The following is a 72,089-nucleotide window of genomic DNA, read 5'->3' as shown; positions in this document are numbered from 1 at the left end:
TATTTCAGTGCATCAATATAAGTCTGGGCGTTAAATACAAAACAAACATCAATCAGGTTAAGTCATTCAGCTTAGTTAAACACTAACTGATTATAATTAACTTGACTTGACTAATCAAGTGAAAGTTGATGTCCTCTAACAGTTAGTAAATAACTAATTGGTTAGATAGTTTTTGTGATGTCAGGTTCAGGGGGAGGATTAATTATTTTTCACACTTATTTTAAATTATTTTTGAATTAGCTTTTGAAAAATAATTTCTTAATTTGATTTTAAACTAACTTTTATAAAATTAAGTTTTTATTGGATCCAATTTTTTTTAATTTGATTTTGAAAATATAATTTGAAAATTAATTTTGAAAATTGAATGTTACAAACTTGGATATGAAAACAAAATTTACTTAGTTTTAAAAGTTGGTTTTGAAAGTTGGATTTTCCAAACATAGTTTTGAAAATTGATTTAATGTAACGACCCAAATTTCCTCATTTTGAGCCCCAAAAATAATTCAAAAATATTTAGAAATGCTATATAAAAATTCTAGAGATTTTTAGAAATTTTTAGAGTATTTTTATGTACTTTTTGGAGTTCGTTTGGTATTTTTACCAAGGAGAATAAGTTTTAAAAAATAAACTAAAATAAAAAAAAAGGGTTGTAGAAGCTGGGTTTCGAACCCAGCACCCCGGACCCAAGCAAAACCAGCCTAACCAACCGAGCTGCGCTCGATTTGTTAATCATATATGGAGCGATATATATTTAAGTAGTAGTTAGGAATAGTAAAATAAATTGGAAATAAAAGTACACGGCTGAGGAATTGAAGCCGTGATCTCTGGCTTCGGTTAAAACCGGCTAACCAGCTATTCCGTGGCTGTTTTGTGAACAAATAGAGAACAAAATAAATTTAAGTAGTAGTTATAGATAATAGAAATAAAAGGGTGCAGAAAAAAAAAGGGCCGAGCCGAGGCTCGACCCGAAGACCTCCGACCACAGCAAAGTTTTAAGCGGAACACAGCCAACCAACTCTGCTAGCGATCATATGTTATTAAAGAAGGAGAAAAATTCCATTTAAGCTATAGTTGGAAACGAAAATAACTTGAGTATAAGTTTTAAATCCTTTTCCCTAAACCTAAAATTTCTCCCGAAATTCCCTTTCTTCTCTCACGCTCACGACGCCGCGCGATGGCTCTCTCTCGGGTGGAAACGAAGATGACTTAGGGCACGTCTCCGGCGGCCGACGAGCATCGTTTTCCGACCGGTCTTCATCCGCGCGTGACCACCTCGACGAGAGGAGCTCGGAAACGCAAAGAAGCCGCCGGGATTCTCATCTATCCGAAACCCTAGATCTCCCTTTTCGGCTGTGACTTCAAGGATACAAGGAGTGAGTTGCTTCTCACCTGCAGTAGGAGTAGTTCTGCGAGCTTTGAAGTTCCCTTCGATTGGTTTTCGATTGGTTTGGTTTCTTGCCACGATTATGGGTTTTCCGTGTAGCCTTGCCATGTTGTTCCCTTTTTGGTTAGGGTTCTATTTTGTTGAAGTTTCAGAAGCATGCGTTTTTGTTTTCCTTGCTTTTAAATTCTATAGTAGCAAGAATTAGTTTCCTGTTGTAGTATACTTAAGGAGGAATTCGATTGTTTCTGTGTAGTCCCATTGTAGCAAGCTTAAGGAAGATCTGATTACTCCTTTGTAGTTCTGTTAAAGTGTGTCGCCATGAAATCTATTTCAGAACAGTTTTGTTTCGTAAAGCTTTGATTGTTAGGGATTTTTAGAATAGCCCCAAGATTTGTTGTTTCCTTTGCAACTCTATTGAAGCATGGTTAAAAGATTTCAGTTTTGATTTGGATTTGAGGTTTTAGTGGTGATGGGTGTTTGATTTCTGAGTTGGTTTCAGTTTGCTGGACAATTGGAATTGATGTGTGAATTATAAGATGGTTAATGAAGAAACTAGAATTAACTAATACCTGGGATTGCTTTATGCATCTAGATCAATATACACCCGAAGAAAGCATAAAATTCTAGTTTATCATCAGCTGATTCAAAGGCATTCCAACCAGTAATGTATTTTAAGTTTCAATTCAGCAAGTTGACTTCTTGAGGATTCTATTGCTTTATATAAGTATGAGATTTCAGTTTCAGATTTAGTTTCTTATGCTTCCTTAATTCGTTAGAACAACCCATTCCTCTTGTGCTATATGATGAACAAGAACAACTCATTAATCCTATACTAGTTTTAGAGCTTGCATGCAGATTTGATGCAGTTTAAGGATATGCTGCTTTGTGTTCCTTGCATTGTTTAAATAACAGAGATTTAGAACTGAAAAAGAAAAAGGTTGTAAGTATAACAAGTTTTTTAAGCATATAGTGATTTCTATAATAAGCTTGAAACCATGAATTGAGATAGATATCATATTGATTGATTTATGGGAAGAAAATGCATAGATTTAAGGGATTGTTGGATTTTGAAAAGATGATGATCAAATGTTGATGATGTAAATTAAGGATGGAAACTTTACCTTCAGATTTAGCCATAAAGAATTTTGGAAGTGCTAGAGTTTCAAGTTCTAACAAGTTTAGACCTTTTTAGTGTTATTTAATGGGCAAGGACAGCTCTTTGTTAAGGTATAAGTAATAGCTCTAGCTATGAAATGGGCACAAACAACCCCACTTTGGAGTTTCTGTTTAGATAATCTGCTTATGTTAAATCTGAGCATGAGGTTTAGATAATTTGCTTACATTAAATCTGAGCATGAGGTTTAGATAAATTGTTTATGTTGAATCTGAGTTTGAGGTTTAGTTATGCTACTTCCATTCAAGTATATGGATAACATCTGTGCTTGGCTGATTCTGGAATTTTAAGTGGAATACGAGTTATAATATCTTTATTGAGTGAATTCCAGATAAGTTGTGTATTAGTCATATTATGGAGAGGAAGTTTGAGAGACGATGAAAATCTGTACTAGCCAGAATATGTTTCTTTTGTGAAGTTGCTTTGCAGAATTTCTATTAAGCAAGTGCAGATTTTGTTAAGCTAGTATGCAGATTTCTGTTAAGCTATTATGCAGATTTTTATCAAGCTAGTATGCAGATTTTTGTTAAGCATTAGTGCAGATTTTTGATAAGTATTGTATGTGCAGATTTCTTTTGTATTCTATGCATGATTATGTGTTACATAGTTAGTTTCATTCATAGATGCATAAGAAAGATAAAGAAAAGTATAAGAAAGATAAAGAAAAGAAAGAAAAGGCTGAGGCCTTAAGTAGATCCCAAAGTCAAGACTTTAGGGATTTTTGGCACACAAGGTGTCTATTAAAATGCCAAGGCATTTAAAGAAGTAGTAAATAAGATAATAAGTATTTTACTTTTAAAGGGCATGTACCGGACACAAGGTCCAAGGGATGGGCTCCAAGTTGCCCCTAGGCACAAGGCCTAGAAGTATCTTAGTAGTTTCGGGATTAGCTACCTCGATTCTTATTAAGAATGCGCGCAAAGTGGTACAATGTCGGGCCCAAGAGAAGTTGATTATTATTTTCAAGTATTAAAGTATAAATTTTAAACAAGTGAAATAAAAGAATAAATTTAGAGTAAATGAAGTAAGTTTCACTTTGTTTTAAAGATCAGCAAGTTTAGCTTTCTTTTATGCTAGCAGCTTTTACATGTTTAGTTTCTTACATGTTATTTATTTGCTAGTTGATGAGCATGTTTAGCTTTATATGTAGCATTTCAGTTGGTTTGCTTTCTTTATTAGTTTATGAGCATGATTAGCTACACATGTTTAGTATATCAGTTAGTATGCTGTCTTTGCTATTTATGAGCATGAGTAGCTATACATATTAGCTTTTCTGTTAGTTGATTTCTTTACTATTTATGAGCATGAGTAGCTTTACATGTTAGCATTCAGTTTTAGCATGTTTTTTTTTGTATACATGCATATCGAGTTTTTGTGAGTAGATAGCGCTCACTAAGCTTTATGCTTATAGACTGCATTTCCTCCTACTGCAGATAAAGGAAAAGCTAAGGTATGAAAGGAAGGCGACAAGGTGGTGGTGATGAAGGTGTGTGATGGCTGGACTATGGAGAGATCAAGAGTTTGCTATGGAGTTGTTAAAACTTACCTGATTAGAGTTTCCTTTTCTTTTCTCCTTAATGCTATGATGAAGTTGAGATTGTAATTGAGTCTATTCCGCACTTTGTTATGTTTTATTGTTGGAGTGTTATCTGTTTACTATTGCTAGAGTAGTTTCATTCTTCTTATTGAGTTATTATACTGCGTGGTTGAGTGATTATATGTTCCAGCCGCCTGTGGCTGAGTATATTATGCTTGTATTATGGGAAATGGTCACCGGTACAGGGGAGACTCTGCCGAAATTTTTCGGTAGGGTTTTCCTAGAGATTTTTTAATAAACCGGTTAAGTAGAGTAGTAGATAAGTAACGGTCACTCTTAGAGAGTAGTAGTAGTAGTAAGAAGGGTGATCGTTACATTTAAAAAGTTGGATTTTACAAACTTAGTCTTGAAAAATAAAATTTTACTTAGTTTTGAAAATTTAATTTGAAAATTGGACTTAGCCTTAATAATCTCCCTTTTATAAAAAAAATGCTATATTTGAAAATTGTATTTGTGCAAAGCTTATTTCAAAAAATTAGGTTGAAATTACAAATTTTATCTTTAAAAAATTACTTAAAATTTTTTAAAAAAGTTATCCTTCAAAAGGTATCTATCTAAAGTTTAAAACTTAGTTTTTTTTTAAAGCAAAAAGCTAAGGTTTTAAGTGAAATATTATATGTTTTCTACTTTAGACTCTCCCAAGTCAATCTGACTTTAATTCTTTGAATTTCTATTACTTCCCTAAATCATTTATTTTTCTGTATTTTTTTTTTTTTGATGAATGTCAAAAGGAGAGGGTTAGGTGGCTTAAGTTAGTTAAAACAAATCAACTAAATATCAAATAAAGACTAACTTAAAAAATTTAATAATTGCATGTTTTACTTGTATATTTCTCACTAACTTAACCCAGGTTGTCATTGCATCAAAAAGGGGGAGATTGTTGGTGCGGTTAGTGTTAGTTAGAGCCCTGGAGTCAATCATGTGATGATTGTTGTATGGACTTGAAGTATCATATTCCTATATGTTTATAAAGGTATTTTCTTTATGGTTATTATACTTACTTGTATTGGTGCCAAGTAACTAAGTATAATGGTGTCCTTGAGTAGAAGGTTCTTATCTATATCAATCGATTGGTTGAATCTGTAATGACCCAATTTTCCTGATTTTGAGTTCCAAATGTCCATAAAAATATTTAGAAATGCTTTTAAAATATTCTAGAGATTTTTAGAAATTTTTAGAGTATTTTTACGCAATTTTTGGAGGTCGTTTAGTATGTTTACAAAAAGAAAGAAGTTTTGACCAAAAATTTGTGGAAGGTGCAACTCGAACCCAAGACCTCCTGTCACGCCCCAGGTAGTCCCTGTCCGAAGAAAGTTCGGCAGCATCTCCCCTGTACGGGTGACAATATGAATCTCAATATACATATATCTATACCTCAGCCACACTCGGCCGGAACAATACACACAAATAGTAAACAATCTACGCAGTTATATTCAACATTTCTACACAGATATAATATGAACAATCCACGCAGTTGTGTAAAGAAAAGATGATATAGAAATCAACAAAGATATACGTACACATCCTACTCCACTACAACGAAGAAACGAAATCCACGAAGTAATGAAATATTCGCAGCGGAAAACAAAAGTAGTAAACTCAATGTGCGTCATAAAGTCCACAATACAAACCCACATCACAAGTATACGTATAAAAGAGAATACAGAAAACGATATCTAGAAATCCTCGCGATAAGGGGCTAGCGACTGGAATCTCTCCTGACGACCTCAACCTGAAAAATAGTAACAACGGGGTGAGTTCAAAGAACTCAGCAGGTAATCCAATAGATATGTACAGCAACATATAACCACCAGTAACATCCTATGGTACAGTACACTAAACCATAGAGCCTACAGTACAGTTTCCTAACAGTACAACCTATGGTGTAGTCTCCTAACAGTATAACAGATATGCATAGCTGAAATAAACTGTAATAACCAGCAATAGGCATAAAGTACAGTCTATAGCAAGAATAATAAGAAAATGCATAACTGAAATAAACTGTACTCACCTGTGAACATACACAGATAAAAATAGTCAGAGCAAAAGCATATAACCTGTATGCATGTCAAACATATGCAATCACCAAAATGCATCACTCATAAATAATGCAATCCGTGCATATGATGCAATATGACATGGTCACCCCTACTGCCATGCTCAGCCGTCTCACACGCGATGGCGAGACCGAGTGGGTAGGGCTATGACAACCGTGCACTCTGCCGTCACTACCCCTGATGAGTGACCGAGTGGACGGGATGCTGTCGGAGTACACCTATCCTCCTGCCTCAAACATAGTGAGGGAGCGCAATGCTCTCATCTCCCGGTACGCGATGACGGGGAGGGACTCCGGCGTGCTACCACGCTCCTGTCACGCTACCCATGAGCGTCCTAGAGGAGCACTACCGGGCAACCTACCATACACACCCTGAGTGCTGTGCCACTACCCATGCAGTGGTCACGTTGTGTGCAGGCCCATGTAGCCGGCCGACGAGCTCAACAATAATGGAGTCGTCAATCGCCCAGCATGCAATCATGTAATATGGTGCATGCGGCTACAGAATGTCATACCTGAACATGTCCTCCTCCATATGCGTAGGTGCCAAAATAATGAACGCATATATATATATAACAGAGATATAAACAACATGAATCCAACAATATATGACAAGTATCTCCAGCAACTAATCATGGGTAGATAAGCACTATAAGCAACCATAACCACGAACACATATCCACATGGCAAAAGATACAAGTAAACCAGACTAATGTAAAACATCTAGCAGTAGAAGCATGTGATAGGTATCAACTCAGCTAAGACCAGGGAAGAAATAAATCTACCATCTATCACTAGTAACTATATATAAACTATACATATCCTAAGACAGTATCAAAAGATAAGTCAAAGGGTACCCGCCTCAAGTAGAAGGTACAATCCAGCAAATCCAAGTCGAGACGCCTGTCTCGAATCAGAGTCCTGTGCCAAACAATATATATATTTCATTAAGCTAAATCAAAAGAATAACTAAATAAAATCTCTAAATTCAAATTAGGGCAAAACCCTAATCAACAATCTCAACCTATCTAATTAAACCTAACGGTCAATTAGGGTTAGTTACCTAAACCCTAATCACCAATTAGATCAGATATATAAACTTAAATTAAATCCAATAGTTGACTAGGGTTAATTGTCTTAACCCTAATCATTCCATTAGATTAAATCTAAGCAAATATATCTATCATAACATGTATCATCATCTAAATTAAATCTAACAGTTGACTAGGGTTAATTATCTTAACCCTAATCATTCCATTATATTTATCTAGGCAAATAAATCTAATTACAATTTAGCAACTAATACAACATGTATCAACTATCCCTCCACATAAACAACTAAGTAAACCCTAATTCCAATTTTAATACATGATCTACAACAAGACCAATTATCCTATTCCTTACCTCGAATCCAAGGTGATCACCAATAGATCACAACCAAAGGGGTTGCTGCCGGTTAGGGAAAGCTGCTGGATACACCTCCAAGATCACAATCCCAGACACACAGCAACAGAACTCACCTCACTGATCAAACCAGAACCTCACTGTTGGATTCACCTCTCGATCAGAACAAGCAGAACAAACCTCCCTCCTTCTCTTCAATCCCGTAGCCCTAATCAACAGCAAGGCAGGGGAGATCCAAGATCAACCAAGAAGGATTAACCAGAACAAAGCCCCAATCCGTGAACCAACAAGAATCTAACAAATGAATCAAGATGAAAGAAGTGATAAGGTCCGGATTGCTTACCCATCGAAACCCTAGGGCATCTTCAAGCCGGCGATTGGATGGCAAAGGATCGACCTAGGGCATCGAATCGGGGAAGAAAGGATCGGTAGAACCGGGAGGAAAGCTCGAGGAAAACTTGAGAATAGTATATCAGGATGATCCGAGCCTCCTGGTTCGGTCTCCGGCAAGCTCCGGCAACGATCTCCTCCGGCGATATCGACAATCGCCACAGATCCGGCCGCGAGAGAGACAAAGAGAATCGGTCGCTGGGGCAGAGAGAATCGACCGCTAGTAGCTATGGAACCTGACATTCGTGAGGCTCCGGAGAAGAAGACCCCTGCCGGCGCTAACCTTGTGGCGATCGGCGACGACAGCGAGAGGAACCGAGGGAGGTCGGGGTCGCGTCGGGGCAGAGAGGGGAGAAGAAGGTTCGGGTGAGGAGAGGCTCGGGGTCGCCGTTTGGGGAAAGAAAAAGGAAAAGGTTTTATAAATAAAACATTTTCTCAATTAAACGGGTATCCCAAACAGGCCTTATCCGCGTCCGAAATTAATCCCCTCAAACCCATCGTACGAGCTCCGAAAAATTCCCAGAAAATTTCTAAAAATTCCGGAAAAATCCTATAAGGCTATTTTCTAAATAACCCTATTAATTAAATTTTCCGAGATCTCACATCCTCCCCTACTAATAAAAATTTGGTCCCCAAATTTCGCTATAACCAACAGCAAACACTAAGATATAACCAAACAGTATAAATGCTGAAAGGAACTCTAACCCACATACCTCAAGTAATAAGATGAGGGTATCAAGCTCGGATCGTATCCTCCAGCTCCCACGTAGCCTCCTCGTCAGAATGATGCTGCCATCCGACTTTAACCAGCCGGACAATCTTGTTCCGCAACTGACGCTCTCTATGGTCCAGAATCCGCACCGGAACCTCCTCGTAAGTAACATCAGGCTGAATAGGAACAGATATATCTGACAGAACATGTGCCGGATCGGATACGTATCTCCTCAGCATAGATACATGGAATACATCGTGAATGCCAGCTAGAGATGGTGGTAGCGCCAGACGGTAAGCTACTGCTCCAATCCTCTCCAAGATCTGGAATGGCCCAATATATCGAGGAGCTAGCTTACCTCGGAGACCAAATCTCTTCACCCCTTTCGTGGGTGAAACTCTAAGAAATACATGATCACCAATGGAGAATTCCAGGGGTCTCAGTCTCTGATCAGCATAACTCTTCTGACGGTCCTGAGCCTCTGACATCCTCCGTCTAATAGTACGAACTAACTCTGCATCCTGCTGAGCTCTCTGAGGTCCTACCAACTAGGCCTCCCCAACCTCTTCCCAGAGGATGGGGGTCCGACAAGGCCTACCATACAACGCCTCAAACGATGCCATCTGGATAGCAGAATGATAGCTGTTGTTGTAGGCGAACTCCACTAATGGAAGGTGGTCCTCCCAACTGCCTCCGAAGTCCATGACGCAAGACCTCAACAAGTCCTCCAAAGTCTGAATGGTCCGCTCTGACTGCCCATCTGTCTGCGGATGGAATGTCGTACTGAAACAAAGCTGTGTGCCCAAGGCCTGCTGCAGACTCTGCCAGAATCGGGACGTGAACCGTGGGTCTCTATCTGATATGATGCTCAACGGAACTCCATGCAATCTGATAATCTCTCGACCGTACAACTCAGCTAATCGCTCCAGAGAATTAGTCTTCCGGATCGCTAAAAAGTGTGCGGATTTGGTTAATCGGTCAACGATTACCCAAATCGCATCATGACCTCGTCGAGTCCTAGGCAATCCTACCACAAAATCCATAGTGATATGCTCCCACTTCCACTCTGGAATAGGGATCCTCTGAAGTAAACCAGCAGGTCTCTGGTGCTCAGCCTTCACCTGCTGACAAACAAGACATCTAGCTACAAAATCTGCGATGTCTTTCTTCATGCCGTTCCACCAATAGGAACGTCTCAAATCGCGATACATACGAGTCCCACCTGGGTGGATAGCAAATCTAGAACGATGAGCCTCCTGAAGTAACTCCTCCATGACCGGGTGAGACTGAGGTACACATAATCTGCCTCGGAAATAAATAATACTCTCATCGTCTCGTGTAAACTCGGTCTGGTGTCCGGAAGCTATCTGGCTGCCAATGAACTGTAAATGCTGATCTCCGGCCTGGGCCTCTCGAATCCTCATCCTGATTGACGACTGAGCAACCATGGTAACCAGAATACCCTGCTCTGTCCGTCCCTGCTCCTCAAGGCCCAACTCGGAGAATCCCTGAATCAAGTCCGTGACTAAAACTCGGTGACAAGCTAAAGTCCCTCTGAACTTCCTGCTAAGTGCATCAGCAACCACATTAGCTTTACCCGGATGGTAGCTAATAATACAATCATAGTCCTTCAGGAACTCCATCCATCTCCTCTGTCGGAGATTGAGTTCCTTCTGTGTGAAAATATATTTGAGACTCTTATGATCAGTAAGAATCTCAAAAGTAATACCATAAAGATGATGTCGCCAAATCTTCAAAGCAAAGATAATAGCGGCTAGCTCTAAATCATGTACTGGGTAGTTCTTCTCATGCTCCTTTAACTGACGAGAAGCATAGGAGACCACCCTACCGTGTTGCATCAAAACAGCGCCCAAGCCCTGAAGAGATGCATCTGTGTAAAGTACGAATCCGTCATCACCAGAAGGTAAAACCAAAACTGGTGCCGATACTAATCTCCGCTTCAGCTCCTGGAAGCTGGTCTCGCAAGCCTCTGACCACATGAACTTCACGCCTTCCCGGGTCAGACATGTCAACGACATAGCAATGCTGGAGAAACCCTCAACGAATCGTCGATAATATCCAACCAAGCCCAAGAAACTGCGGATCTCCTGGACTGACTAAACTGTCCTCTCGGAACAGAAACTCCGGACGCTACATGCTGAGCCTTCAGCGAATAGTTTCGGCTCAAGTGCCCAGGCAGTTTGCAATAATAGCAAACTGACTGTCCTAGGGTGCATGCAGAGGTGATGTGATCGGGGATCCATATCAAGTGCATTAAGAGTCACCAGTAGACTGTTTCTGGTTCTGCTGAGAAGACCGGGAATGGGGTCGGCCAGATGACCTAGAAGTACTCTGACCCATTTGAGGGTGATTTCTCTGCTGCTGCCCAGTAGTCTGTGGCTGCTGGATCCGTCCGGAAGTCCGATCAGTCTTCTTTCTTTTCTTATCTGTATTTGCTATCTACTGAGCTGCCTAAATCATAAGAGCTCTATCCAGAGCCTCTGTATATGATGAATGACCAAAATCAGCAATCTACACCTGCAGATGCTCGTCCAGTCCCTGGACAAACTGAAGCATACGAGATCTGTCATCGGCAACCAACCAGGACAGAATCCGGCCAACCGGTTAAATTCGGCATTATACTCCATCACTGAGCGGTTATTCTGTCGAAGACTCAGGAAATCCCGCCGACGTGTCATCTGATACGCCCGGGGAAAACACTGACTCTCGAATGTCTCTCTAAATCTCGTATATATAACATGCTGCTCGCCTATACTCGAGCGCTGTGTGTCCCACCAGATCTCTGCCCCGTCTCGTAAGTGGTAAGCAGCCAGCTCAGCCTTCTCCCACTCGGAGCAGGCCATGTAAAAGAATGTCCGCTCCATAGACTCTATCCAAGATTGAGCCACGCTCGGATCAGTCTCCCCGCGAAATAGCGTGAATTGGCTTTTCACCAACTCCGCCAACGCTGGGATCCATGCTTGTGCCACAACCATATCCGTAGATATCGCTGCGGTACTGGGCAGAATCACTGGAGTTGATCTTATGGGTGGTACTGATGGATAGGTTGGAAGAGGTACCACTGGTGCTGCCACATAAACAGGGTAGGAACCACTAGTGGAACTACAAAGTAGGCATAAGTAGGGACGACTAAAGGTACGATGGGCGGTACCGGGTAAGATGTAACCGGTACTGCTGGTGCAGGTACCGAGTATGTATTAACCAGCACAGATGTCTGTGGTGGTACCGAGTACGCAGTAGGCACGGCTAGAGAAGGTGCCGAGTACCCTGTAGGTACTACTGGCGGTACAGGCGAGGTAGGTACCTCTGAAGTCGGAACCGTCAGGATCTGACAGTCTAACGTGGTCACAATACCATGAGGAGTCTATCCCTGACGGACAGGCTCAACCCAAACAGAACTCTCTGGAGACTCTGTCTCTAGAGAATTGATCGCCCTCATACATGTGTGACCACGTTTAAGTACTAGAACACGTATCATATATGTAAAAAAATGTTATCCAGATATCACTACAGGTATGAAAACTATAAAATTACCTGATTTACCTATTGCCGTTTGGAGATGTCCTGTCGCTGCATAGCCCTCAAATAGATCCAATAAAACCTCATCAAAATGCCTCGGAATTCCGAAACGAGAAAATCGACGGAAATCCGTACAATCCGAAAATATCCAGATACGCTCACAAACTCCGGAACACAAAAATCCGAATCGGAGCCTAGCTCTGATACCAAATAAATTGGTATCAGATAAACCTCGAAAATCCAAAACGAAGAGCAAGTATCGGTTGCCTAGCTCTGATACCAAATAAATCGTCACGCCCCAGGTAGTCCCTGTCCGAAGAAATTTCGGCAGCATCTCCCCTGTACGGGTGACAATATGAATCTCAGTATACATATATCTATACCTCAGCCACACTCGGCCGGAACAATACACACAAATAGTAAACAATCTACGCAGTTATATTCAACATTTCTACACAGATATAATATGAACAATCCACGCAGTTGTGTAAAGAAAAGATGATATAGAAATCAACAAAGATATACGTACACATCCTACTCCACTACAACGAAGAAACGAAATCCACGAAGTAATGAAATATTCGCAGCGGAAAACAAAAGTAGTAAACCCAATGTGCGTCATAAAGTCCACAATACAAACCCACATCACAAGTATACGTATAAAAGAGAATACAGAAAACGATATCTAGAAATCCTCGCGATAAGGGGCTAGCGACTGGAATCTCTCCTGACGACCTCAACCTGAAAAATAGTAACAACGGGGTGAGTTCAAAGAACTCAATAGATATGTACAGCAACATATAACCACCAGTAACATCCTATGGTACAGTACACTAAACCATAGAGCCTACAGTACAGTTTCCTAACAGTACAACCTATGGTGTAGTCTCCTAACAGTATAACAGATATGCATAGCTGAAATAAACTGTAATAACCAGCAATAGGCATAAAGTACAGTCTATAGCAAGAATAATAAGAAAATGCATAACTGAAATAAACTGTACTCACCTGCGAGGCTTGTGCAACTGACTGTGAACATACACAGATAAAAATAGTCAGAGCAAAAGCATATAACCTGTATGCATGTCAAACATATGCAATCACCAAAATGCATCACTCATAAATAATGCAATCCATGCATATGATGCAATATGACATGGTCACCCCTACTGCCATGCTCAGCCGTCTCACACGCGATGGCGAGACCGAGTGGGTAGGGCTATGACAACCGTGCACTCTGCCGTCACTACCCCTGATGAGTGACCGAGTGGACGGGATGCTGTCGGAGTACACCTATCCTCCTGCCTCAAACATAGTGAGGGAGCGCAATGCTCTCATCTCCCGGTACGCGATGACGGGGAGGGACTCCGGCGTGCTACCACGCTCCTGTCACGCTACCCATGAGCGTCCTAGCGGAGCACTACCGGGCAACCTACCATACACACCCTGAGTGCTGTGCCACTACCCATGCAGTGGTCACGTTGTGTGCAGGCCCATGTAGCCGGCCGACGAGCTCAACAATAATGGAGTCGTCAATCGCCCAGCATGCAATCATGCAATATGGTGCATGCGGCTACAGAATGTCATACCTGAACATGTCCTCCTCCATATGCGTAGGTGCCAAAATAATGAACGCATATATATATATAACAGAGATATAAACAACATGAATCCAACAATATATGACAAGTATCTCCAGCAACTAATCATGGGTAGATAAGCACTATAAGCAACCATAACCACGAACATATATACACATGGCAAAAGATACAAGCAAACCAGACTAATGTAAAACATCTAGCAGTAGAAGCATGTGATAGGTATCAACTCAGCTAAGACCAGGGAAGAAATAAATCTACCATCTATCACTAGTAACTATATATAAACTATACATATCCTAAGACAGTATCAAAAGATAAGTCAAAGGGTACCCGCCTCAAGTAGAAGGTACAATCCAGCAAATCCAAGTCGAGACGCCTGTCTCGAATCAGAGTCCTGTGCCAAACAATATATATATTTCATTAAGCTAAATCAAAAGAATAACTAAATAAAATCTCTAAATTCAAATTAGGGCAAAACCCTAATCAACAATCTCAACCTATCTAATTAAACCTAACGGTCAATTAGGGTTAGTTACCTAAACCCTAATCACCAATTAGATCAGATATATAAACTTAAATTAAATCCAATAGTTGACTAGGGTTAATTGTCTTAACCCTAATCATTCCATTAGATTAAATCTAAGCAAATATATCTATCATAACATGTATCATCATCTAAATTAAATCTAACAGTTGACTAGGGTTAATTATCTTAACCCTAATCATTCCATTAGATTTATCTAGGCAAATAAATCTAATTACAATTTAGCAACTAATACAACATGTATCAACTATCCCTCCACATAAACAACTAAGTAAACCCTAATTCCAATTTTAATACATGATCTACAACAAGACCAATTATCCTATTCCTTACCTCGAATCCAAGGTGATCACCAATAGATCACAACCAAAGGGGTTGCTGCCGGTTAGGGAAAGCTGCTGGATACACCTCCAAGATCACAATCCCAGACACACAGCAACAGAACTCACCTCACTGATCAAACCAGAACCTCACTGTTGGATTCACCTCTCGATCAGAACAAGCAGAACAAACCTCCCTCCTTCTCTTCAATCCCGTAGCCCTAATCAACAGCAAGGCAGGGGAGATCCAAGATCAACCAAGAAGGATTAACCAGAACAAAGCCCCAATCCGTGAACCAACAAGAATCTAACAAATGAATCAAGATGAAAGAAGTGATAAGGTCCGGATTGCTTACCCATCGAAACCCTAGGGCATCTTCAAGCCGGCGATTGGATGGCAAAGGATCGACCTAGGGCATCGAATCGGGGAAGAAAGGATCGGTAGAACCGGGAGGAAAGCTCGAGGAAAACTTGAGAATAGTATATCAGGATGATCCGAGCCTCCTGGTTCGGTCTCCGGCAAGCTCCGGCAACAATCTCCTCCGGCGATATCGACAATCGCCACAGATCCGGCCGCGAGAGAGACAAAGAGAATCGGTCGCTGGGGCAGAGAGAATCGACCGCTAGTAGCTATGGAACCTGACATTCGTGAGGCTCCAGAGAAGAAGACCCCTGCCGGTGCTGACCTTGTGGCGATCGGCGACGACAGCGAGAGGAACCGAGGGAGGTCGGGGTCGCGTCGGGGCAGAGAGGGGAGAAGAAGGTTCGGGTGAGGAGAGGCTCGGGGTCGCCGTTTGGGGAAAGAAAAAGGAAAAGGTTTTATAAATAAAACATTTTCTCAATTAAACGGGTATCCCAAACAGGCCTTATCCGCGTCCGAAATTAATCCCCTCAAACCCATCGTACGAGCTCCGAAAAATTCCCAGAAATTTTCTAAAAATTCTGGAAAAATCCTATAAGGCTATTTTCTAAATAACCCTATTAATTAAATTTTCCGAGATCTCACACCTCCGGCCGAACCGGACTTACCGAACATAGCCAACCAACTGGGATTATATTGCTAAGGATTTAATTGGTTATGGGTTCTTTCCTTGCTCTGTTTTTAAGCCGAATAACCCTACCTATTGGCATGAAATCTTGTTAAGAATTTAGTTAGGTTTCTTATTTAAAGTGTTAATGGAACATAGAGATTTTGTTTATAGCACTGCTGGTATTGCTTTTGTTTTGCTGGGAATACCCTCAGCAGAATTTGGCTTCCTCTAGTGATTTCTGGAATTGTTTAAATTGCATGCTAAAATATGTGCAGTAAAGTCATTAGTGCAGGATGTCACTTACCGAACAGCCCCTAACTCTAACACGTAGTTATGTTTTAAGCATGCCTTTAGCTTTCAGTGTTGTATCCTTGTGCATTTACCTACTGCCCATAAATTCCAGCAAGGTTGCTTCCTTTTGGGCCAATTGGATGGGCATAAACAACCCTTGATCTTTTAGCATTCCAAGTTTAGATAATCCTGGCGAAATCTCCCTTTTTACTGCCGTGAGTTTGATATAGAAGAGGAGCAGGAACTTTAAGGGTTTTAGCATGTGTTTAAGTATTCCATCTTATGTTAACTTTACAGATTTTAGTGCAAATAACCGGACATGAACAACATGTTTAGAAAGCTCAAAGTTGCATTCTTTTGCCCTATTTTACAGCATGTTTAGAAAGCTTAAAGTTACTTTCTTTTGCTCTATTTTATAGCATGGTCAGTAAGCTTAAAGTTGCTTTCTTAGCCCTATTTTATAGCCTGATTAGTAAGCTCATAGTTGCTTCCTTTTGCTCTATTTTGTAGCATGATTAGTAAGATCAGATTAGCTTACTTTTACTCTTATCACAGCATGTTTAGAAAGTCCAAGTTAGCTCTCTTTTTGCTTTATTTATAGCATGATTAGAATCATTCCATACTTGATTTTACAGCATGTTTAGAAGCACTAAAATAGCATCCTTTGCCATGTTTTCACCGTATGATTCAAAGGCTTTAAATTGCTTTCTTTAGTTTAGCTTATAGCATGATCAGTAAGCTTTAAGTTACTTGTTTTATTCTGTTGTATAGCATGGTTAGTTGATTATACACCCATACTTGTTAAGTATATTTAAAGGACTCCCACAATCTTTAATAAAAGATAATAAGGAAGATAAAAGAATAAGAAAGATAACAAGTAAGTCAAGCAAGAGGCTAGTACCCGACATCCAAGAGCTTGTCGTTAAACAAATCCAGGTGACCATTTCCGAGGTCTTGGCCCCGGTAGACCGAGGTCTGCTCTTTTAGGATTGGTGGCTCGCAACCCCAACCTATTAGGGCAATGAGATGATGTAAAGCAAGAAAGAAAAGAAAAGAAAGAAAGAAAAGAAAGAAAGAAGAAGAAAGTAAAGGATAGAAATTCAAAGATTAATTTCTATTACAAGGATATAAGAAAATATAATAAGTTTTATGCTTAGAATAAATAAAAAGTTAGTTTCTTTAATTCTAAGCTTACAGTGTTCATTTCTTATTATCCTGTTAGATAGTGAGCATGTTTAGTATTCAGTTTCATTTTCTGTATACCCTGAGCACATGCAGATTGGCTTTAGCATTTCAGTTTCAGTATTATTGCATTACATTTATGCATTTCGAGTTTTGTGAGATAGATTAGTACTTACTAAGCGTTTTCGCTTATAGATCTTTTCTTTTTCCTCCTACCGCAGATAAAGGAAAAGCTAAGATATGAAGGGAGACGACAGGATGGTGGTGGTGATGAAGGCGTGTGATGACTGCGACTATGGAGAGATCCAGAGAGTATTATCAAACTTGCAGGACCTATTTGATTAGAGTTTATGTTTTAGTTCTTTCCTTTAACACTATTATGAAGTTTGTGAGATTGTAGTTGAGTCTATTTCCGCATATGCATTTAGTCACTTTAATTATTTGTGGAGTGAAATAGTTGGTTGTCTTTACTGTTGTTTTATAACTGCGTGGTTGTGAAAAATGAGTTCCAGCCGCCTGTGGCTGCGTATATATATCTTGTGTATTATGGATTTAGTCACCGGTACAGGGGAGATTCTGTCGAAATTTTTTGGTAGGAATTCCTCTGAACCGTGATAAATCTAACTGACTCTAATAATAGCGTCAGTGACACTAGATAGAGAGTTGTAGTTAGGTGACATTCGCCCTTAGAGAGTAGAAGTAAGAAGGGTGGGTTGTTACAGAATCGATAGTGAGATGATATAGAGAACACTACTCTTAATCATTCCTAGTCAAGTATTAACATTCAGGGACAATGTTAATACGATGAGACTAGCATGTAGGTAAACTCGATGACTTGATCTCACGAGTCATGGATATAGAGATATCAAGTTGACACATGAGTATGCATTGGAGAATGTATACTGAATGATCCGCCATGAGAAAGTATCATGGATCGTTATATGAGTTTCATATACTTTCTCATGTGACTATTAGTATGACTATTAGTCCTTGGACCTGAAGTCACCATAGTTCTCTACATAAGGAGTTACATACTTTGGCTTCGTCAAACGTCATCCGTAACTGGGTGGACTATAAAGGCGATTACTGGGTATGTAACAAATTATGCGGAGGGGTGTGAGTGATATAGATGGGATCTATCCCTCCTATATGACGGGAGTGACATCATCATTCTTGATAGAGTGAGACCACTAAGTGCATGACCATGCTCAAATGAGTCAATATGAGATATTGAGCTCATTTGCTTAGAGTGAGTCTACTTGGAGTTCAAGATATAGATTGATTAGAGGATGACACGGTCTATGCCTCAATTTAATCAATATAGATGTCAAGGATAGAAGGAGATTTTCATATATTGTGAGGGTCACAATTAGTAGTCACAAGGTGATGTTGGATTTTAATATTCTTGTAACTTGGGTAGTAATGATATGTTGCTAGATACCGCTCATTACTTATGCTTCTAAATGGGTTTAGGAGCATTGCCAACGTTACAAGAACCTATAGGGTCACACACAAAGGGCAATTAGATGGAGATTAGGTTCATATGATGAACCAAGAGGATTAGGTTCATGTGATGAACCAAATTGGATCAAGAGTAATCCAAATTAAACTAATTGAGTTGGACTCAATTTGATTCATGTGTCCAATGAGTCTAATTTAGATTATAACTCATTAAATCAATTTAGTTTAATGAATAGAGATTCATTAAATCAAATTGGCTTGAATCAATGGTTAGATTTGATCAATGGTTAGATTAGATCAGAGCAGGTACGCCTTTCATTTTATCCCTCCAAAATAGTTTTTGAAAAATACATCATCATCTCTTCACCATTGCTTAGTATTGAAAAAATATTATATTTTCAAAAATTTGAAATAATATTTTTTATTAATATTTTAATAATTTTTTATTACTTTTTTCGAAAATAGTGAAATATTATTTTTTTTTCAGCACTGCTAATCCAAGACCAAGTCTTGGGATTTTTTGTTTGTTTCTCTGTGTGCAAGAATAATGATTCTTCTAGAAGGACGGAACCCTCACGAACCACCACCATACGATCAAGATTTCAACTACTGGAAGCGATTAATGGAATGCTTCTTAGGAAGCTTAGATTTTGATTATGTACTAATATTGAGGAAACCTTCTCAGGACTCGGAACTAAATAAAAATGTAAGTAAAATCATTTGTAATGTTTTACCTAACAATATTTTATGCAGACTAGAAAAATACAAGAATGCATATAAGCTGTGGACCCAGTTGATCAAGCTTCACGAGACGCCAATGGAGCTAGAAGATCAAGTTAAAGTCGAATCCGGACTCGAGTCAGATCCAACGGAAAAGCCTGCTGAATTAGGGGTTGCACTCAAGGTTAGTAATATTTACCAAAACACCCTTGCTAGTAGTAGTTTAAAATATGTGCATGTTAATTTGGATATGCCTGAAAGTATATGTGAAAATAGTGTACATGACAATACTTGCAAAAATACCCCTAGGATATTTTCTGATAAAACAAATATAATTAATTCAAAAAATACAGAAAACCTGAAAATAATTAATAAATCTAAAAAATTTGAATTTAAACATAAACAAATTTGAAAATTCAAACAAAAAGGATGACAAGGTCAATATTGATCCAGATAAAATTAATAAAATTTTTAATCTAGACAATATTAATCTAGAAAGTCTTATCCAAACTCAAGATAATCTAATTAACCAAAAATTAAATTTTAATCATAAGAATAATCTAATAAATTCCACTAATTATATCAACTTAAAAAATAAAGAAAATATAAGGATAAAATCAAACACTTTGATAAAATCAAAACTAAATTTAACAAAACTAAAATTAAATGTTAAAAATAACATATTAAACAAAGATAATCTAAAAAATTCAAAATTAACAATTAATAAAAAGTTAAAAGATAAACCTTTAAGGAAATATAATTCAAACACTTTAATTAATTCAAATTTAAAAATTAGTAAAAATTTAAACATTAACACTAATCTATTAAATAAAGCAATTAACTTAATAAAATTAAAAGAAAATTCAAATATTAAATACATTCTCTTAAAGAAAGATAATTTGACTAATTTAATTAATTAAAAATTAAAAACTTGAATCTAAATTAAAAATTAAACATTAAATTTTAACCAAAACTTAACTATAATAAACCCAGAACTAAAAATTAAATTAATGGCCAATAATTCAGGGGGAGGCTCCAGAATAGCTGGCACCTCCAAAAACTAACCTACTCGACAGGGTAACCCTAACCAACCTACCCGACAGGGTAACCCTAATCAACCTACCCGACAGGGTAACTATGACTAGTTAAAAGGGGATTCAAGTTTAACTTGAAAAATGGTACTGGTGAACTTTTGGATGATAGTACGTTAGGAAAGTTTAGTCTATGCATGTCTAGGAAGATATGGCTTCGACCTGGTGCATTTGGCTAAGTGGAACTAGCCGAAGCTACCCCTTACAGGATCCTAACCAGTTAGACCAAGGTTTTGTATTAAGTTTAGTGGATAGGACTATTTGGAAAACCTCGAAGGTATGGTTACTCTAATGATGTCCAGGTGACTCACCATAGCCCAGAAGTTTATCGAAAAATGCCTATTTGTTGAGTCCATAGCTAAACCTGAATCTAACACAAAGTTAAACAAAACCCTATAATTAAATCAAATTCATCTCACAAAAATATAGGATTCCCTGATTGAAAATTTAGATCGGGTGAGATGATTAAGGATCAAAATTAAATTTTGAATTAAAATTAAATTTAAATTTAAGATTAAAATTTAAATTTAAATTAAAATTAAATCCTGAAATTTAAAATTTTATTTTAAAATTAACTTTAAAATTTTATTTTAAATTAAAAAATTTATTTTAAAATTAACTTTAAAAATTATTTTAAGTTAAAAATTACATTAAGTTAAAAAAAATTCTTTTAAAAACTTTAAAAAACACATTTTAAAAATTATTTTCAAAACATTTTAAAAATTATTTTAAACATTTAAAAATCATTTTAAAAAAAAAATTCTTTTAAAAATTATTTTAAACTTTTAAAAAAAATCATTTTAAAAATTATTTTAAAAAGTACTTTAAAAATCATTTTAAAAATTCTTTTAAAAATTCTTTTCAAAACATTTAAAAATCATTTTAAAAATTATTTTTAAAGATTCTTTAAAAAAAACATTTTAAAAATTCTTTTAAAAATTATTTTCAAAACATTTAAAAATCATTTTAAAAATTATTTTAAAAATTCTTTTAAAAAACTTTTAGAAAACATTTTAAAAATTTTTTTAAAAATTCTTTTCAAAACTTTTAAAAATCATTTTAAAAATTCTTTTAAAAAATATTTTCAAAACATTTAAAAATCATTTTAAAAATTCTTTTAAAAAACTTTTAAAAAAAATTTAAAAATTCTTTTAAAAATTATTTTCAAAACATTTAAAAATCATTTTAAAAATTATTTTAAAAATTCTTTTAAAAAAATTTAAGAAAACATTTTAAAAATTCTTTTAAAAATTCTTTTCAAAACTTTTAAAAATCATTTCAAAAATTATTTTAAAAACTTTTAAAAATCATTTTAAAAATTCTTTTAAAAATTATTTCTAAAACTTTTAAAAATCATTTTAAAAATTCTTTTAAAAACTTTAAGAAAACATTTTAAAAATTATTTTAAAAATTCATTTCAAAACTTTTAAAAATCATTTTAAAAATTCTTTTGAAAATTATTTTAAAACATTTAAAAATCATTTTAAAAATTATTTTAAAAATTCTTTAAAAACTATTTTTTTTAAAAAAAATTAAAAACTATTTTAAAAATTCTTTAGAAACTATTTTAAAAATTCTTTAAAAATTATTTTAAAAAAAAATTCTTTAAAAACTCTTTTAAAAATTCTTTAAAAACTATTTTAAAAATTCTTTAAAAACTATTTTAAAAATTCTTTAAAAACTATTTTAAAAAAAAATCATTAAAAACTATTTTAAAAATTCTTTAAAAACTATTTTAAAAAATCTTTAAAAACTATTTTAAAATTCTTTAAAAAATATTTTAAAAATTCTTTAAAAACTATTTTTTAAAAAACTATTTTAAAAATTCTTTAAAAACTATTTTAAAAATTATTTTAAAAATTCTTTAAAAACTATTTTAAAATTCTTTAAAATAAAAGCTTTATATCTCCTTAGACAATAAATTGAAAAATATCGGGAGCAAAAATAAGATCTACACATGGTATTCATTAACTTAGAAAAAACTTATTATAGAGTCCCAAGAGAAATTATTTGGAGAATTTTAGAAAAGAGAGGTGTTAGCGTAACATATATTGAACTAATTAAGGATATGTATGAGGATGTAACGACCAGAGTAAAGACTTCAAGCGGAGTAACTGAAGCATTTCCAATAAAGATAGGGTTACATCAAGGATCAGCCCTAAGTCCTTATCTTTTTACACTAATTATGGACGAACTCACTGCGCAAATTCAAGACACAGTACCGTGGTGCATGTTGTTTGCAGATGATATTATTTTGGTAGATGAGACACGTGAAGGAGTAAATGCTAAGCTTGAATCTTGGAGGGAAACACTAGAAGGGAAAGGTTTTAAGCTTAGTAGATTAAAGACAGAATATATGGAATTTAAGTTTAGCAATAGTAGAAGTAATGAAACAATTGTTAAGATAGGAGAGGACGAGTTGCCCGGAATCGAGAGATTTAAATATTTAGGATCATTTTTACAAAATGATGGAGGGATTGAGAGAGATGTCTTACATAAAATACAAGCTGGATGGATGAAATGGAGGGGAGCGTTGGGTGTTTTATGTGACCGTAAAGTACCTCTTAAACTTAAAGGTAAGTTCTATAAAATCGCAGTTAGACCTGCTATGTTATATGGAGCTGAATGTTGAGCTATGACTCGAGCACATGAGCATAAGATGAGAGTTGCAGAGATGAGGATGTTAAGGTGGATGTGTGGACATACGAAGATGGACAAAATAAGGAATGAGAGCATTAGAGAGAAAGTCGGAGTTGCATCTATTGAGGACAAACTCCGAGAGATACGTTTAAGATGGTACGGACATGTACTTAGACGACCAATAAATGCTCTAGTTAGGTGATGTGAAACCATGATAAACATGCATATCAAACGAGGAAGAGGACGACCAAAAAAGACTTGGTTAGCAACAATAAAATAAGATAAAATTTATTTAAATATAGATGATAATATAATAGGAGATAGAGCTCAATGGCGTAAAAGGATTCATACAGCCGACCCCACCTAGTAGGAAAAGGCTTGGTTGTTGTTGTTGTTGTTGTTGTTGTTGTTTAAAAACTATTTTAAAAATTCTTTAAAAAATATTTTAAAATTCTTTAAAAAAAACTATTTTAAAAATCGTTTTAAAACTATTTTAAAAAATTATGTATCATTTTGAAAAATTCTTCTTATTTTTTCACTATAATAAAATTCTGTTATCTTAAAAAAAATAGTAATAATAATACATTATTTCTATAGATTATTTTCACTTTAAAAATTATTATTTTGACTTTAAACTCATTTTTAATCTTAAACATCATTTTAACCTTAAAATTATTTTTTAATTTAACTTAACTGAAAATTAAATCTTAAATTAAAACTTAATATTGAAATTACAATTAAAATTAAAAATTTTAACTTAAAATTAAACTTAAACTTAAATTAACCACTAATATTAATTTAAATCTAAAATCAAAACTGAATTAAACGTATGTTAATTGACATAAAACATATTATAAAAATTATTTTAAATTCCTTTTAAATGCTGTTTTAGAAATCCCTTTAAAAAAAATTAAATAAATAAATAAAAATAATAATAATAATTATAACTAACACTTTCATTGACCAACTCAATCAAGTAATATGAAATTTAAATTTCACTAAGTATTAAATTATTAAATCAAGTAAAAACTAATCAATAAATTATTGATAATGCTTAACTGTTATTGAATTAATAAAATCTTATCTTATTTAACCTTAAACTAAAGTTAAGCGCCTGAATCTAAAATTAATTAATTGATTAATCAAATTCAAATAAACAGTTATACCAAGGATACAGAGATAATAATATAAGTGTTACTAAATTAGACAAATGTGTTAGGGCTTTGAAATTTAACACAACCAAACCTTAGTATTAACTTAAGGGGGAGATATTAAATTAAAGGAGAGTAATAAATTAAAGGAGTATCAAATTCAGGGGGAGGTTTTTTTCTCCTTAAGTGTTATTTTTTCTCTTTAAATCTCTTTAGAAAATTCTACCCCAATTACTTTGAAAATCTTATATTCTTAGCAAATATTTTCAAAAGCTTTATTTTAGATATCAGGTTTAGGGGGAGAATTTGTAACAACCCCCCTTTCTTACCACTACTCTCTAAGGGAGATTGTTACCTAACTATAACTTCCCTCCTAGTGGCACTGACTCTATAATTAGAGTCAGGTAGATTTTATCACAGTTCAGAGGGATTCCCACCGAAAAATTCGGCAGAGTCTCCCCTGTACCGGTGACCAAATCCACAATACATAAAAAATATACACAGCCACATGCGGCTGGATCACAATATTCTTCACAACCACGCATTAATAAATCATATTCTAATCAAAAACTAAACTAGCAATAAGAATTAAACTCAAAACTCTCAGAACAAAGCATAACAAGCTACAATGTACTTCAAACTCAAGCATAAACTCATGGTTTCATAATGGAAATAAGGAAAATGAACTAGTCATAAACTCTAAATGAATAAATCTTGCTAGTCCCCTCTGGATCCCTCCATAGTTCAGCCACCACACACATCCATCATCACCACCACCCTGTCGCCTCCCTTCATATCTTAGCTTTTCCTTTATCTGCAGTAGGAGGAAAGAAAACAAGATCTATAAGCGAAAACGCTTAGTAAGTACTAATCTATCTCACAAAACTCGAAATGCATAAATGAAATGCATAAGTACTGAAACTGAAATACTAAAACTATCTGCATATGCTCATGGTATACAGAAAATGAACTAGATACAAATCATACTCAGTATCAAGCAGAATAACAAGAAACTAACTATGTAAACTTAGAATTAAAGAAACTAACCATTCTTATTTATTCTAAGCTTGGAACTTATTTCATTTCTTGTATCCTTGTGTTAGAAATTAATCTTTTAATTTCTATCTTTTACTTTCTTCTTCTTTCTTTCTTTCTTTACTTCTTTACTTCTTTACTTTTCTTTACTTTTCTTTACTTTGGGCCCAGGCTTAGTACCATCTCATGCGCGTTCCCTAATAGGTTGGGGTTGCGAGCCACCAATCCTAAAAGAGCAGACCTCGGTCTACCAGGGCCAAGACCTCGGAAATGGTCACCTGGATTTGTTTAACGACAAGCTCTTGGATGTCGGGTACTAGCCTCTTGCTTGACTTACTTTTTATCTTTCTTATTCTTTTATCTTCCTTATTATCTTTTATTAAAGATTGTGGGAGTCCTTTAAATATACTTAACAAGTATGGGTGTATAATCAACTAACCATGCTATATAATAGAATAAAACAAGTAACTTAAAGCTTACTGATCATGCTATAAGCTAAACCAAAGAAAGCAATTTAAATCCTTTGAATCATACGATGAAAACATGGCAAAGGATGCTATTTTTGTGCTTCTAAACATGCTGTAAAATCAAGTATGAAATGATTCTAATCATGCTGAAAAAAACAAGTATAGAACGATACTTTAGGGCTGCTAACCCTGCTGTAAGTACATGGCGAGGATGACTACTCTAAGGCTTTTAAACATGCTGAAAAATAGAATAAAACATGCTACTTTAATCTTCTAAACATGCTATAAACGAAGCGTAAAGGAAACTAATTTCTTGGCCTTCTAAACATGCTGTGATAAGAGCAAAGAAACTAATCTAATCTTACTAATCACACTACAAAATGGAGCAATAGAAAACTAATTTGATCTTGCTAATCATTAGCAATGGATAATGGCTCATGCTTTACTATTAGCAAACAAAACTTAAACAACAAGGGAATGATCTAACAGCATAGGAAAAATCTAAACAACATGCTAAACCCATTCAAATTTCCTTCTCCTCTTCTTTAACAAACCCATGGCAGCAAAGGTAGATTAACCAAGCTAGGGCAGCAAAAAGGAAATTAACTGTTCATGCTCATTAAGTGGCAAGGAAAACTAAACAATTTAATTTGAGTTTCATAGCAGCAAGGGAAATTACACATGCTCAACTAATTGCTAATGGGAACTACTCAAATTACTTAAAGCTTCTTCTCAGCTTCCTATAAGGACTCACGGCAGCACAAAGGGAAAGGGTTGATACCGTTCAGTCCACAGCAAAGAGCCAAATACAAACCGAGCACACATTTTAGGGCCACACGGCTTATCAATTCCAAGCTAATCATGTACAAGAAGTAATCTACTATGCCAGGTTCCAAAACAAGCAAGGAACCATATCCCTAACACAAGGAATTCGGCACAACCAAATCCGGAAGCAAGGAAGAACGCCTAACATGCATTTCTACTCGGCACTGTGAAATCCGGAAGCAAGGAAGAAAAATCGAAACCCGGAGCAACTCCTACCGCAGGTGAGTAGTACTTACTTGCTTTCTTGGACTTACAACCGAGAAGAAGGGAAGGAGGGCTTCTAGGGCTCGGGTAGCAGCTTTTCCGGCGTGTTCTCGGAGCTCTCGGGCTTCTCTCCGTCGGGAACAGCCACCGTGGATGAGGGACGGCTGGAATCAAGTCTCGCCGGCGCCGGAATCTCCAACCCTAGCTCGCTCTAGGTTTCCGCCGAGAGTACTTGCGCCGTCGCGAGGGAGAAGGCGAAGGAAATTAGGTTTTCGGGAGAAAAAGTTCGGTTTTCCTTAAAATCCCAAAACTTATTTCCTTTTATAAGTATTCGGATATAACCCAACTATACTATAACCTTATTTAATTCTATATGAGATTAACATCAATCTCTTATCCCAGCTGGTCAAGCCGGTTTGGCTTGGTTTGGTCCGACCCGAGGTCATGGGTTCGAACCTCTTCTCCAACACTTTTTGCTTAAACTTCCTTGGTTTTGTAAAAATACTAAACGACCTCCAAAAATTACGTAAAAATACTCTAAAAATTCCTAAAAATCTCTAGAATATTTTAACAGTATTTTCAAACATTTTTATGGACGTTTGAAACTCAGAATAGGGAAAATTGGGTCGTTACAATCCCCCATACCTTATAAAAAGTTCGTCCTCGAACTTAGAATAGCTCTGAATACTTCTCATACTGTCCTCCCGCTCCCAAGTGATTTCCTCGTGCTTCTGGTTCTGCCAGACGACCTTCACTAGTGGTACTTCTTTATTTCTCAATCTCTTGACTGCTCTGTCCACTATCTGTGTAGGTCTGCTCTCATAACTAAGATCCTCTTGGATCTGCACTGACTGAGGCTGAATCACTTGGCTCGGGTCATGGAGACACTTCTTTAGCATAGAGACATGAAACACATTGTGTATTGTTGACATGTCTTGTGGTAAGTCCAGCCTGTAAGCTACTTTCCCAATCCTCTCTATGATCAGGTAAGGTCCTACATAGCGAGGACTTAATTTGCCCTTCTTGCCAAATCTCATCACTCCCTTCATAGGAGCGACCTTGAGGAAAACTGAATCTCCTACTTGGAATTCCAATGGCCTACAGCGTGTGTCGGCATAACTCTTCGTCTGCTCTGGGCGGTCTCAATTCTCTGTTTTCTGGATTGCTTGAGTAGTCTCATCTATCACCTCTGTCTGAATGCCCAACTCTACTTCTATCTCCTTTCTCTCTCCTGCTTCTTGCCAGCATATGGGTGATCTGCATTTCCTGCCATATAGTGCTTCATAAGGTGCCATCTTAATGGTAGCCTGGTAGCTATTGTTGTAAGCGAATTCAGCTAAGCACAAATACTTGCACCAACTTCCTTTGAAATCTAGCGCACAAGCTCTGAGCATGTCTTCTAAAATCTGATTCACTCGCTCTGTCTGTCCATCAGTCTGCGGATGGAAAGCTGTGCTGAACTTGAGTTTGGTGCCCAGTGCACTCTGAACGCACTCCCAAAAATGTGAGGTGAAGCGCCCATCTCTATCAGAAACGATAGATTTAGGAACTCCATGAAGTCTGACTACCTCTTTAACATATAGCTGGGCCAACTGCTCTATGGAGTGGGACACCTTGATGGCTAGGAAGTGAGCAGACTTGGTCAATCGGTCTACTATTACCCATATCGCATCATATCCACTGGTGGTTCTTGGAAGACCTGTTATGAAGTCCATGGAAATGTCTTCCCATTTCCATTCTGGTATTGGAAGAGGCTGGAGAACTCCTCCTGGTCTCTGGTGTTCTGCTTTGACTCTCTGGCATGTCAAGCAGGTACTGACATACTTAGCTACATCTCTTTTGAGTCCTGACCACCAAAACCTCTGTTTCACATCTTGGTACATCTTGGAAGAACCAGGATGCATGGAATATGGTGTACTGTGAGCTTCCTCTAAGATCTTCTTTCTCAGTTCCTCATCATTGGGCACGCAAATGCGACTCCCCTGATAAAGAATTCCGCTATCTGTCACTCTAAACTCTGAGTTGTCTTCTTTCTGTATCCCTTGCTTGATCTTCTGGATGTCCGGATCTTCACTTTGCTTTCTCTGTATCTCCACAAGCAGTGTAGACTCCAAGGTCAATGTAGAGAGCTGTCCTTCGATAATTTCAAGCCCAAAATCTGCCAACTCCTTCTGCAGTGGCAGGGCTAGTGATGACAAAGACATCGGTGATGCACTAGATTTTCTGCTGAGTGCATCTGCCACTTTGTTAGCTTTGCCTGGGTGGTAGAGAATTTCACAGTCGTAATCTTTGACCAATTCCAGCCACCTACGCTGTCTCATGTTTAAGTCCTTCTGAGTGAAGAAGTACTTAAGACTCTGATGATCCGTGAAAATTCTACACTGGACTCCATACAAATAATGTCGCCAGAGTTTAAGTGCAAAAACTACAGCTGCCAGCTCGAGATCATGAGTAGGGTAGTTCTTCTCATAGTCTTTGAGTTGTCTGGAAGCATAAGCTATGACCTTTCCTTCTTGCATGAGTACAGCTCCTAAACCCATCTTGGAAGCATCGCTGTAGATGTCGAAACTCTTGTCGCTCTGTGGAACAGTCAGAATGGGAGCACTGATCAGTCTCTTCTTTAGCTCTTGGAAGCTCTGCTCACATTTATCTGACCATTTGAATCTCTTGTTCTTTCTAGTGAGGGCTGTTAGCGGAGAAGCTATCCTGGAAAAATCCTCCACGAACTTCCTGTAGTACCCTGCTAGACCAAGGAAGCTTCTGATCTCTCTGACGTTCTTGGGTCTACTCCAGTTGTTGACCGCTTCCACTTTAGCTGGATCCACTTGAATACCTTCTTTGGAAATAATGTGACCTAAAAACGCCACCTGATTTAACCAGAACTCGCACTTTGAGAATTTAGCATAAAGCTGCTTCTGCTGAAGAGTCTGCAGTACTATCCTCAAGTGCGTGTCATGCTCCTCTGGGGTCCTTGAATAGACCAGAATGTCATCGATGAATACAATGACAAATTTGTCAAGATATTCTCTGAACACTCTGTTCATTAGGTCCATGAAGACCGCAGGTGCATTGGTCACTCCAAATGGCATAACTACAAACTCGTAGTGTCCATATCTGGTTCTGAATGCCGTCCTGGGTATATCTCTTTCTTTCACCTTCAGCTGATGGTACCCAGAGCGCAAGTCTATCTTTGAGAACACCGTCGCTCCTCTTAACTGATCAAATAAGTCATCGATCCTGGGAAGGGGGTACTTGTTCTTGATTGTCACTTGATTCAAAGCTCTGTAGTCTATGCACATCCGCATTGTCCCATCTTTCTTCTTGACAAACAACACAGGAGCTCCCCAAGGTGAGTGACTAGGGCGAATGAAGCCTTTGTCCAGTAACTCCTGTAGTTGCTCTTGTAACTCCTTCAGCTCTGCTGGAGACATGCGATACGGAGCTTTCGAAATTGGACCGGTTCCAGGAACCAATTCAATCTCAAATTCCACCTCTCTGTTGGGAGGTAGTCCAGGTAGCTCTTCTGGAATACTTCTGGATACTCGCATACTACCCGGACCTCCTCCTGCTTGAGTCCCTTCTCCTCTTCTGCCTTTACTATGTATGCAAGAAAACCTGCACACCCTTTAGCTAACATCTGGTGTGCTGCTAGGGATGAGAGGAGCTTCTGGGTCTTCTTCCTTGGCACTCCTGTGAACTCAAAAGTTGGCTCACCTTCTGGACTAAAAATTACTTTCTTTCTGCGGCAGTCCACTGAGGCACTGTACTTGCTGAGGAAATCCATACCAAAAATGATATCGAAATCCTGCATGGCGAGGACTATTAGATTTACATATAGCTCTCGGTCTGCAATTCTAACCAGTACAGCTCGAAGCCACTGATTGGATTCCATGACTTCCCCAGAAGGTAGGGTTGTCAGGAACTTGGAGTTCATACTTTCTGTAGGCACCTGTAAACTACTGGCAAAAGGTATCGATACAAAAGAATGGGTCGCCCCAGTGTCAAATAGTACAGTAGCTATGTGCTGGAAAATAACTACTTGACCTGTTACGACCGTGGAGGCACTAGCAGCTTCTTCTTTGGTGAGGGAGAATACTCTGGCACCATCAAAGGCTGGAACTGGTGGGGCTTCTAACCTTCCTTGACTGATGTAGGGTCCCTCTAATGCTGCTCCCATGTGGTGCAACTGTGCAGGCTGGCCTCCATATTGCAATGGCTGTGGCTGAGGTGCTTTGAATTTATTAGGACACTCTTTAGCCATGTGTCCTTCCTGACCACAGGAGTAACATCCAGTCTTACCCAGAAGACAAGCTCCTGGATGTGTTCTCCCACATTTGGGACAGGGAGGGAACTTGGTCTGCTTGTTTGCTGGTCCTCCCTTCTGGCCACCTCCTGTGTTCCACTGCTTCCTTTTACCTTTGCCTTTCCAGTTCTGTTTACTTGACTGTGACTTCTGGCTTCCTGCTGTCTTGTCCTCTGTCTTCACTGGCTTATGTTGTGCTCGCTGTGCTTTGATGTTGTTCATGTAATGTTCAACAATTAATGCTCTACTGATCAATTCTTCGCCAGTCTGGGGCCGATGAGCTCCACTGCTCACATTCAATGCTATCTGTGGTCTCAGCATTCTGAGCATCAGCCTGACTCGCTCCTTCTCTGTACTCACTAGCTCTGGACAGAGACGAGCTAACCTGTTGAACTTCTTGGCTGCTTCCTCCACTGACAGGTCACCTTGCTTGAACTCTATAAACTCCTCGTAGTGCTTGTTGGTAATCTGCAGGTGGAAGAACTCTTCATAAAACTCTGACTGAAAATCAGCCCAGCTCATCTGATCAGCTGCTCTCTTGGTCTTTATCCTCTCCCACCACATACGAGCATCTCCAGACAGGCAGAAAGAGGCGCACTTGACCTTCTCGACTTCTGGCCAGTCAAGAAGCTCCATAGTGCTCTCTAGTGTTTTAAACCAAGCCTGGGCATACCAGGCTCGATCGTGCTGAGAAGCTCTGGTTTCGACACCCTTGTATAAGATAAGCTTCGGTCTGCGGGGTCTTTGTGGCGGTTCCCGAGTAGTGGTGGAGTCTCGATTACCACTGGGGTCTCTGCAGCGACAACTGGAGGGGGGGGAGGCTTCTGGTTGGCCATCCGATTGGCAATCACTTGTTGTTGCTCTGCTACTTGCCTCTGGAGGTGAGCAACCACTTCGAAAGGTTGGGCTCGGTTGCTCTAGGCACTTCGTTCTCTTGGGCTGTTCGAGTGGTAAGGGGGCGTCCTCTTCTTGCCATCTAATTATGAAAGGTAAAGGCTTGATATCTTACTTTAACCCTTCTAATCATACTTAAATATGAATAAATAAAAGGGAAACTAAATCTTCTATCTTACTTTAGTACTAAAAAGGAAAGTACTCTATACTGCAGTAAAAATAAGGAAAGCAGAAATAAGAAAGGAATTTAAACACTTTCTTACTTGGAGACGGCGAGGATGATGCTGATGTGTGTGTGATGCTGGAGAATGGAACACTGCTCTGATACCAATTGTAACAACCACCCTTTCTTACCACTACTCTCTAAGGGAGATTGTTACCTAACTATAACTTCCCTCCTAGTGGCACTGACTCTATAATTAGAGTCAGGTAGATTTTATCACAGTTCAGAGGGATTCCCACCGAAAAATTCGGCAGAGTCTCCCCTGTACCGGTGACCAAATCCACAATACATAAAAGATATACACAGCCACATGCGGCTGGATCACAATATTCTTCACAACCACGCATTAATAAATCATATTCTAATCAAAAACTAAACTAGCAATAAGAATTAAACTCAAAACTCTCAGAACAAAGCATAACAAGCTACAATGCACTTCAAACTCAAGCATAAACTCATGGTTTCATAATGGAAATAAGGAAAATGAACTAGTCATAAACTCTAAATGAATAAATCTTGCTAGTCCCCTCTGGATCGAAAACAAGATCTATAAGCGAAAACGCTTAGTAAGTACTAATCTATCTCACAAAACTCGAAATGCATAAATGAAATGCATAAGTACTGAAACTGAAATACTAAAACTATCTGCATATGCTCATGGTATACAGAAAATGAACTAGATACAAATCATACTCAGTATCAAGCAGAATAACAAGAAACTAACTATGTAAACTTAGAATTAAAGAAACTAACCATTCTTATTTATTCTAAGCTTGGAACTTATTTCATTTCTTGTATCCTTGTGTTAGAAATTAATCTTTTAATTTCTATCTTTTACTTTCTTCTTCTTTCTTTCTTTCTTTACTTCTTTACTTCTTTACTTTTCTTTACTTTTCTTTACTTTGGGCCCAGGCTTAGTACCATCTCATGCGCGTTCCCTAATAGGTTGGGGTTGCGAGCCACCAATCCTAAAAGAGCAGACCTCGGTCTACCAGGGCCAAGACCTCGGAAATGGTCACCTGGATTTGTTTAACGACAAGCTCTTGGATGTCGGGTACTAGCCTCTTGCTTGACTTACTTTTTATCTTTCTTATTCTTTTATCTTCCTTATTATCTTTTATTAAAGATTGTGGGAGTCCTTTAAATATACTTAACAAGTATGGGTGTATAATCAACTAACCATGCTATATAATAGAATAAAACAAGTAACTTAAAGCTTACTGATCATGCTATAAGCTAAACCAAAGAAAGCAATTTAAATCCTTTGAATCATACGATGAAAACATGGCAAAGGATGCTATTTTTGTGCTTCTAAACATGCTGTAAAATCAAGTATGAAATGATTCTAATCATGCTGAAAAAAACAAGTATAGAACGATACTTTAGGGCTGCTAACCCTGCTGTAAGTACATGGCGAGGATGACTACTCTAAGGCTTTTAAACATGCTGAAAAATAGAATAAAACATGCTACTTTAATCTTCTAAACATGCTATAAACGAAGCGTAAAGGAAACTAATTTCTTGGCCTTGTAAACATGCTGTGATAAGAGCAAAGAAACTAATCTAATCTTACTAATCACACTACAAAATGGAGCAATAGAAAACTAATTTGATCTTGCAAATCATTAGCAATGGATAATGGCTCATGCTTTACTATTAGCAAACAAAACTTAAACAACAAGGGAATGATCTAACAGCATAGGAAAAATCTAAACAACATGCTAAACCCATTCAAATTTCCTTCTCCTCTTCTTTAACAAACCCATGGCAGCAAAGGTAGATTAACCAAGCTAGGGCAGCAAAAAAAGAAATTAACTGTTCATGCTCATTAAGTGGCAAGGAAAACTAAACAATTTAATTTGAGTTTCATAGCAGCAAGGGAAATTACACATGCTCAACTAATTGCTAATGGGAACTACTCAAATTACTTAAAGCTTCTTCTCAGCTTCCTATAAGGACTCACGGCAGCACAAAGGGAAAGGGTTGATACCGTTCAGTCCACAGCAAAAAGCCAAATACAAACCGAGCACACATTTTAGGGCCACACGGCTTATCAATTCCAAGCTAATCATGTACAAGAAGTAATCTACTATGCCAGGTTCCAAAATTCTGTACAAAGCAAGGAACCATATCCCTAACACAAGGAATTCAGCACAACCAAATCCGGAAGCAAGGAAGAACGCCCTAACATGCATTTCTACTCGGCACTGTGAAATCCGGAAGCAAACAAGAAAAATCGAAACCCGGAGCAACTCCTACCGCAGGTGAGTAGTACTTACTTGCTTTCTTGGACTTACAACCGAGAAGAAGGGAAGGAGGGCTTCTAGGGCTCGGGTAGCAGCTTTTCCGGCGTGTTCTCGGAGCTCTCGGGCTTCTCTCCGTCGGGAACAGCCACCGTGGATGAGGGACGGCTGGAATCAAGTCTCGCCGGCGCCGGAATCTCCAACCCTAGCTCGCTCTAGGTTTCCGCCGAGAGTACTTGCGCCGTCGCGAGGGAGAAGGCGAAGGAAATTAGGTTTTCGGGAGAAAAAGTTCGGTTTTCCTTAAAATCCCAAAACTTATTTCCTTTTATAAGTATTCGGATATAACCCAACTATACTATAACCTTATTTAATTCTATATGAGATTAACATCAATCTCTTATCCCAGCTGGTCAAGCCGGTTTGGCTTGGTTTGGTCCGACCTGAGGTCGCGGGTTCGAACCTCTTCTCCAACACTTTTTGCTTAAACTTCCTTGATTTTGTAAAAATACTAAACGACCTCCAAAAATTACGTAAAAATACTCTAAAAATTCCTAAAAATCTCTAGAATATTTTAACAGTATTTTCAAACATTTTTATGGACGTTTGAAACTCAGAATAGGGAAAATTGGGTCGTTACAGAATTAAATCAACACTTAGCACCTAAATTATTTTCTCCACCTTAAACATAAAGTTTTTACAAACTTAATCAGTATTGAAAAGTAGATTTTTCTTCAAACTTAGATTTAAAATCCTTAATCTTGAAAACTTATCCTTATAAACCTATTCTTGAAAACTAGGTTCTATAAAACTAAATTCTTCAATTTGATTTTATAAACTGAGGTTTTTTAAAATTGAATCCTTTTGCAAACTCAATCTTGAAAAGTAAATTTATTCAAACTCAGTCTTGAAACTTTGGTTTTAAAAACACATGTTTGAAAAGTGTTTTTAAAGTTGAAACTTACTTTGAAATTTTGATCTAAAAATTCTCTTTCTTATGTTTTGCAAAGTCAATTTATTTTGCAAAAATTATCTTTCAAAATTACTCAAAATGTACTAAATACTAAGTTATGTTGCTAAATTAGCTATTTTCAAAACTTAGTTATTTTACAAAAGTTAAGAAACAAAAGCTAAATTACTATTTAAACTCCCCCAAGTTACCTTGACATTTTTTTTGCAAATTTTACTTTGTCTGAATTCCAAAATTACTTGACTTACATCCTTATTTGATGAATGTCAAAGGGGGAGGGATAGGTGGTTAACTTAGAAAAACAAAATGTCAACTTTAAAAACTAACTTAAACCTTAAAAATCATGCTGGTTTCTTTTACTAGCATATTTTTCACTAACTTAACCAGGTTGTCATTCCATCAAAAAGGGGGAGATTGTTGGTGCGGTTAGCACTAACGGTCTAACTCAGGTTTTGATGAATGACAAATCAGGTTAAGTTAGGTGTGACGTGATCTAACTGTAACGACCACCCTTCTTACTACTACTACTCTCTAAGAGTAAACGTTACTTAACTACTAATTCTACTTAACCGGTACTCTACTTAACTACGAAAAATCCCTACCGAAAAATTTCAGCAAAGTCTCCCCTGTACCGGTGACCAAATCAACAATACAAACAATCTATACTCAGCCACAGGCGGCTGGAAGATATATTTTCACAACCACGCAGTATAATAACACAAATAAAAGAAGGAAACTACTCTAGCAATAGCAAACAACTATAACACTCCATCAATAGGACCCAACTACAAGTGCAGAATAAACTTAATTACAATCTCAACTCATAAAAACATTTAAAGAAAAACTAAAAGAACTCTAAACAGAAAAGTCTTGACAATTCCTTAGCAAACTCTTGATCTCCCCATAGTCCAGCCATCACACACCTTCATCACCACCACCTTGTCACCTTCCTTTCATACTTTAGCTTTTCCTTTATCTGCAGTAGGAGGAAGTGCAGTCTATAAGCAAAATTTGCTTAGTAAGCGCTATCTAACTCACAAAAACACGAATATGCATGTATACAGAAAGATCTAGAAACTATATGCTCTCTAAGGAAGTAAAGCACAAAAATATCTGCTCATGTCAAATTAATAGCAAAGAAAAGCTAAAGAATCTACTCATATAATTCTAATAGCTAATCATCCTATACATGGATAAAACTGCATGTCAAAAGATAAAGCTAATCATGCTATATATCAAATCAGGAAACAAACAAAACTAATATTGCATGCTAGAATTCAAAAGAACTAAACTTACTGATTCTAAGCATATGTGAAACTTGTTTCATTTGTGCCAAAACTTATACTTTATTACTTCAAAACAATAATAAAGTTCTTCTTGGTTAAAAACTTATACTTTAATACTTAAAAATAATAATCAACTTCTTTCTTGGGCCCAGGCTTAGTACCAATGCGCGCTCCCTAATAGAGACCGTGGTAGCTAGTCACAAGTCCTACGAGGGTAAAGACCTTGGTCTTACCAGGGCCAAGACCTTGGAATTGGTCACCTGGATTTATTTAACGACAACCTTGGAAGTCGGGTACTAGTCTCTTCAAAGTAAAATATCTTAATTACTTTTCTTTAAATGTCTTGACATTTTAGCAAACACCTTGTGTGCCAAAATCCCTAAGTCTTGACTTTGGGATCTACTTAAGGCCTTGGCCTTTTCCATTCCTTTTTTTTTAACTTTCTTATACTTGTTATCTTTTAATATTCTTATAATAAATTGCCTTGCCATCCCTTCTAGCACTTGGGGTGCTACGGATTCTAATTCCAGAATTCGGAATCCTATAGAACCCTTAACCTTGTTTTTCTTACAGCACACATTATAGCATGGAAAGTCTAAACTAAATGCTATAAATGTATATATATGCTAATTCTGCTCATCCACATCTAAAAGCAAAAAGGGAAACAAAATCAGAAATCTGTTCATGTACATCTAAAAGCAAGGGAAGAACAGAAAAATCTACTCATGTGTATCTAGTGGTAAAGAAAGCTGATCATGCTCAACTCATGGCAAATAAAAACTGCACGTGCTCAATAATAACAAATGAACACTAGAAAATCTGTATATACGACTAATAAAAATCTGCACTACATTATCTTAAATCTTGCTATAACAGAACTAAAAAAAAACAGTCAAATCCCCCTTAGTAAAAACAAATCCGATAGCTCAAGCAAAAGAAATGTTATCTACTAAAAAGAATGCTGCTGCTATCAAAAGTTGATACGTGAACATTAGAACATATAAGGAACCAAAACATAATTCAATGCAAAACAATTCCTTAAACTACTCTTTTAATTCCAAGCTATCCTAATGTTGTTCAGGAAGGAAATCCGGAAGCAAGACAACAAGAAACACTTACTACTCTTACTTTTCTATTCATCCTAATGTTGTACAAAACTGAAGAAAGGAAACCAAGCCATTAAAAATCCAACAACACACCCAATTTAAAGTTATCCACACCCATTGCATGGCACAAACCCAAATCTGAACAGTAAACTTAAGGAATTGTTCATGCCCTCTTTTCCTAACACCAAACTGATTTGCACAGCAAGATTACCAACCCGGATTACTCAACAATAAGGTGATCTCAAATTCAAACTAGCAAATCTCGGAATTAATGGTCAAGGCAGCAACCAACACAAGCATAAACAAATTCACAGCTTAAACTTTTGCAAGGCCATCAAAATTCCCTACAAATCAAAATCCGAAAACTAGAAAAACAATTCCCCTTGGAACTATAGCATGGCAGGAAACCAAAAAGCAAGGAAAAGAAGACTAATTCCCTAACCTATACAACCTTTCCCTTCTCCGTTCCCTTTTTGAGGCTCACGGCAACAAGCCCTAAACCCCAAAAAAAACTTCACAGCAAACTCGAAACACAAGAAAACTCCAAATTACAATCGGAACTACTCTTACCGTAGGTGAGAAGCAACTTACCCCTTGTTCTTGCACTTACAACCGACGGAGACGACCTCTAGGGCTTCGGAGGTGTGGCTGTTTCGGCGAGCCCTTGACACCCGTGTACTCTCCTCGACGAGGTGACCACCACCGTGTGAAGATCTCATGAGAAAGATGCTCGGCCGGCCGTCGAAATCAATGCCCTAGGCTCGGCGTTGTTTCCGCCCGCACACAGGAACGCCGTCGCGCGTGAAGAGAAGAGGATTTCGGTTCGGCAAAGAAATTTGATCCCTTTTTAAAACTAGGGTTTCGATTATAACTATAGCTTATATAATTGTCGCTGCATATCTGATTAACACCGACCGCTGGCGCAGTTGGTCCGTTAGTTTTGCTCGAAGCTACAGGTCTGGGCTTCGATTCTCAGTCGCGCCCCTTTTCCTCCAATTTATTTTAAACGTTCCAACTACTGCATATATACATTTTGCTCCATATATATTCACAAAATAACTACAGACCGGTTGGTTGGGTTGGGTTCGGCTGAGGTTCGGCTCGGGTCAAAGTCTCGGGTTCGAATCTCACCTTCAACGTTTTTTTTTATCAAAACTTCTTTCTTTTTTGTAATCCTACTAAACGACCTCCAAAAATTACATAAAAATACTCTAAAAATTCCTAAAAATCTCTAGAATATTTTAAAAGTATTTCCAAATATTTTTATGGACTTTTAGAACTTGAAATAGGGAAAATTAGGTCGTTACAATTCCCCATACCTTATAAAAAGTTCGTCCTCGAACTTAGAATAGCTTTGGATATTTCTCTCTCATACTGTCCTCCCGCTCCCAAGTGACTTCCTCGTGCTTCTGGTTCTGCCAGATAACCTTCACTAGTGGCACTTCTTTATTTCTTAGTCTCTTGACTGCTTTGTCCACTATCTGTGTAGGTCTGCTCTCATAACTAAGATCCTCTTGGATCTGCACTGACTGAGGCTGAATCACTTGGCTAGGGTCGTGGAGACACTTCTTTAGCATGGAGACATGAAATACATTGTGTATTGATGACATGTCTTGTGGTAAATCCATCTTGTAAGCTACTTTCCCAATCCTTTCTGTGATCAGGTAAGGTCCTACATAACGAGGACTTAATTTGCCCTTCTTGCCAAATCTCATCACTCCCTTCATAGGAGCGACCTTGAGAAAGACTGAATCCCCTACTTGGAATTCAAGTGGCCTACGGCGTGTGTCAGCATAACTCTTCTGTCTACTCTGGGCAGTCTCAATCCTCTGTCTAATCTTCTGGATAGCCTGAGTAGTCTCATCTATCAGTTCTGTCTGAATGCCCAGTTCTACTTCCATTTCTTTTCTCTCACCTGCTTCTTGTCAGCAAATGGGTGATCTGCACTTCCTACCATACAGTGCCTCATAAGGTGTCATCTTGATGGTGGCCTGATAGCTATTGTTGTAGGCAAATTCAGCTAAGCATAGATACTTGCACCAACTTCCTTTGAAATCTAGTGCACAAGCTCTGAGCATATCTTCTAGAATCTGGTTTACTCGCTCTGTCTGTCCATCAGTCTGAGGATGGAAGGCTGTACTGAACTTGAGTCTAGTGCCTAGTGCAGTCTGTACACACTCCCAGAAGTGAGAGGTGAAGCACCCATCTCTATCAGAAACAATAGATTTAGGAACTCCGTGAAGTCTGATCACCTCTTTAACATACAGCTGTGCCAACTGCTCTATAGAGTGGGACACCTTGATGGCTAGAAAATGAGCAAACTTGGTCAATCTGTCCACTATCACCCATATCGCATCATATCCATTTGTGGTTCTTGGAAGACCTGTTATGAAGTCCATGGATATGTCTTCCCACTTCCACTCTGGTATAGGAAGAGGCTGTAGAACTCCTCCTGGTCTCTGGTGTTCTGCTTTGACCCTCTGACATGTCAGGCAGGTACTGACATATTTAGCAACATCTCTTTTGAGTCCAGACCACCAGAATCTCTGTTTCACGTCTTGATACATCTTGGTAGAACCAGGATGCATGGAATAAGGTGTACTATGAGCTTCTTCTAAAATTTTCTTTCTCAGCTCTTCATCATTGGGGACACAAAGGCGGCTCCCCTGATAAAGAATTCCACTGTCTGATACTCGAAACTCCGAATTTCCTTCTTCTTGTATCCCTTGCTTGATCTTTTGGATATCTGGATCTTCACTTTGCTTTCTCTGTATATCCTCAAGTAGGGTTGACTCTAAGGTCAATGCAGAGAGTTGCCCATAAATAATTTCCATTCCAAAATCTGACAACTCCTTCTGCAGTGGTAGGGCTAATGATGGCAAAGACATCAGGGATGCACTGGATCTTCTGCTTAGTGCATCTGCTACTTTATTAGCTTTGCCTGGGTGGTAGAGGATTTCACAGTCCTAATCTTTGACCAACTCTAGCCACCTACGTCGTCTCATGTTTAAGTCCTTCTGAGTGAAAAAGTACTTAAGACTCTGATGGTCTGTGAAAATTCTGCACTGAATGCCATACAAATAATGTCACCAGAGTTTTAGTGCAAAGACCACAGCTGCTAGCTCAAGATCATGGGTGGGGTAGTTCTTTTCATAATCTTTGAGTTGTCTGGAAGCATAAGCTATCACTTTTCCTTCCTGCATGAGTACAGCTCCTAAGCCCATCTTGGAAGCATCACTGTAGATGTCGAAACTCTTGTCGCTCTGTGGAACAGTCAGAATAGGAGCACTGATCAATCTCTTCTTTAGCTCTTGGAAACTCTGCTCACATTTATCTGACCATTCGAATCTCTTGTTCTTTCTGGTGAGGGTTGTTAGTGGAGAGGCTATCCTAGAAAAGTCCTCTACGAATTTCCTGTAGTACCCAGCAAAACCAAGGAAGCTTCTGATCTCCCTGCCGTTCTTGGGTCTGCTCCAGTTGTTGACTGCTTCTATTTTGGCTGGATCCACTTGAATGCCTTCTTTAGAAATTATGTGACCTAGAAATGCCACCTGATCTAACCAGAACTCGCACTTTGAGAACTTAGCGTAAAGCTGCTTTTGCTGAAGAGTCTGCAGTACTATCCTCAAGTGCGTGTTATGCTCCTCTGCGGTTCTGGAATAGATTAGAATGTCGTCGATGAACACAATGACAAATTTGTCAAGGTATTCTCTGAACACTCTGTTCATCAGGTCCATGAAAACTGCAGGTGCATTACTCACACCAAAAGGCATGACTACGAACTCGTAGTGTCCGTATCTGGTTCTGAAAGTCGTTCTGGGTATGTCTCTTTCCTTCACTTTTAGCTGATGGTACCCAGAGCGCAGGTCTATCTTTGAGAATACTGTCGCCCCTCTCAACTGATCAAATAAGTCATTGATTCTGGGCAGTGGATACTTGTTCTTGATGGTCACTTGATTCAGAGCCCTATAATCTATGCACATCCGCATAGATCCATCCTTCTTCTTGACAAACAACACAGGAGCTCCCCAAGGTGAGTGACTAGGGTGGATGAAGCCTTTGTCAAACAGCTCCTGAAGTTGCTCTTGTAACTCTTTCAGCTCTGCTGGAGACATGCGGTATGGAGCTTTTGAAATTGGACCGGTTCCAGGAACCAATTCAATCTCAAACTCCACTTCTCTGTTGGGAGATAGTCTAGGTAGCCCTTCTGGATATACTTTGGATACTCACAGACTACCCGAACATCTTCCTGCTTGGGTCTTTCTTGTTATCTTTGTCCCTCCAGTTCTGATTACTTGACTGGGGTCGTTGTTTCCTCACTGTCTTGTCTTCTATCTTGACTGGCTTGTGTTGCGTTTGTTGTGCCTTGTTGTTGTTCAGATAGTGCTCACTAATGCCCTGCTGACCATCTCTTCACCAATCTATGGTCGGTGAGTTTCACTACTCACATTAGGTGTTATTTCTGGTCTCAGCATTCGGAGCGTCAGTCTGACTTGTTCTTTCACTGTACTTACTAACTCTAGGCAAAGGTGAGCTAGCCTGTTAAATCTTTGACCGCTTCTTCTACTCGTAGGTCACCTTGTCTGAATTCCATAAACTCCTCATACTATTTATTGGTGATCCGTTGACGGAAGACTTTTTCGTAAAACTCTATCTCGAAGTCAACCCAGCTCATCTGGTTAACTGCTCTCTTACTCTCCACTCGCTCCCACCACATACAAGCACCTCCAGATAGGCAGAAAGAGGCACACTTACCCTTCTCGACTTCTGATCAGTCAAGAAGCTCCATTGTGCTCTCAAGTGTCTTGAACCAAACCTGGGCACCCAGGGCTCAATCGTGCCTGAGAATCTTTCTGGTTTCAGCTTCAGCCACTGGATGAGGTATGCTTCTTGTCTTCTATGTGTTGTGGCGACTTCTAGGGCAACCGATAGGACTTCAGTCACCACTGGGGTCTCCACATTAATGGTTGGGGGAGTGGGAGGAGTTGGCTTCTGATTGGCCATTAGATTGACAATCACTTGCTGCTGCTCTCTACTTGTCTCTGAAGTTGAGCAACAACTTCAGAGAGAATAGGTCCAGTTGATCTAAGCTCTTCATTCTCCTGATCTTAGTTCTCAGTACGAACAGTACGAGGACGTCCTTTTCTTGACATCTAATTATGCAAGAAAAAGAAAGACTTGATATATTCTCTATCCTTTCTAACCAAACTTAGGTATATGGATAAAAGAGAAACAAAACTTCAATCTTACTAAAGCGCATACAAGCAAATACTCTATACTGCAAATAATAAAGAAAGCATAAGAAAGAAAACTTGAATACTTTCTTACTTGAAGACGGCAAGGATGATGCTGATGTGTGTGTGATGCTGAAGAATGGAAACTGCTCTGATACCAACTGTAATGACCACCCTTCTTACTACTACTACAACTTTCTAAGAGTAGCCGTTACTTAACTACTAACTCTACTTAACCGGTACGCTACTTAACTACGAGAAATCCCTACCGAAAAATTTCGGCAGAGTCTCCCCTGTACCGGTGACTAAATCAACAATACAAACAATCTATACTCAGCCACAGGCGGCTGGAACATATATTTTCACAACCACGCAGTATAATAACACAAATAAAAGAAGGAAACTACTCTAGCAATAGCAAACAACTATAACACTCCATCAATAGGACCCAACTACAAGTGCAGAATAGACTTAATTACAATCTCAACTCATAAAAACATTTAAAGAAAAACTAAAAGAACTCTAAACAGAAAAGTCTTGACAATTCCTTAGCAAACTCTTAATCTCCCCATAGTCCAGCCATCACACACCTTCATCACCACCACCTTGTCGCCTTCCTTTCATACTTTAGCTTTTCCTTTATCTGCAGTAGAAGGAAGTGCAGTCTATAAGCAAAATTAGCTTAGTAAGCGCTATCTAACTCACAAAAACACGAATATGCATGTATACAGAAAGATCTAGAAACTATATGCTCTCTAAGGAAGTAAAGCACAAAAATATCTGCCCATGTCAAACTAATAGCAAAGAAAAGCTAAAGAATCTACTCATATAATTCTAATAGCTAATCATGCTATACATGGATAAAACTTCATGCCAAAAGATAAAGCTAATCATGCTATATATCAAATCAGGAAACAAACAAAACTAATACTGCATGCTAGAATTCAAAAGAACTAAACTTACTGATTCTAAGCATATGTGAAACTTGTTTCATTTGTGCCAAAACTTATACTTTATTACTTCAAAACAATAATAAAGTTCTTCTTGGTTAAAAACTTATACTTTAATACTTAAAAATAATAATCAACTTCTTTCTTGGGCCCAGGCTTAGTACCAATGCGCGCTCCCTAATAGAGACCGTGGTAGCTAGTCACAAGTCCTACGAGGGTAAAGACCTTGGTCTTACCAGGGCCAAGACCTTGGAATTGGTCACCTGGATTTATTTAACGACAACCTTGGAAGTCGGGTACTAGTCTCTTCAAAGTAAAATATCTTAATTACTTTTCTTTAAATGTCTTGACATTTTAGCAATCACCTTGTGTGCCAAAATCCCTAAGTCTTGACTTTGGGATCTACTTAAGGCCTTGGCCTTTTCCATTCCTTTTTTTTTTAAACTTTCTTATACTTGTTATCTTTTAATATTCTTATAATAAATTGCCTTGCCATCCCTTCTAGCACTTGGGGTGCTGCGGATTCTAATTCCATAATTCGGAATCCCATAGAACCCTTAACCTTGTTTTTCTTACAGCACACATTATAGCAAGGAAAGTCTAAACTAAATGCTATAAATGTATATATATGCTAATTCTGCTCATCCACATCTAAAAGCAAAAAGGGAAACAAAATCAGAAATTTGTTCATGTACATCTAAAAGCAAGGGAAGAACAGAAAAATCTACTCATGTGTATCTAGTGGTAAAGAAAGCTGATCATGCTCAACTAATGGCAAATAAAAACTGCACGTTCTCAATAATAGCAAATGAACACTAGAAAATCTGCATATACGACTAATAAAAATCTGCACTACATTATCTTAAATCTTGCTATAACAGAACTAAAAAAAAACAGTCAAATCCCCCTTAGTAAAAACAAATCCGATAGCTCAAGCAAAAGAAATGTTATCTACTAAAAAGAATGCTGCTGCTATCAAAAGTTGATACGTGAACATTAGAACATATAAGGAACCAAAACATAATTCAATGCAAAACAATTTCTTAAACTACTCTTTTAATTCCAAGCTATCCTAATGTTGTTCAGGAAGGAAATCCGGAAGCAAGACAACAAGAAACACTTACTACTCTTACCTTTCTATTCATCCTAATGCTGTACAAAACTGAAGCAAGGAAACCAAGCCATTAAAAATCCAACAGCACACCTAATTTAAAGTTATCCACACCCATTGCATGGCACAAACCCAAATCCGAACAGTAAACTTAAGGAATTGTTCATGCCCTCTTTTCCTAACACCAAACTGATTTGCACAGCAAGATTACCAACCCGGATTACTCAACAATAAGGTGATCTCAAATTTAAACTAGCAAATCTCGGAATTAATGGTCAAGGCAGCAACCAACACAAGTGATCCTGTCCGAACCAGGGGTCAACGAACGCTGGGGATGTGGTGCTCCCTGCTGGATCCTCGAGTGCTCCGGCGAACCTGCAACAAAACCGAGCTGGGAGGGGTGTCCCGGCGACGGCCCTCCGACGCTCAAGTCAGGCGAGGAAATAGATGAAGAGGTGGCTTAGAAACAGAAGACTTGTGTACCTCCGGTGAAGAAATGGAGACCTTATATAGACCTCTCCAAGGAGCCTGGGCGCGCCAATCGAAGCAATCTCCTGCTTTCGACCATGCCCAGGTATGGGTCTGTCAGAAGGGCATCCATAAGGTCATACCGCTACTGTATCAACCTCTCCATGATGTGACGGCAAGATCTTCTATTGTGAAATCTTGTGTACGGCATAATCATTAGACATGCCTCTGCTGACATCCCATATCCCGAGCCAAACGAATAGGCCGCTCGGCTAACCTTTGTATCCTCGCCCTTATCCTGGCCGAACGGACCACCCGCTCGGCCCCTCGGTTCCAGCCGGGCAGACACCCGCTCGGCCATTCAATCCTCCTGCCTTGGCGTCGGAAACCCAAGCCTGGCTGGGTTATCTCTAGCTCCGCTCGGACTTGCTCAACTGCTTGACGCGGCCCTTACCCGCTTAGTCAACCCTCCATCCGTCCTCAGGCTGGGACCCTTCAGGAAGTGGGTCCCCCATTCTTACCGCCGGATCACTTGCCTCCCCTTCAAGTCTAGTCGAAGGAGGCAGTGAGTCCGACTGACTGGACTATGTGTCCGAGCGGGCGGTCGTCGCCTTACCGTCGCCTATGATATACCTAGAGCCGTCCGGCCCTTAGGCCAAATTCAGCCGCTCGGCTCTTCGCTTTGGATGTCTTGGCGTTCACCGTGGATGTTTGTTTGTCTAAATCTTCTCAAAAATCGCGCAAATCCTTTCCATTAAGTCGAAGCATGCGTGGTATGGGCGCATTAATTGCGCCTGGTGACAGAGCGCCACGTGGCTCTTCTCGCGTGGCGGTGATGAGCCGTACGATGGGACGCGATTACTTTGAAATGGACGGTTAGATGATGACCTCGTCTCTCGTGACCTGCATCCGACGGTCGAGGTCGACCAGCCTCGTTCGCATAAAGCCTTCGTCTCCGCCCTTACGATGCATTCTCTGTTTCATCGCGCATCCTCCGTCGAAGGTGTCCGAGGCTGCCTCCTTCCGGTTGTCCTTGTTCTCGCCTCTTGGTGGTTTTCGACTTTCTGGGGACCTTCTCCGTTCATCTTCCCTCAGTAAGCTTCTCCCTTTCTTTCGTTCGGCCTTTCCCTTTCGCGTGGAACTCCTTTCGTTCCTTTGCTTGCGAACTCTTATCTGTTCTCCGTTTCCGAGTTTCTTTCGGCTTCCTTCTTTCTTTTTCTTGGTACTTTAATCATGGCGAGCACTTCCATACCCGCTATTGATGTTCATGGTCCCTGGTATATGACCATGGAGAGTCGGTTTGATGAAGAGGGCGCTCTGCGTCTTGTTCGGACGTACGGGATCCCGGACAACCATGAAATAGTTGTAGCCGACCCGACCGACCGGCCCCATAACCCGCCGATCAGTACCATTTGCTTTTTTCTGGACCAATTCCAGGGCGGCCTTAGATTTCCTACCCATCCCTTCATTTTGGAGGTTTGTAATTATTTCCGCATCCCGCTCGGCCAACTTGTGCCGAACTCCTTTAGGCTGCTGAGCGGGGTGGTTGTCCTCTTTAAGCTGCATAGTATCCCACTTGACCCCAAAATATTCCACTTCTTCTTCTACCCCAAACAATCCGAGTTGGGCACTTTTATTTTCCAAAGTAGAATAGGCTTTAAATTTTTTGATAATATGCCGACCTCCAACAAGCACTGGAAGGAATTTTTCTTCTATATCCGACTTCCCGAGCGGCCAGCATTTCGAACCAAATGGCAGACCGCCGTGCCGACCCAGCCGGAGCTCGGCAAATTCAGAAGCAATCCGGCCTACCTTCATGCGGCGAACTGGTTGTCCGGTCAGCGGTACAAGATCGACCAGTTGCTTCTCAAGGGGGTGTTGTACATTTTCGGATTATCTCCCGTTCGGGCCAATCTCCCCTACCGCATGGGTAAACACTCTTTACTCCTTTCGCCTTTTTTATCTAACTAATTTTAATTTTTTCTATTACAGCTGAAGTCATGTGGCGCTCCAAAGCTACCGCTCATCTGAAGTTGAAGGCCGTGGAAATTGAAGCGGCTACCAAAAAAGAGCTCGCCGAGCGGGGTCTCATCCCCAGCCGCCCGGCAGATGCAGGAGAGGGGGGGGCGCAGTCCGCCCCTGAAACAGAAGTTGCCCCATCTGCTTCAACGGAGGTTGAGGAGTCCCCCAGGTCGGGGGTCCACCACTGGAAGTTCGGCGAAAACGTCGAAGAGACTCCAGTCTTCCGCCGACCCAAGAGGGGGAACCACAGGCGCCGATCGGGGTAGCTTCGCCAGACCGCACGCCGCCGCAGATCGGGACCCCAGTGGCTTCGCCCACCGCACAACCCTCTGGCTCTCCTCCACGAACTCGTCGTCGCTTACGACGGTTGGGCGAAACCTCTACCATAGGGGAGTCCTCAGGCCAGGCGACTACGGCTGAGGAAGCGCCGGCCGGCCACCCGACCATCAAGACTACCCTTCGATTCCCATCGGAGGAATATTTACTATCCGTCGATCGGCCCTCAAGCCCCGTTCATGAAATAACCCTGACGGGTCCGCTCGCCAAGCTTTTCGAGGACGCGCAGATTCAGGTGGCCCTCATGACGCCCAAGCAGCTCGGCGATAACAACATGCAGCAGGCGACTCAGGTAAATTCATTTTTCTTCCTGTGCCATGCTACTGTTGGGTTGCTGATTTTATTATTTCCCTTACAGCGTTGGGCTGAGCAAATCGCCACTAGCCATCGGCTAGCCGAGCTGGAGGATCTCCTGGAAAAACTCCAAGTGTCGGAGGGTCCATCGGCCGAGCGGGAGAAACAAACCCTTGAGGCCGAACAGAAGAAGGCCGCCGACCTGGCTACAGAGGTGGCTCGGCTAGAGGGCCAAGTCAAAAAGCGCGAAGCGGATGCCAAACGCGCTACTGCCCGGAAGAAGCGAGCGATAGCTGATCTGGACAAGATGAAAGTAGATGTCCGTGCGCTAGATCAGCGATCCAAGGATCTGGAGGCCCAGCTGAACGCCGAGCGGGAGGACCGTTCGGCAGAACGCACAAAGGCTGAAATGGACTTGAAGGCAGTCCAAGATTCCTTCACCGCTTCCCGGGCGGTGCTCAAAAAATATAAGGAGGGAGAGCCGAGCCGCCTAGCAACAGCGCGCCAAGAATACCTCCGCTCGGAACGGTTCGACGCAAAATTCGGCTGCAACGTCTCATCAACTTTCGCTGAGGCGGTCAAGGTCACCATGGCGTACTTGAAGAGGGGTGGCCACCTTCTTGCGGGAATGCACATTCCCGCCTCCGACCTGGCGGCCATGATTGACGATATCCCGGACGCCTTTTTTAATTTTGAGGACTCGGAGTGAGGCGAGTTCTTCCAAGTACTTCCTGTATTTCATCCGCTCGGCGGATGTAAAATTTTTGTACTTACCGTCCGGCATTATTGTAATCCTTTGCTTCTATTTTTGTTTGTCCTTCATTGCCCTCTTCTGTCTGTTTGGTGTTCATTTGTAGAGTCAGTTAAGCTATACGTGTTTCCCACTAGACAACCGATCAGGTTAATCAATCGACTCGTTTTCCTCGAAATCGTTTAGCGCTTGGCTATACTGTTTGCATTCAGTGAATGCGAAGTATTGGCAAACCGACGGCCGATCGGACTTAAACAATTTAGTATTTGCGAACGCTCGTAGGCATGGATATTCATGGTCGGTCGGCGCGGCTCTCGATTTTTAACGACGGGGCTCGTCAGCACGGATATTAATAGCCGGTCGGCGCAGCTCTCGATTTTTAACGACGGAGCTCGTCAGCACGGATATTTATAGCCGGTCGGCGCGGCTCCTGATTTTTAACGACGGAGCTCGTCGGCACGGATATTTATAGCCGGTCGGCGCGGCTCTCGATTTTTAACGACGGAGCTCGTCGGCACGGATATTTATAGCCGGTCGGCGCGGCTCTCGATTTTTAACGACGGAGCTCGTCGGCACGGATATTTATAGCCGGTCGGCGCGGCTCTACGATTTAACGTCTGAGCTCGACGGCACGGATATTTATAGCCGGTCGGCGCGCTCCGATTTAACGACTGGGCTCGTCGGCACGGATATTTATAGCCGGTCGGCGCGGCTCCGATTTAACGACTGGGCTCGACGGCACGGATCGGCGCGGCTCCCGATTTTTAACGATGGAGCTCGTCGGCACGGATATTTATAGCCGGTCGGCGCGGCTCTCGATTTTTAACGACGGAGCTCGTCGGCACGGATATTTATAGCCGGTCGGCGCGGCTCTCGATTTTTAACGACGGAGCTCGTCGGCACGGATATTTATAGCCGGTCGGCGCGGCTCTCGATTTTTAACGACGGAGCTCGTCGGCACGGATATTTATAGCCGGTCGGCGCGGCTCTCGATTTTTAACGACGGAGCTCGTCGGCACGGATATTTATAGTCGGTCGGCGCGGCTCCCGATTTTTAACGACGGAGCTCGTCGGCACGGATATTTATAGTCGGTCGGTGCGGCTCTCGATTTTTAACGACGGAGCTTGTCGGCACGGATATTTATAGCCGGTCGGCGCGGCTCCCGATTTTTAACGACGGAGCTCGTCGGCACGGATATTTATAGCCGGTCGGCGCGGCTCTCGATTTTTAACGATGGAGCTCGTCGGTACGGATATTTATAGCCGGTCGGCGCGGCTCTCGATTTTTAACGACGGAGCTCGTCGGCACGGATATTTATACTCGATTTTTAACGATGGAGCTCGTCGGTACGGATATTTATAGCCGGTCGGCGCGGCTCTCGATTTTTAACGACGGAGCTCGTCGGCACGGATATTTATAGCCGGTCGGTGCGGCTCTACGGTTTAACGTCTGGGCTAGATGGCCGTTGAGGCTAATTTTAATGCTTCCGTTTGGCGCAGCTTAAAATATACATAATTAGCGTCATATTACACCACTTTGCTTCCCGCACGTGGCCTTCGGTTTTTGTGTTGATGCTTGGGTATCGTACGCCCGGCCGAACGGCACGGGGTCTTCAGCATTGAGCATTTTGACTCGGATAATTTACTTCCGGCCGAACGGCGCGGGGCCTTCGTTTCTTGTTGACAATGCCTTATATTTGTTCTCTTGATTCTTCATTTCTGCATTTCCAGTATTCAGTCGAAAAAAATACACAGGATGATTTATAGTGGTACACCTTTCATCCCGCCCGGTAAGGCTAGAGGTGGTTCGCGCTCCACGGCCTATCTAATTGCCGACCGTCCTCATCCTCCAAATAATACGCACCTGAGCGGAGCTTTTCGATGATTTTGAAGGGACCTGCCCACGGAGCTTCAAGCTTGCCGACGTCGCCGACCGGTTTGACTTTCTTCCAAACAAGGTCGCCGACGTGGAATGATCTGGGAATGATGCGGCGGTTGTAGTTTTGCTTCATTTGTTGACGGTATGCCATCAGCCGAACGGATGCCTTGGCTCGCTCCTCGTCAATCAAATCCAGCTCCATGTTCCTCCGATCGGCGTTGCCTTCATCGTACAATTGGACCCGGACGGACTCGACGCCGACTTCAACCGGAATGACTGCTTCGCCGCCGTACACCAGATGAAAAGGTGTGACGCCCGTTGCTTCCTTAGGAGTCGTCCGGATGACCCATAAAATGCCCGGCACTTCATCCGGCCAACTTCCTCCCACGTGGTCGAGCCGAGCGCGCAGAATACGGAGAATTTCCCGGTTGGCTACTTCGGATTGACCGTTGCTTTGGGGGTAAGCCACGGACGTGAAGTGTTGCTCGATGCCGTAGCTTTTGCACCAATTTTCTAGCACCTTCCCTGTGAATTGCCGCCCATTGTCGGAAACCAATCGGCGAGGGATACCAAACCTACAGATGATGTGTTGCCAGATGAATTTTTTGACCATCTGCTCGGTGATCCTGGCTTGTGGCTCGGCCTCCACCCACTTGGAAAAATAATCGACCGCCACCAGCAAATTGGAAATTGACCCACAATATCCATTCCCCATTGATCGAACCGACATGAAACGGCTGATGTCTTCAACTCCTCTGCCGGTCGGTGCGAGAAGTTGTGATACTTCTGGCATGAAAGGCACGTAGATACTGTCCGAGCGGCGTCCATTTGTAAGGTCGGCCAAAAGTATCCAGCTAGCAAAATCTTCTTGGCTAGTGATCGTCCGCCCGGATGTCCTCCGCACGATCCTTGATGTACCTCTTGGAGGATGTAAGCCGAGTCTTCCGAGCTCACACACTTCAACAGCGGGCGAGAGAAAGCCTTCTTGTAGAGCTGATCGTCGATGAGTGTGAACCGACCGACCCTCCTCCTGAGCAGCTGGGCTTCATCCCGATCGGCAGGAGTGGTGCCCGAGTGCAAAAACTCCATGATGGGTGTCCTCCAGTCGTCCGGAAACATGAGGCCTTCCATCCGGTCAACATGTGCCACCAAAGATACTTGTTCAATTGGCTTCGGGATAATGACCGGCGTTATAGAACTTGCTAGTTTGGCCAACTCATCAGCTGCCTGATTCTCCGTTCGGGGAATCTTCTGAATAAGAACCTCGCGGAAATTAGCTTTGAGTTTTTCAAAGGCCTCAGCGTAGAGTTTAAGCCGAGCGCTGTTGATTTCAAAGGTGCCAGATAGTTGCTGAGCGGCCAACTGTGAATCTGAATAAAGTGTCACCCGACCGGCTCCCACATGCCGTGCTGCCTGTAATCCGGCTATGAGGGCCTCATACTCTGCTTCATTGTTGGTAGCTTTGTAATCCAGCCGGACGGATAAGTGCATCTTTTCTTCTTGGGGTGAAAGTAGCAATATTCCCATCCCACATCCGAGCCGAGTGGAAGACCCATCCACATATATTCTCCACATACCTTCCGGCTCTGGCCTTTGCACTTCGGTTACAAAATCAGCCAAGGATTGCGCTTTGATCGCCGAGCGGGGCTGGTATTGGATGTCAAATTCACTCAGTTCTGTCGTCCACTTGATGAGCCGTCCGGACGCTTCTGGATTCAACAGTACTCTTCCTAGTGGACTGTTCGTCCGGACAATGATGGTGTGAGCCAAGAAATATGGTCGAAGGCGCCGAAACTTCTCGAGCCCAGTGTAACGAGATTCGGCATCTTTTAAAATGTGGCTCAGAAAATACACCGGCTGTTCCTCGCCGCTGGACCTTACAAGTGCCGAGCCTATAGCATGCTCGGTTGAAGACAGGTAAATATAAAGTGACTCACCGCCGATCGGCTTGGCTAGTATAGGCAGAGAATTAAGATATGTCTTCAATTCTTCAAATGCTCGGTCGCATTCCTCGTCCCAGTGAAATTTAGTGGCCTTGCGCAAAATTTTGAAGAATGGTAGGCTCCGGTCGGCGGTTTTGGAGGTGAACCTGGATAAAGCAGTTATCCGACCGGTCAACCGCTGCACTTCCCTTGTATTCCTTGGAGGCGGCATGTCTTGCAGAGCTTTCACCTTGCTGGGATTAGCTTCAATTCCCCGCTCGGTCACTATGTACCCCAAGAAACGCCCTCCTTTTGCTCCGAACAGGCACTTTTGGGGATTTAGCTCGACTCCATATTTGCGCAGCGTTCGGAAGGTTTCTTCCATGTCCTTGAAGAGATCGGCCGCTTGGGCGGACTTGATAAGGATGTCGTCCACATAAACTTCCAGATTCCGCCCGATCTGCTCTCTCAACACTTTGTTCATCAAGCGTTGATAAGTGGCCCCGGCATTCTTCAATCCGAACGGCATCACATTATAGCAATATGTACCGTCGGCCGTTACGAAGCTTACTTTTTCTTGATCTTCCCGGGCGAGCGGCACTTGATGATAGCCTTGGTAGGCGTCGAGCATACAAATTAATTCGCAGCCGGCCGTAGAGTCTACCAGCTGATCTATCCGGGGCAGGGGATAAAAATCTTTGGGGCATGCTTTGTTTAAGTCCCGAAAGTCGATGCAGACTCTCCACTTGCCGCCCGGCTTGGAGACTAATACTACGTTAGCCAGCCAGCTCGGGAACTGCACCTCGCGTATGTGGCCGGCCTCCATAAGTTTCTCTACTTCTGCTAGGATGATGGCATTCTGCCAAAATCTAGGCTTTTAGTATACACTCTAACAGCTGCGCTATGCTCGGCGAAATTCCGGGCAACTCATGTGTCGACCAGACGAAGACATCATGATTTCGTTGGAGGCATTGGATCAGCTCCTCCTTCTGCTTCTCCTCCAGATCAGAGGCAACAAAAGTCGTGGCCTCCGATCGGGTCGGATGAATCTGCACCTCCTCTTTTTCCTCATAAATTAAGGAGGGTGGTTTTTCAGTGATAGCATTTACCTCGATTCGAGGCGCCTTCCGAGCGGAGTTGGATTCTGCTCGGACCATCTCTATGTAGCACCGCCGAGCTGCTAACTGATCTCCTCGTACCTCTCCCACCTTGTCTTCGACGGGGAACTTCATCTTCTGGTGGAAGGTTGAGACGACTGCTCGGAATTCGCCGAGCGCTGACGAGGGAGAATCGACCACCACGAAGTTTATTGTCCTGGTCCTCCTGAGCGGCTCTTCTCCCAGTGAGGTAGCCAACCGGATCTGTCCGACCGGCTGAACTTCGTTACCCGTGAACCCGTAGAGCGGGGTTGTCATGGGAAGCAGCTCGGCTCGATCAATTTACAACTGATCGAACGCCTTCTTGAATATAATGTTGACCGAGCTCCCTGTGTCAACAAATATGCGGTGAATAGTGTAATTTGCTATTACCGCTTTAATAAGCAGGGCGTCGTCGTGGGGCACTTCGACTCCTTCTAAGTCCCCGGGCCTGAAAGTGATTTCCGGTCCACTTGCCCGCTCTTGGCTGCAACCGACTGCGTGGATCTGGAGCTGCCGGACGCCTGCCTTTCTGGCTCGGTTGGAGTCTCCTCCGGTCGGCCCACCAGCAATAACATTGATCTCGCCGCGGGAAGTATTGCTCCTATTTTCCTCTTCCCGAGTGGCCGGTCGGGACCGTTCTCTAGATGCTCGGCGATTCTCCTGTCTTGGAGATCGCTGCCGATCGGACGTCTGTTGATGTCGCCTCTCGGTGCGGGTCCGGTCGGCTTCATGGGTCCTTTGTCTCCTGTCGTTAGAAGGAGACCGTCGTTCGGCATTTCTGGGAACGGGATTAGCCACGAAGGGGAGACTTCGACAATCCCTCGTGTTGTGCGTATCCGTCCGGTGGAAGGAGCAGAACATAGGGGTCCATCTCTTCTTTGGCTTGGGCCGAGCGGCAGCTACCTCTTGTACATGGGACCTCACACGAGGGGAGCAGATTGCTTCAGCCCTTGGTCCTCTCGGCGGTTGATGAGCGGCCAAGGGTCTCCGCTCGGCATGAGGAGCCCGTTCGGTTGGTGTTTCTTTTTTCCTGGCTGCCTGCGCTTCCTCCACGTTGATATATTCATTGGCCCGGTGCAGCATATGATCATAATCTCGGGGCGGCTTTCGGATGAGCGACCGGAAGAAGTCCCCATCCACAAGGCCTTGCGTGAAGGCATTCATCATCGTCTCCAATGTGGCCGTTGGAATATCCATCGCCACTTGGTTGAATCGCTGGATGTAAGCTCGAAGCGATTCTCTCGGCTCTTGCTTGATGGCGAACAAGCTGACACTTGTCTTCTGATAATGCCGACTGCTGGCGAAGTGGTGGAGGAAGGTCGTTCGGAAGTCCTTGAAGCTAGTGATGGATCCGTCCGGCAGCCTCCGAAACCACCGTTGAGCCGATCCCGAGAGAGTGGTAAGAAAGACTCGGCACTTTACTCCATCTGTATATTGATGGAGCGTAGCTGTGTTATCGAACTTACCCAGATGATCATCCGGGTCTGTTGTTCCATTGTACTCGCCGATCGTCGGAGGCACGTAGTGCTTGGGCAGAGGGTCTCGTAGAATAACCTCCGAGAATTGGCAATTGATCCGCTCGGGAGATGAGTCTGCTCGGGGAGGTTTCCCCTTTCTGTCGTCTCGCCTAGGCATTTCGTCGGAAGAAGATCCTCTATCTCTCCGAGCTGGTACGGCTTCAGGGGTGCGGAATAAGGCCCGATGGAATGCGACGGTGGCTTGAGGTGCTTCCGCTCGGCCACCCGACGCAGATGTTGCTTGTTGCTCCGGCCGCTCGGCTGATGCTTTTTGTTTTTACTCCACAAGTTTGGCGGCCCTCATCTCGACCAGAGCGTCCAACTCTTCTTGTGAGAGTGCCACGGTGTGTATTCTTCCAGCCTCGTCCATTGCCTCTGTTCGGATGCAGGTGCGTTCCCACAGACGGCGCCAAATTGATCCTGTCCGAACCACGGGTCAACGAACGCTGGGGATGTGGCGCTCCCTGCTGGATCCTCGAGTGCTCCGGCGAACTTGCAACAAAACCGAGCCGGGAGGGGTGTCCCGGCGACGGCCCTCCGACGCTCAAGTCAGGCGAGGAAATAGATGAAGAGGTGGCTTAGAAACAGAAGACTTGTGTACCTCCGGTGAAGAAATGGAGACCTTATATAGACCTCTCCAAGGAGCCTGGGCGCGCCAATCGAAGCAATCTCCTGCTTTCGACCATGCCTATGGGTTTGTCAGAAGGGCATCCATAAGGCCATACCGCTACTGTATCAACCTCTCCATGATGTGACGACAAGATCTTCTATTGTGAAATCTTGTGTACGACATAATCATTAGACATGCCTCTGCTGACATCCCATATCCCGAGCCGAACGAATAGGCCGCTCGGCTAACCTTTGTATCCTCGCCCTTATCCTGGCCGAACGGACCACCCGCTCGGCCCCTCGGTTCCAGCCAGGCAGACACCCGCTCGGCCATTCAATCCTCCTGCCTTGGCGTCGGAAACCCAAGCCTGGCTGGGTTATCTCTGGCTCCGCTTGGACTTGCTCAACTGCTTGACGCGGCCCTTACCCGCTTAGTCAACACTCCATCCGTCCTCAGGCTGGGACCCTTCAAGAAGTGGGTCCCCCATTCTTACCGCCGGATCAACAAGCATAAACAAATTCACAGCTTAAACTTTTGCAAGGCCATCAAAATTCCCTAAAAATCAAAATCCGAAAACTAGAAAAACAATTCCCCTTGGAACTATAGCATGGCAGGAAACCAAAAAGCAAGGAAAAGAAGATTAATTCCCTAACCTATACAACCTTTCCCTTCTCCGTTCCCTTTTTGAGGCTCACGGCAACAAGGCCTATACCCCAAAAAAAACTTCACAGCAAACTCGAAACACAAGAAAACTCCAAATTACAATTGGAACTACTCTTACCGCAGGTGAGAAGCAACTTACCCCTTGTTCTTGCACTTACAACCGACGGAGATGACCTCTAGGGCTTCGGAGGTGTGGCTGTTTCGGCGAGCCCTTGACACCCGTGTACTCTCCTTGACGAGGTGACCACCACCGTGTGAAGATCTCACGAGAAAGATGCTCGGCCGGCCGTCGAAATCAATGCCCTAGGCTCGGCGTTGTTTCCGCCCGCACACAGGAACACCGTCACGCGTGAAGAGAAGAGGATTTCGGTTCGGCAAAGAAATTTGATCCCTTTTTAAAACTAGGGTTTTGATTATAACTATAGCTTATATAATTGTCGCTGCATATCTGATTAACACCGACCGCTGGCGCAGTTGGTCCGTTGGTTTTGCTCGAAGCCACAGGTCTAGGCTTCGATTCTCAGCCGCGCCCCTTTTCCTCCAACTTATTTTAAACTTTCCAACTACTGCATATATACATTTCGCTCCATATATATTCACAAAATAACTACAGATCGGTTGGTTGGGCTGGGTTCGGCTGAGGTTCGGCTCGTGTCAAGGTCTTGGGTTCGAATCTCACCTTCAACATTTTTTTTTATCAAAACTTCTTTTTTTTTGTAATCCTACTAAACAACCTCCAAAAATTACATAAAAATACTCTAAAAACTCCTAAAAATCTCTAGAATATTTTAAAAGTATTTTCAAATATTTTTATGGACTTTTAAAACTTGAAATAGGGAAAATTGGGTCATTACACTAACACTCTGATCGAGTGTGCAGGCTAAGTCCAGACAGGTCGACGGGTTGACCGGATGTCTGGCACGAAGTCCAAGCGGGTCGACGGGCTAACCGTATTCTTGGCGAGAAGTCCAGCTAGGTCGACGGACTGACCGGATAGCTGGCGAGAAGTCCAAGCAGGTCGACGGGCTGACCGGACGCTTGGCGAGAAGTCCAGCTAGGTCGACGGGCTGACCGGATAGCTAGCGAGAAGTCCAGACGGGTTGAAGGGCTGACCGGACGTCTGGCAGGTTAGTAAAGGTAAGTCACTTGAAGGGAGTGACTGTGAGGACGCGTTCCCAGGAAGGGAACATTAGGCGTCGATCCGGCTTAGATCCATTTCGGATATCTAAGTCGAGATCGTGACTAGATTCCGGTCTCGGAAAGATGGAATCTAAGTCATACTTCTTATACTGAACTCATAAACTGTGCTAACACTTTATTTTACAGGATCTATTTGTCTCGGACTAACCTTGTTTTACAGGAAAGCTATTCGCTGGAAAAAGGTGGTCCGGGCGCCTGGAGGTTTGGGCGCCCGGGAGGCACCAGGGCGCCCTGGAGGCAAAAATTATCCTAATCGCGCGTCGCCACTTGGAGCTCACTGGTTGGACTTGCCACGTCTCACCAAGGCGCCCGAAAGGGATCCAGGGCACCCCGAGCTTCATATAAAAGATGGGGCGGAGGCAGAGCTGAAAACATCAACTCAGAACTCTTAGACTTCTTGCTCTGCTGCTCTGCGCTCCAATGACGCTAACGAAGCTCCGACAACGCGCACTTTTCCTTGTAGCTTTCCTTCTGTCGGTATAGCTTTGTTTTACTGTTTATTAGCATTTCTTGTACTGCCTTTGTAATTATCATTTCGAACTGCTAGTAAATTGCCCAACGAAAGCACTCACGGAGTACGGGCCTTCGAGTAGGAGTCGTCACAGGCTCCGAACGAAGTAAAATTACTGTGTCTGCTTTTTTAATTCCGCTGCGCTTAACTCTTTTTCAACGTTGTTTTTCGAATCGATATTCACCCCCCCCCCCTCTATCGACGTTTTATGATCCAACAAGATGATATAGAGAACACTACTCTTAATCATTCCTAGTCAAGTATTAACATTCAGGGACAATGTTAATATGATGAGACTAGCATGTAGGTCAACTCGATGACTTGATCTCATGAGTCATGGATATAGAGATATCAAGTTGACACATGGATATGCATTGGAGAATGTATACTGAATGACCAGCCATGAGAAAGTATCATGGATCGTTATATGAGTGTCATATACTTTCTCATGTGACTATTAGTATGACTATTAGTCCTTAGACCTGAAGTCACCATAGTTCCCTACATAAGGAGTTACATACTTTGGCTTCATCAAACGTCACCCATAACTGGGTGGACTATAAAGGTGATTACTGGGTATGTAACAAATTATGCGGAGGGATGTAAGTGATGTAGATGGGATCTATCCCTCCTATATGACGGGAGTGACATCATCATTCTTGATAGAGTGAGACCACTAAGTGCATGGTCATGCCCAAATGAGTCAATATGAGATATTGAGCTCATTTGCTTAGAGTGAGTCTACTTGGAGTTCAAGATATAGATTGATTAGAGGATGACATGGTCTATGCCTCAATTTAATCAATCTAGATGTCAAGGATAGAAGGATATTTTCATATATTGTGAGGGTCATAATTAGTAGTCACAAGGTGATGTTGGATTTCAACATTCTTGTAACTTGGGTAGTAATGATGTGTTGCTAGATACCGCTCATTACTTATGCTTCTAAATGGGTTTAGGAGCATTGCCAACGTTACAAGAACCTATAGGGTCACACACAAAGGGCAATTAGATGGAGATTAGGTTCATATGATGAACCAAGAGGATTAGGTTCATGTGATGAACCAAATTGGATCAAGAGTAATCCAAATTAAACTAATTGAGTTGGACTCAATTTGATTCATGTGTCCAATGAGTCTAATTTAGATTATGACTCATTAAATCAATTTAGTTTAATGAATAGAGATTCATTAAATCAAATTAGCTAGAATCAATGGTTAGATTTGATCAACCATGGGAGAATTTAAGTTAAGTTTGACTTGACTTGAGAGGGAAGATGAAGAGTCAAGTTTGACTTGACCTTGACTTGACCAAATGCCATGTCATTGTGACTTGGCATAGGGCCGGCCAATGATGTTGTGCCACATCATCAAGGAAATTTCATGGTATGCCACCTCATGAGGGAAACCAAGAGTCTTGACTCTTGAGATTCCATGGAGGTTACAAACCTCATTGAAGTGGCCGACCACTTTTAGTTATGGAATGAATTGATTTTCATTCAAGGCATCATCTTCCTCCTCCTCTCTTCTTTCTTGATCTCCCTCTCATCCTTGCCGAGACTCCTTGGGGTGCTAGCACACTCTAAAGTTTCCTCTCCATCTCTTGTTCGCGTGGATACTTCTAGAGGTGTGTACACTTGAACACACTTGAGATCCGAAGAACCTTGGACTAGCGGGATTTGTGAAGAGCTTTGCTTCAAAGGTATATCCCTTGTCATGTAGATCTAAAGTAGATCTAGAGTAGAAAACTAAGTACATGAAATTTTAATCTTCACACGGATCCAGTGGCTAAGAACTTCGGGGTTTTCGCAACGCAAAAAGCGGTTTTTGCGGCCCAAAAGTTCTAACAGTTAACACTAACGATCTAACTCAATTTTGATGAATGACAAAGTATGTTAAGTTAGTTTCATATTGATCTAACACTTCTACGAAGTGCCCAGGAGAAGCCCAGACGGGTCGATGGGCTGACCTGACGTCTGACATGAAGTCTAGCTAGGTCGACGGACCAACTGGATAGCTGACACAAAGTCCAAATGGGTCGACGGGCTGACCAGACTTTTGGCACGAAGTCTAGCTAGGTCAAAGGGCCAACCGGATATCTGGCACGAAGTCCAAACGGATGAAGGGCTGACCGGACGTCTGGCAGGTAAGTTGAGGTAAGTCGCTGGAGGGGAGTGACTGTGAGGACGCGTTCCCGGGAAGGGAACTTAGGTGTCGATCCAATTTAGAATCATTTCGGAACTATAAGTTGAGATCTTGACTAGATTTTGGTCTCGGTGAGACGGAATCTAATTACTATTCTATTTAATTATAAACTGTGCTAACACTCTGTTTTGCAGGATATATCATTTACATTTACCTCCGGACTAATGTTTTCTTGCAGGAAGGAGATTGCTGGAAAACAAGGGTCCGAGCATCCGGAAGGGGATTCGGGCGCCCGGAGGTCTGAGCATCTGGAAGGGATCCGGGCGCCCGGAGGTAAATTTTATCCTCAAACGCATGTCGACACGTGGAGCTTCATGGTTGGCTGGGCTACGTCACACTCCAGGCGTCCGGAAGGGATCAGGATGCCCCGAGCCTCCTATATAGGGAGGGTGAAGCCTGGAGCAAGGAACAATGAACAACAAGAGCTTCCAACGATTGCTCTACCGTGCTACGCTCCTGCGATGCTACGAAGCTCCTCCGACAACGCACCTCTTTCTTTTTTATTCCTTATTGTTGTTGGTAAATTTTTTTTAAGCAATTGTACTTTCATCTGTAATATTTCGAATTACTAGTGGATTGCCCAACGAAAGCACTCAACGAGTGCGGGCCTTGGAGTAGGAGTCGACCAAGGCTCCGAACCAAGTAAATTACTTTTGTGCTAGCGTTGTTGTTTTCTTGTTTATTCCATTGCGTACTCTCAATAATTTTTTTTTAATCGCTATTCACCCCCCTCCCCCCCAGCGAATTCTCGATCCAACAAGTAGGTCTGGTAGAAGGGCAGATCAAGACATCGAGTTCCTATAACTAAGAAGGTTTTGTTACTAAAAGATTGATGTAGGTCCTTTTTGAAAAACCTAGGATCTTAGCTGGGATTAGAGGAGCTAACATCTTTTTATGCAATTTTATGAAGTTTTTCGCTACAATAAAAAAATATAAAGTATAAATATACTTAACATAAATGAAAAAGAAAGACATTGAAAGCATACCAAGGCATGATCGGATTCCGAGGAAGGCTATGGGCGGCAGAAGAGAATTAGAGAGATGAAGATTGAGGAGGATTTGGATGAGACAAGAATTCTACTCAAGTCTCGTTTATATAGAGCTCGATCAGTTGACCGATAATGGGATCAGTCAACTGATCCCTTAAAATCGTCGAATTATCGACCAATCAAAAGAAGGTGGTTGATTTTCAATTGGTTGAACCGGATGTTCAATCGACCAAAAAATTGATGATAGGTCAATTTTTGCATATTCGTTGAGGAAGAACTTAAGTTATCGGTCGATTGAACTGTGTGTTCGGTCGACCGAAAAATTGATGATAGGTTGGTTCGGTAAGGATGAGGTTATGTTTTCGGTTGACTGAACCAGGTTTTTGGTCGACCGAAAAATTGATGATAGCCTTAATAATTTGCAATGTGTACGTTAGGTTTAGTCGACCAAACCAAGTGTTTGGTCGACTGAATCATTTTTTAAAAATAATTTAGTTTAGTTTAGAATTTTACTTGAGTTTAAGATAAGTTTAAGTTTAAATTAATATTTAAGTTAATTTTTTTTATTTAAGTTTTAAGTTTTTAATTAATTTTTTAATTAAGCTTTAATTAATAATTTAATTTTAAATTTAATTAAGTTTGAGTTTAATTTTAAGATAATTGAGTGTTAATTTAATTTTTATTTTTTTATGTTTTAAATTTTAGTTAAGTTTAATTTTTTATTTTAGTTTTAAATTAATTTAACTTTTAATCAACTAAGTTTAATTTTAGAATAATTAAGTTTTAATTTAATTTTGAATTAATATTAATTTTTTCTTAAGTTTAAATTTTAAGTTTTAAGTTTTTAATTAATTTTTAAATTAAGTTTTAATTTAAGTTTTAATTAATTTTGGTTGAAGTTTGAATTAATTTTGAATTAAGTTTTGATTTAATTTTGAATTAAGTTTTTAATTAATTTTGATTTAAATTAATAAGAATTTTGAAAAAAAATTGTTCAACTCATGTTAGATTCAAACTTAGCATTAAGTTAATCAAACAAGCTTCCTAAGGATAAGTTTTCAATCAGTGATGAGGTATATGACCTTCTTGTGTATCAACGGTGGACCACTTTCTGAATATTTTTCTAAAATAGTTCTGGCCAAAGAACTTAATGTTAGATTTTGGTCTAACTAGCTCATGTTTGATTAGGGTAGCTTCGGCCAGATCCACTAGGTCTAGTGCACTAGGTAGAATATACATGATTCATCCTAAACATGTCTTCGACAAAGTTTTCTTGGCGTACTATCATCGAATCCATTCTGATGCTATGTTATTAGGGTTTGATAAATCTTTTTAACTAATCATTCTAAGCTAAGCAGAAAAATAAACCTAATCCTAAGCATGCATAGTTGATTAATTAGGTAGGTTGAACAGTTTCTCTATTTGCTCCTCATAAGTCATAGCTTAGATATAGTCTATCTAAGAAATGAATTTGACTCTTAGGGATCAAATATTGATTTGATTTGATTAAGCATTTTTTAGGAACTCATGCTTGGACTTGATTTCTAATATTTTAACTAATTAATGACAAATATGGTTTACTGGTTTTGTTTGGGTTATAGCTAAGTCCGGATTTATTATACATAGCTCGTTGTGATCCAAGTATCATATTTAGATACTTGGATCTCAATTCGAACTTTTCCAAAGTTTTCTTGATTTGCTCCACTTAACCTTTCAAGTTGGAATTTTCTTCCTTAAATTTGGTAACTTGAGTTGAAGTTGCAACCTAAAGTTGGTTAGTCAAGTTACCCAAGTTATTTTGTTAATTTTTTAAACAAATATTTAACTACTTTAAGTAAATTTGACTTTGAATAAAAAGTTACCATATCCGGACCTTCAAAAATGGATACGGATCTATGGCTTCTCTCGAACTTGGTATCGATCTCGGACTTGTACTCTTCCTCGAACTCATAATCTTCGTTTCTTACCATATAGGTAAGATGGTTCGAGTGCTTTGGTTCTTCCGCGTCGGATTCCTCGGAGGATAACTCGTCCCACGTCAGTTGGAGGGTTTTCTTTTCTTGTTGATTTAGGCTTTTTTCCTTCAATTTTGTAACGACCCAGATTTCCTCATTTTGAGCTCCAGAAATAATTCAAAAATATTTTAAAATGCTATATAAAAATTCTAGAGATTTTTAGGAATTTTTAGAGTATTTTTACGTAGCTGGGTTTTGAACCCAAGAGCTCGGACCCGAACCAGATTTTAACGAACTCAGCCAACCAACTGGTCTGCAAATGTTTTGTTAATTATATATGGAATAAAATGTATATGAGGTATAGTTAGGAACATTGGAAATAAGTCGAAACGAACAAAATCTGACCGACCAAGTGATCCAGCCGTCGGTTTTGTTTACAATAGGTAAGAAAATTTATTTAACAAGTTAACAGAATATGGAGATTATAAAAGAGGAGAACTTAGGGCTTGATTGATTACCCGTGACCTAACCTTTCCCCTCTCCTCCTCCCTTCTGCGCGCGACAGCGTTTCGGCTCGAGCGAAGGCGAAGCCGACGAAGCTAGGGCTTCGGTCTGGCGGTCGGCCAAGGTTTCCCGAGGAGTTTCTTCACCTCCTTAAGCTTTTCTCGTCGAGGAGAAACGGAGAGCACGAAGAGGAGCCGGAAATTTCAATCTTCCGAGCCCTAGAAGCACTAGAAGGTTTCTCCTTCGGCTGTGAGTCAAGGGAACGAAGGTAAGCGCTTACTCACTTGCGGTAAGATAGTTTCGAGCCTTTGATTTAGAGTTTCTCTTGTTTGTGAATGTGCCGTGAGTTTTATAAAGAAGATTGTTCTTCCCTTTTTAAGCTTTCGGATTTGTTGTAAAGAATCTCGGAATTTCTAGGGATTTAGTTTCTTCTTGCTTTAGAATTTTTGTTGTGAAGATTGGGTTTAGGGCTACTGCCGTGAGACTCAAAGTAAGGATATAGAAGAGTTAAGTATGTTGAGTTGTTGTTTGCTGCCGTGAGTTAAGGTTTCATATCTGGTTTTTCTTTTTCTAGTATGCCGTGAGTTTCATAGAAAAGGTGGAAGGGATTTGATCAGATTGAGTTTCCAACTGATGATGCTAATACTTCTCTTTATCAGATTTCTTTAGTGGTTACTCTTCCTTGATAACTCATGATGCCAATGATTTTTTTTATACACCGTTAGGGTTTTAAAGTAGATCCTCTTATGAAAATAGGTTAAGTGTTATGCATTTTCCAGAATTGGATAGTTTAGATTTAGCTTAAATTGATGTGGTTCATGTATATAATTAGACATGCAGTAATTAGTTTAGGTGTTAAGTGTTTGGGCTTTGAGATTTTGATTCCATACTCAGAAAGTTGCTGGGTTGTTTAAGCATAGCATAAGGAGGTTAGGAAATAATGGAGAACAGTTTGGGTTTCTAAACCTTCAGGTTTGGGAGATGGTGTTGTAATCACACCAAGACTATTTAAGTGGTGCATAGATTAATTTTCCTTAAACAGTAGCAGGTAGTTTTGCTTAAGTTTGTTTAACATGGATCATACCCTAAATTAGTATGTAGCAACCGGTGATAAAGTGTTAAATACTAGAGAATTTATTTTCCCTGTCTAGTATAGCTGGATTCTGTTCTGTTGTTGAATGAAAATTTAAAGATGTCAATTCTATGGTTAGAATAAATGATATATTGTAATGCACAAATTTATGAGGTATTCGCTTTAGATTGTTGTTAAGCATTAGAGCAGATTTTATTGAGCATTTCGCATGCAGATTTTTATAAGTATAGTATGCAGATTTTTAATAAGTAGATTTTTATAAGTATTGCTTGCAGATTTTGATAAGTATTGCATGCAGAACTCCAATCTTAGAACAGATTTCTATTAAGCTTAATATGCAGAATTTTGTTAGCATAGTAGGCAGATTTTTGGTTTAAGCATTTTTAAGTTAGAATTTGCTTAAACATTTTAGTTTCTTTTTAAAGAAGCATTCTTTTAGAAGTATTAACAAGTATAAGAAAGATAAAGAAAGAAAAGAAAAAGGCCAAGGCCTTAAGTAGATCCCAAAGTCAAGACTTAAGGGATTTTGGCACACAAGGTGCTAAAGAAAATGCCAAGGCATTATATAGAAGTATTAAAAGATAACAAGTATTTTACTTTTATCAGTGGTACTGTGCTGGACTCTCAGTTGTCCTTGGGTTGGGCTCCCATAGTCGTCCCTAGGTTTAGATAACCTAGTAGTAACGGCTCGGCCGACGGTCGACGGTCGACGACCATAGGGTCGCCAAATGGGCCGCCAAATGGGCCGCCGAATGGGTCGGGTCGTTACAAAAGTAAAAGCACAGTTGCCGGGCCCAAGAGAAGTTGATTATTATTTTGAAGTATTATAAGTATAAGTTTTTGAAGAAGTAAAATGAGTTTTACATAAACATAAAGTATCGAAGATTAAGTTAGAACAAATGAAATAAAGTTTCATATAGTTCTAAAAACCAGTAAGTTTAGTTCTTTATTCTACCATATTTATCTAGTGGATGAGTAGTTTTCATGTTTACCTATTTGATGAGTAGCATGATTAACTATTAGAATTACATGAGTAGGTTCCTTAGCTTTTCTTTGCTATTAGTTTGACATAAGCAGTTATGTTTATGCTTTATTTCTTTTTAGAGCATATAGTTTCTAGTTCTTTTCGTATACATGCGCATTCGTGATTTTGTGAGTTAGATAGCGCTTACTAAGCAAATTTTGCTTATAGATTGCACTTCCTCTTACTGCAGATACAGGAAAGGAAAAGATATAGAAAGGAAGGCGACAAGGAGGTGTTCGAAGGATGTGTGATGCCAGGACTATGGAAGCCTTGGGACTAGGAAAGAAGTTTAATTTTAGTTTTCGCATTTTAGTTATTGTAAGCATTTGAGTTGTATTTTAAGTTCATGTCATTTGAGGTTATTCTATTTAGATTGCATGTAGGATGAGTTCAGTTTAGTAAGTAGATATTTGTGTGTTTGATACTTATTTAACTGCGTGGTTGATTGATATGTGTTCCAGCCGCTTGTGGCTGAGTATATATTGCATGTATTGTTAAATATGGTCACCGGTACAGGGGAGACTTTGCCGGAATTTTTCGGTAGGGTTTCCATGTGATTTTTAATCATACCGGTTAAGTAGAGTTAGTAGTTAAGTAACGGTCATCCTTAGAGAATAGTAATAGTAAGAAGGGTGGTCGTTACAAGTTTTAGGCAATCATCTTTGAAATGCCCCTTCTTGTTGCATCTGTAACGAATTATTTTTGATTTATTTCTAGTCTGGTTGACCGGTACCTTCTTGGTGCTCCTCTTGAACTTCTTCCTTGTTAGTAATCTTCGGATCATGTTGGCCAATTCTTCTTCATTTGTTGAGTCCGAGTCTGACTAATTTTTTGATTCATTCTTTGTTCTTGATTTAATCTCCTTACTTGGTCCTGCATACAGGGTAATTCCTTTCTCGACTTAAATCAAGTAAGACTGCTCATGTAATTCTAATTTATAAAATAATTCGTCTAACTTAAGAATTGAAAGATCCCTTAAAATTTTGTAAGAATCTATTATCAATGCCCATAAAGCGTTCCGCGGGAAGACGTTTAGGGCGCACCTTATTGTATCATGGTTCTCCATGTGGTGTCTAATCAGATGAAGACCATTGAGGATATCTTTCAATCGTGCGTGTAGTTGGATGGTCGTTTCTCCAGAAAGTATTTTAATATTAAATAAATTATTTAATAAAAGATCTTTCTTATTTACCTTTGATTCATCAGTTCCCTCATGTAGTTTGACCAAGTGATTTGATAGACCATGTTGTCGTAACACATTTACAAATAATATTAAGTATCGAACCCCTCTATATGCTAATATAGCATAGAGATGACTTGGGTCATCTACCAATGAATATAATGATAGGATGGTAATCTAGGATTACATGTTATTTATATTTTTGAGGTTTTAATATAGAAATGGGGGTTATTTGATTTTTATGATTCTAAATCTAACAAAGGAAAAGTAAAACAAGTGGTAAACTAATCCAATACTAGAATGAAATCAAACTAAGTGTCAATAATTAATCCACAGTGTATTGTCACTCTACGCTATGGATTTCACCATCAACATAATTATACTAAGGAATAAAATAGTAAGACACAAATAAAATTTGATCTAAAGCGATGCATAAGCTAAGAAAAGAAAGAACAAGACATATAAGAAATCTAACTATGAAATTAAATTCAGCAAATATCAAATGAAATCTGTTCTAAGCTAAAAAAAAATAGTAAATAAAATGAATCAATCCAAACTTGCAACAAACTACACAAGCACCATACTCTTGTCGTCACACAAGAGGTCGGAGACGAAAGCGCCCAACTCCAGTCGTCGGAGAAGATGAACAAGTAACTTCTAAACTCTGGAATCAATCTAAAACTTGCAATCTTCACCACATAGACCTCTCCAATGATGAATGTGAGAATCAAATCAAAATTGAAATGCTGAAACTAGAATCTACAAATCTGAATCTCTACTCCAAAGGGGGATCTGATGATGGGTGAAAGTGCATCGGAATGAGCTCAATAACACCGGAGGAAAGCCTCCAATGTTTGCTGATGTGAGACGGAACCACTAGATTAGAGGAAGGCCTCCGATAGTGGTGGAAATAGAAATATCAGATAGTAGCACACTCATCGTCGAAACCTCCCGCTGACGAACTTCCTGTTGATGAAGAAATGGTCCAGTAGTTGCCTTAAAGCTCCCTCATTAACGTCGGCACTTGAGAAGATGATTAGAGATGGAATTGGAGTTGCTGATGAAGAAAACATGAATGAACAGTAACTCAAGCCACTGTTCATTCGTGAATTTCTAGGTTTTTATATCAGGTTTTGAACTAAAATTGAAATTAGGTTTATGTTTGGTTTAGGGAGGAATTATGGATTGGTGAGAGGGTTTGACTTGGGTTAAGCTCAAGAAGTAGGCTCAATTTTGATGGATTGGACCCAATTCAAACTCATTTGGTTCAATGAACCAAACTCCCTATAAAATAAAATATCATTATTAGATAAAATTCCACAAAATATAAAGAAAATGCATCAAAGCTCTAAATAAATCTCAACTCATAATATATTAGATAAAGCAAGAATTAATCATATGAGGAGATATAAAATATTCAATTTAAGAACTAAAAATATACACCAAAATACTAATTATTGAGGATATCTTTCAGTCGCGCATGTAGTTGGGTGGTCATTTCTTCAGGAAGTATTTTAATATTAAATAAATTATTTAATAAAAGATCTCCCTTATATACCTTTGATTCATCGGTTCCCTCATGTAGTTTTACCAGGCGATCCCAAAGTTATTTTGCGTTCTCATAGGCCCCAATTTAGTTTAGTTCCTCTATAGTCAACCCGCACTAGATGGTGTTAATCGCCTTGTAATTCAATTATGTCTTTTTGATCATCAGAGGAGTTCAGTTTTCTGGTTCTAATGGCTTTCCATCTTCCATCAGATATGTGTATCCTTTAAGTACGGTGAATCAAAGCTCGATGTCAAACTTGAGGTAGCACTCCATTCTATTTTTCCAGTAACTGAAGTTTTCCCCTTTGAACAGTGGGGGACGAAAAATGTTGTAGCCCTCTTGGTAGAAGTTTAACATTGTTACAATCAAAGAATTAATAGAAGAAAAAAATTCCAAGACTTTTATCTTGGGATTATTAGTATGGGATAAAAAGAAATAAGCGTATAGCTAAAGAAAATCTTTTTGAAAATGAAAAAAAAAATTAAATTGCTCAAAAAATGGTTAAGTAAATTCAGAGCGACCCACTTTGATACCAATTGATGGATTGAAAAAAAAAGTGATAGAGGGAGGGGGTGAATATCGCTCATTAAAACTTTTTCTTTTGTACCATAAAAATAATAAGAGTGTAGCGGAAAATAATACGACTCGTTCAGTTACTTGGTTCAGAGCCTGTGTCGACTCCTACTCTAAGACTCGCAATCCTTGATCACATCGATGGGTAATCCACTATAACTCTTCTTTCCAAAATCTTCAGAGAGAACCAATTAATACAAATGAAAAGATAGTAACATACTACTATCTTTTGGAAAGTAAAATAATGCAATCTTAACCAAAAATTATACCAATAATAGGTAGAAAATAAAACTCTGTCGGCACTTCTTAAAGGAGCTGCTTGCTTGTGAAGATGAAGCAGAGAGTAAGAGCACGAACAATAGTTTTGCATAGAGATGAATCAAAATTTGATGTCTTGCCTCGAACCTCGAGCTCCCCTTATATAAGCCCGGTTCGGTCGACTAAAAATTCGTTTGATCGACTAGTCCTTTTAGTCGACTGTGTTAGTGCAGAAAGTATCAGACGATGGAACCTAAGTTTTGATTATGGCAAAGGGTTCAAAGTTAAAATTTCTTATTGGTAACAAGGTTGATTGAGTTTTCTGGAAAGTCCTAAGTGATCTTAGGTAAAAGAAAGTTCTAGTTGATACTAACCAGGTGGAATGGCCTAGCTGTGATTAGGCAAGTAGAAAGTCCTAGTTGCGGTTAAGCAACGAAGTCCTGGTCCGTGGGACTGCGCGAAGTCTTGGCGGGTCGAGGACTTTAGGAAAAATCCTATAATCGAGAACTCTAGGTGAAAATCCTAGGGTCGTGGACACTAGGTGGAAGATTGGACGGTTCATAGATTGGACATTTAGCATGAAGTCTTGAAATCTCAAATTCTAAATAAAAGTCCAGACGATCTGGAAGACCGGTCTAGCAAAAGGTAATTTCTCCTGAGAGGAGTAGGTGAGGACGTGTTCCTCGTTAAAGGAACAGTAGGCGTCGGTTTGACCTATCCGAGACATCTGAAAGTTAAAACTGGACAGCCCAAAAACTGTCAAGTAGCTTTATTAATCATATTTTATTGTGCTAATTTTGTCTTGTAGGGTATGTTTTGTATTTTGTACTAACATGGCTTATAGGGAATGAAAAGCATATTTCAAGCTCAAATGAATAATGTTTAAAGTGCCTCCAGGGTGGTTGGAGGCACCTTGGGTGGCTTGGTTGAAGGCCCGCACGAAGAGGCGCGAGGTGCCTTCCATGTGCCTAAAGGCGACTTAGAGACTGGATGGAAGGTGCCTTCCATGATCTTGAAGGCGCCTTCGAAGGGATAAACTTCGCAGATGGCGGAAGTTATCGTCTCTGATGCTGCAGGGATAAGCTACAACTCTGGAGGCGCCTTCAATGGGGTTGAAGGTGCCTTTAGCAGTCAATAAAAGGTGACCACAAGCAAATGTATGAATACAATTAATCTTCACAATCTTTCTCTTGTGCTCTACTCCAAAGATGATCTGACAATGCTGTAATGCGAATCGATAACTGGAAACCCAAAATTTCTCATTCTTTGTTGTCGGTATAATTTTAATTATCATAGTTAAATTATTGAACTTGTAATTCTATGATTTATTTATGAATTGCCCAAAGTAAATACTCAATGAGTGTGGGCCTTAGAGAAAGAGTCGTCATAGGCTCCGAACGAAGTAAAACCAACTTGTGTCACTATTTTCCTTGCTCTTATTCCGCTGTGTTTTACTCCGATTGATTTTAAATGAAAGTTAAAGCCATATGTGCTATCCTCCCTCCTCTAGCACGTCTCGATCCTACAGACCAATTCTCTTATCGGCCAACTGAAACCCTTGCTTTCCTTCTTTGATGGGATTCAATCTTAACATATTTATGAGCATTTATGGTTCAGTTGACTAATCCCCTTAATCAGTCGACTGATCTATGCAGTTTCTCTCTTCGTCGAGATTCTTCATTAATTCGCCATTAATCCTTTTATTGTTCGATCAACCGATCCCTGGGTTTGGTGGACCGATCATCTTGACTTCCATGTTTGCTTTAGCTTGATCTAATCTCTAGTCTGAATCAACCTGGTTCGGTCGACCGATCCTGATGTTCAGTCGACCGATAACTTCGGTTCCTATAAAATAGAGTTATAATAAATACTCCTACAAAATAAAGTTAGTATAATGATAATATATGATGCATGCATAGTAATTGACAGTAAAACTATTTTGATCTCAACTTGAAAGCCTTTCCGATTTCTTTAATTGGATCAGCGACCTAAGGTTGTTCCTTTCTAGAGCACGACCTCACCATCACTCTTCTCTAGTTGCTTACCTCAACCTACCAACCAAACATTGGTCCTCTAGACCTATTTGGACTTTACCGCTTAGCATCGAATCTGCTCACCAGAGCTTCCTCTCGATACCAGGTCCTCTTGACCTTTTGAGCTTCCCTACTAAGTGTCGGGTCCTCTCGACCCACTTGGACTTCCTGCCTGTCTTCCACAATCTGCTAAGTCTTTACTAGTTGAGTAAACATTATGCACACTTAGTTAACTTGTGAAATCATAATAAGACTTAACTTGAACCTTTGACAACATC

The sequence above is a fragment of the Zingiber officinale genome, chromosome 10B, assembly GCF_018446385.1.
Source record: "Zingiber officinale cultivar Zhangliang chromosome 10B, Zo_v1.1, whole genome shotgun sequence".
Classification (NCBI taxonomy): domain Eukaryota; kingdom Viridiplantae; phylum Streptophyta; class Magnoliopsida; order Zingiberales; family Zingiberaceae; genus Zingiber; species Zingiber officinale.
The sequence above is the reverse complement of the archived record's forward strand: the minus strand, read 5'-3'. Positions refer to the sequence as shown.